At 33.7% G+C, this 72,089-nt stretch overlaps 4 protein-coding genes and 1 pseudogene across 5 annotated transcripts; all 5 read right to left on the reverse strand.

Moving 5' to 3' along the window:
• Window positions 1-438: 438 nt before the first annotated feature.
• LOC114720867 (probable aldo-keto reductase 2) lies at window positions 439-4,793 on the reverse strand. Its single transcript, XM_028906589.1, has 5 exons — window positions 4,473-4,793; window positions 4,175-4,375; window positions 2,283-2,455; window positions 2,058-2,160; window positions 439-1,151 (listed from the first exon to the last, which is right to left on the reverse strand). The coding sequence occupies exons 1-5, from the start codon at window positions 4,683-4,685 to the stop codon at window positions 813-815; spliced, it is 1,029 nt and encodes a 342-aa protein (XP_028762422.1). The 5' UTR covers window positions 4,686-4,793; the 3' UTR covers window positions 439-812.
• A 6,738-nt stretch (window positions 4,794-11,531) lies between these two features.
• Window positions 11,532-15,691, reverse strand: LOC114720865 (probable aldo-keto reductase 2). The gene is made up of 5 exons (XM_028906588.1): window positions 15,349-15,691; window positions 15,051-15,251; window positions 13,158-13,330; window positions 12,933-13,035; window positions 11,532-12,086 (listed from the first exon to the last, which is right to left on the reverse strand). The coding sequence occupies exons 1-5, from the start codon at window positions 15,559-15,561 to the stop codon at window positions 11,745-11,747; spliced, it is 1,032 nt and encodes a 343-aa protein (XP_028762421.1). The 5' UTR covers window positions 15,562-15,691; the 3' UTR covers window positions 11,532-11,744.
• Window positions 15,692-23,580: 7,889 nt separating this feature from the next.
• LOC114720866 (probable aldo-keto reductase 2) lies at window positions 23,581-31,872 on the reverse strand (annotated as a pseudogene).
• Window positions 31,873-49,375: 17,503 nt separating this feature from the next.
• Window positions 49,376-54,495, reverse strand: LOC114720863 (probable aldo-keto reductase 2). The gene is made up of 5 exons (XM_028906587.1): window positions 54,038-54,495; window positions 53,742-53,942; window positions 51,945-52,117; window positions 51,710-51,812; window positions 49,376-49,975 (listed from the first exon to the last, which is right to left on the reverse strand). The coding sequence occupies exons 1-5, from the start codon at window positions 54,380-54,382 to the stop codon at window positions 49,637-49,639; spliced, it is 1,161 nt and encodes a 386-aa protein (XP_028762420.1). The 5' UTR covers window positions 54,383-54,495; the 3' UTR covers window positions 49,376-49,636.
• A 1,875-nt stretch (window positions 54,496-56,370) lies between these two features.
• LOC114720862 (probable 1-deoxy-D-xylulose-5-phosphate synthase 2, chloroplastic) lies at window positions 56,371-59,220 on the reverse strand. 2 transcript variants are annotated; one of them, XM_028906586.1, is made up of 8 exons: window positions 59,071-59,220; window positions 58,803-58,953; window positions 58,427-58,698; window positions 57,979-58,252; window positions 57,570-57,877; window positions 57,202-57,483; window positions 56,823-57,107; window positions 56,371-56,713 (listed from the first exon to the last, which is right to left on the reverse strand). In XM_028906586.1, exons 2-8 carry the CDS (start codon window positions 58,912-58,914, stop codon window positions 56,567-56,569), a joined length of 1,680 nt encoding a protein of 559 aa, XP_028762419.1. In that variant the 5' UTR covers window positions 58,915-58,953; window positions 59,071-59,220; the 3' UTR covers window positions 56,371-56,566. The 2 variants fall into 2 exon arrangements, with proteins under 2 accessions (XP_028762419.1, XP_028762418.1); XM_028906585.1 differs by having other exon boundaries at window positions 59,033-59,115.
• Window positions 59,221-72,089: the final 12,869 nt, after the last annotated feature.

Raw genomic sequence — 72,089 nt, forward strand, 5'->3', positions numbered from 1 at the left:
CACTAACGACCCAAAATTTCTTTCTAGAAGCGAAAATATTCTGCTTATTTCGAAACCTTGGTTTTGAGTTTTAAAACCTTGGTTTTGACCCAAACCACGGTTTGCTGAAAATACCAAGTGTTTGGCAATTATCCGGCCCAAACCATGGATTGAGTACAAAAAGCACTTTTCCAAAAATTGCCAAACACCCCCAAAGACTAAAAGAGGCCTCCTGACGCAAAACTGCACTAATAAGGTATTTATAAATTATTTATTCATGCAATTCTCATACAAACAACATGATTCAAATCTTGCTTCTGTAAGGTATTATTCACATCCTTTCCACCTCTTCTATAAGTTCTAAGCCTCTTCAGGTTTCTCACTCCAGTCACTTTTCCAGCCAATCCAGTCAATCCTTCTCACAAATACCCTACTTAACAAGAGTATCTTAAATTCGGGTTTGAAGCAACATCCCTCAACAATACGAATATATTACTGATCAACATATTCAAGTCAGTATACTACCTTTGGTTTTTATTATAAGATCTAATTTATATTTCAAATTGAACTAGTTTGAATTATAAACTAAATCTTATATTAATGACCAGAGGTAGAAAGACATACTAAGCAAGCTAATTTGCAGAGAGGCGACTGTTTTCATGCAGCCAATTGTCTTGGCTTATTTAGACAAACATACATATATACATAAACGAAAACCCTAGAAGTAGTAACATAACAGCTCCTTTCAGGCAAGGATACTTTTTGTACTGATAAGTTTGCTAAAGGTAGCAACAGCAAGTACTGAATATACAAAGTATAAGGAATGAACTGTATTATGCAGCTTTCCAGGAAGAAAGAGGGGGAGTGTCAACGACCTCATATGTAGCTATTCCAGGACCAGATCTTTCTCCCTTGATCACGTCAGCAGAAGCGAAAGACTCAAGTTCAGCCATTTCTTCTGGAGTGAGCTTAAGTGACAAAGCCCCAATGTTTTGGTTCAGGTTCTCAATTTTGGTGGTTCCTGGTATAGGGCACACATCATTGCCCTGATGATGAACCCAGGTCAGTGCAAGCTGGGATGGAGTGCATCCCTTCCTTGTAGCCATTTCATTAACCCTCTCAAATATAATCTTATTGTGCTCCATGTTTTCGGGATAGAATCTAGGCAATCGCTGAAATAGGGCACAATAGGTACAAACAAGATTATATCTCAATGTCAATCTATCAACAATGGATGTTTCAAGCATAAATGTAGAATTTTGTCCATCATTTACATTGAAACAAAGTGTAAGGAAGGACAACTTTTAGATCTCAACCTTAAGAAGAGGATATATCAGTAAGAGGAGCAATGATGGAATAGAAGAAAGGCGCTGAACATATTATTCTATTCTCCCTTAAAGTTATATGTCAAGGCAACATCTAGTTCCCTGTTTGAAATTTTATAACATCTATCAGCCTCCTAGGCATAAACTGGATGATGGAGACAAGTTTTTGTTTTAATGATCGACCTATGAAAGAAAAAAATCCGAATAAAGATGCATCATGATAACCTTCTCTCAAGCCATGTCAATTTCTCTTCTGTCAGGGTTTCATCATGCAATCTCTCCTCAGCGTTCAGACCTCAATTTTCAATGCATAAACTAATTAAGAGGGAAAAATAGGACAAAGACGGGAAGTGTAGAAGGAAAAATCAGGCTTGAATTTAACATGAGAGCTAAGCAATTTAACAATCTTTTTCTTTTCCAAAAATCATGCCACTACTCAAGATTTGTCAAAAGAGATAAGCACTTGGAACTACTCAAGATTGTGTTATGATCTTCATAATTTATCCAGGTTATAAACAAACTGATGCTAAAGTGAACGCAATCGTTGTATTATGCAAATATAATTATTAAATCCACAAGGCAGATAATCAACTAGTTTAACAAAAACATTTTACTGCTATCTAGTCTTGAATGGTAAAACCATAACTGAAGCTTTGAAGGACACAAAAGCTTAGAAGAAGCTGAGAATTATTAACTTTCACACTAGAAGCTAAGCTGGTTTATTATTATAAATGGGACCATATAAACACAAACCTTCCGAAAGTCATTCTCTGAAAAGCTTTCAACCACCTTTGCTCCTGAGGACAAGAATCCTCGTCCAAGAGGACTATATGCTACAATTCCAATGCCAAGTTCTCTAAGAATTTCACAAATGCAAAATCAGAGGTTGCAAAGCTAGACACTAATTTTTTATCAAAACACACAGTAGAGAAAAAGGAAAGATATTATGATTAACAACTTTAGTAGTTCCAACCTCACCTGCAAGTGGGAATTATCTCTTCCTCCACATCTCTTGCCCACAAGGACCACTCCAACTGCACAGCTGTTATAGGATGAACAGCGTGTGCTCTTCTGATTGTTGAAGCTGAAGCCTCAGACAAGCCAATGTATTTAACTTTCCCTTCCTCAACCAGTTTTTTGAGTTCCCCAATCTTAAAATAAATAACATGAAAATAAGTTTATGGCATAGTATCGTACATTTAGATTTTTATATATGTTAACACATCAAAAAAATTATAGGACATGTTTATCAGCTAGATCATGCACATGTTGAAAAGGATGCATGTCAAATATGGACCAATTGTCAGTTCCATTTATCAAAGTTGCATCTCCTTGAAAAGTGATGGAAGATAAATTGCAGATTCACAAAAGTACTCTTAGCTGCAAAGAATCACAGATATATCTTTACAGTGAAAACCTGAATTCTCATATAGTAAGTCTAGAAAGATAGCATATGACTTAAGACTTATGAGCATATCTTTAGCCAAACCCAAAAAAAGGTATAAGATAATGTGGAGTGAACTGGCCAACCCTTGTACACAGAAAATGTACAAATGGAGGGTACGTAGAAGAAAGGGCTTCTTGATTCCATAAGTCATTGTGAAAACCGTTACTTGACCTTTTAGTCCATGTAGCACAGCCAAGATGGCAATTTAAAGAAAATTGAAGACAGTGTCTTGGTTTTAAAAAGCTAAAGATCGCACCATATAATTATGCAGCATACATTTTACAACTTGCAGGGAAAAGAATTTGATTCTGAGATTCATCTTAAATTCCTCCAATCAAAAAACTTTTAGAGCCGAATAAACCACTTGACCTTTAGAAATCAGGTCAGGTGAAGAAAAAGTTTAGGAGAATCACAATGAGCGGCCAAGGAAAGAAAATAATTACCAATAAATGACAAGTGAGACAAGTGAACAGTTGTCATTTACTACCTTGTAACTCATCATTGCATGTTGATATCTTGTTACTAGAACTTTATGGTAATAATGATCTTAGGACTTCATAGCAATTCTCCCAAAAAGTTTAGTTATAAGCACAAGGAATACCAAGAATATTGGTCCAAGGCTATAAGATTAAACAGATCTGAAACATGAGCGAAAAACCAAGGCCACAAAATGTAAAATGTATTCCAAAATCCTGATTTTCTTTTCTTTTTTTGCAGGAAAATCGTCTCATAGGATTAAAATAACGCTCTATAGTTTTTTGGCTCAAGAGGGTGGAAATCTTTTAAGAAAACATATCAGAATCACCAGGCTCGAGCATTATATATGATTCTGTATCTATAATAAACAACTGAGGAGCCAGAACTAAGAATGATAGTTCTCAATCTGCTGCAATCTCACACTGCTAACTAATCAAGGATTTAGGTTTTTCATTATATGTATAATATCATATATGTCATATTACAAATGGACCCCAGCGTTTTGGTCCAAACCTGTTTGCCTCCCCCGGTTTAAGATATCTCATTTCAACAATCTTGTTTTTATTTTGTTACACCTGATCCAATATGAATATGTGAAAGTTACAATGATAATTTATTGTCAGAGTGCGTGTAAAAACATTTTCATGGTCTTTAAGCCAGGATTGAGTTCTCAATAATGTGTACTACTTACAATCAGAGTAACTCCATTGGAATACGATAAAACTCAACTTATAAGTGAAACAAACATGGAGCAATGAATCGCATGACTATTTTCGTTAAAATTTGGATACGGGATACGGGATACGTGAAACGTGTATTATTCAACAGCCTGTCTATCTTGTATCCAAATTTTAACGACAATACATAGTGAAACTGATTTTATATCAAACATAAAAACTGCAATTTACTCAGAGAAAAGAATATCCAAAGCAGATAAAAGACGGACCGTGACTTCAATAGGCACACGAGTATCAACACGATGCTGGTAATAGAGATCAATACAATCGACCTCCAGTCTCTTCAAGCTCGCCTCACATGCAGCTCTCACGTATGCAGGGTCGCCGCGTACATGAGCCTTGCCGCCGGCAAAGCTGATTCCGAATTTGGAGGCCAATTCGACCTTGTTCCTGAAACCTTCCTTCAGAGCCTGGCCGAAGAAATTCACACCCAATTCGTCAAAAACCCACAGAGTGAACAAACGCGAAGAAGCTACAAAATCAAAAAGGACCGGGAATCAAGCATACCTTTCCGAGAAGAATTTCATTTGTGTGAGGGCCGTAGGTGTCGGCGGTGTCGAGATGTGTGATACCGCTCTGGATGGCGTGGTGGATGAGAGCGATCATGTCCGGTTCGGGTTTAGGAGTGCCATAGCCAGCAGACATGCTCATGCAACCCAGTCCCTGGGCCGATACCTCCAAGCCTTGTGAACCCAGCTTGATCCTTCCCACTTTCGCCATTTCAGAGAATCTGATTTAAGCTTCCACTCTGAGTATGATAAGGTAGAAGTGCTCGACTTTGTTGTGCCTCTCGCGTCAATGTGTCCTCCTTCTACTACATCGATAAGGAAACAATGGTCTCTTGTCCTTATTACACCCTTTAAAGTCCTATCAGTCTATCAGAGGACTTTTTGGTTTGGCTATGGGTGGCAAAAGTCTCTGCTCTGAACTTTGTGTCTTTTCGCCAGAAAAGTGTTTTTTTTTTTGGGACCTTTTTTTCGCCAGAACTTTGAAAGATTGAACTTTCAAGAATTGATTATTTATTACAGGAGAATTACAATTAGGTTTTTTAAAAAAATTACAAAATAAATTTTAAAGGTTATGATTTTTTATTCTGAAACTTATCATTATAGACTACTTAGTTTTTATTGAGATTTTTTATTAATTATTTTCTTTCTTACAACCTCATTCTACTTCTTCCTTTATTATATTTCATTTATTTCTATGAAAAATTAGTTTATATTAATTGCTTTTATTTTAATTTTTTTTATAAAAATCAATTTATTTAATAAAACGATAAAATAACACATAAAATCACCAACTTATATTCGGTCAAGATCAAGATGGGAGCCCAAAGTTTAAAAACGGAAACATATCATAACAGACTAACTTAAACGGTAACCCGACAATATTTGAAACAAATAAAATGTGAAGCTTCAACCAATAAACCCACAACAAGGAGGTAAAAAAAAACCAAAAAAACCAATAAACCCACAAGATTATTAACATTTTGAAGACTAGTTAAAGGTTGAGTCATGTCTCAGACCAGGTATAGCACCGTCAAATTAGACATTGCACGAATGAGAATATACACTATTCGACGACATTCATAAAATAAGGAACATGAGAAGATGCTATTATCATGAACCACCAACTCACACAAGTAACTCAAGCTGGAGATGGCTTTTAAGTTGGAAAAAGGTCTGCGCACAACCTTGCTAAGAAGATCAAGTGGCTTTATAAGTCACACATAGTATTTGTCAATGCAGTTGGTGGCGTAATGCTAGGAAGGAAAGATGACCAGGGATAGCAAGAATTCATGTATAACAAAATTTAGTTATTTTTATAGATTCAGGTATAAATTTATCCTTTAAATTTTTACTTAGGAGAGTTAGACACCTAGAAGTTTGTTTGGGTACAAATTTGCTATAAAGGTTTAAAATCGTAATAATATGCCCCATACTGTTATAAAACTAATGTTAATAGTTAAAATAATGATATCAACCCCTAACATTTTTGACATTATGAGCAACATTGCTATCATTTTAAATTTTTAAGGTAAATTTGTATCAAAAAAACTTTCAGATGCCCAATGTTTCTAAGTAAAATTTTCAAAACAAATTTATATCTTAACCCTATTTTTATTAAATACTTCCTTGGCTCCTACTATAACATTCTAATTTTTGAATTAATTGGGTCCATTTCATAACATTAAATTTCAGATTATTTAAACATTAAATGCATTTTTACTAATTTTATTTCTACCTAATTCTATTTTCTCTCTTTGTTATTTTTAATACATTCTTTTTTATCTTTTTTCTCACACTTACCTTCTTATAAATAAGAATATAGTTGGGGTAAAAAAAAAGTACATTTCTTAATATTTCTTAAACCATGCAATTCAACTCTTACGAATATAAATAATAAAGTACTCACCTTGTCCTACTTATAAGTTTTATATTTGGAGATATGTGCAATTCATTTTATAAACTTTAATTTGAATCTATCTCAACATTTAATACATTTTTTAAATATTGTCTTTAATTATTTATTCCTTCTCTTTTGCCACACTCTCACATTACATTTCTTTTTCATTATTTTTCTCATCTATTATAAGGATATATTTAGAAACAAAAGGGTATATTTTACTTACTTGCTTTAACTAATTTTAATTGATTTCTTACATTTTATACAGGTGGGAGTAATAAAATACTCGTCGATCCTTGTTATGAACAACCTCTTAAAAGGTATAAATGATTTTTATTATAAGATGTGAATTAAGTTTTTTAATATAACCTATATTCAAAGTCACTAATTATGAGAGAGAATGTAATATAAATATAACAATTTTATTTAGATGTAGATAAAATTAAAAATTTATTTCATTTTCAAACAAAATTATGACTTAACTCTGATGTTTAGTTTTGATGAGAGGTATAGAGTGTCTTAGAGTTTATTTGGATTAGTGATGGGAGAAGTAATTTTTTTACAAAATAACTTTTACAAAAGTCAGTTAAGGTAAAATTAATTAATGTAATGTGATTTATGTTTGAATTTTATAAAAAAAAATTAGTTTGACAAATTGAAATCTATTTGGATAATTACAAATTTATTTCATTTTCAAACAAAATTATGACTTAACTCCAATGTTTAGTTCTAATGAGAGGTGTAGAGTGTCTTAGGATTTGTTTGGATTAGTGATGGGGGAAATAACTTTTTGGCAATCTAACTTTTGCAAAAATCAGTTAATATAATATGATTTATGTTTGGATTAGTTTTTATAAAAAAAAAATTAGTTTGACAAATTGAAATCTATCTGGATAAATAATAAAAAAGTAAGTTGAGATATAAAATGTCCAAAAAGGACATGAGTTTTATAATATATATCATATTTACATAATTTGATAAATTTAAAAAAAATAAAAAAGGAAATTAATATATAATTAGAAAAATTTGTAAGTATTAAAAACCATTTAATATGTATTGAATAGATAAAAATAAATGTAAATATAAAATATTAAAATTGTTATTGAAAACTACTTTGTGCGACTTATAAACTAATATATAATATGAAATACATATAAGTATTTTAGTGAGATCATATAACATATACTATAATGAATTTATAATTTTTTTAATCTTTCAAATTAATCAACTAGATCTTATATTAAAAAAATAAAAAAAATATTATTATTTAATTGATATATTTAATGTCATTATTTTTTTATAAAAAAATCTCTTCCTTGATCTTTTTCCTTTTTTCCTTCTCCTCCCTTTCTGCCTCATTGCCTTTTTCTTTCTTTCTCTTGGATAGAGATGTAACTTTTATGTTGGGGGAGTTTTTGACTTAAAAGTCCTTTTAACTGATCACTCATCTAAACAACACTCACTCTCCATGTTTCTCCCAAACTAACATTTTACACTTCCCACCTCATGTTTTCTCTTCCAAATGCTGAAACAACCACACCCTTTATTAGAGGGAATAATATTATAAAATTTAATGAATAGTTAATATATTTACAAAAAAATCCTCATAATTATTCATTGGGATAATTAATCTCAGGATCATTATAATTTCATCTGATTTTTAATCAGGTCTCTATAAAATTTTTTCTTTTTATCATATCATTTTACTTTCATGTATTTTTAATTAGGTCCTTATAATTTTTTATCAAGTCCTTATAGTTTCACTTATTTTTTAATTAGGCCCTTTGTAGTTTTAAAAAATTATTTATTAAATTTATTCTGTAAAATTATTTTCATTTTTAAATTATTAATTATATAATTGGACAAAATAATTCATATAATCATTAAGTAATTAATAATTAATCAGAATAATCAATTATACTTATCTATACATTATTTATAATTATATTCTAATTTTACAAAATTTTATTATTAGAATTTGAATTTTATAATTATAAACATTAAAATTGAAAAATAAATAATATATATGCTTAACTAAAAATTTAAAAGAATATTAACATAAGATTATTATAATAATTTATTAGTTATAGAATAAAGAATAAAAACTACAATGGCCTAATTAAAAATAAAATAAAACAATAAGCACTAATAAAAAAATTATAAAAACCTAATTAAAAACATATGAAATTATAAGGAGCTGATAAAAAGTAAAAAAAATATATAAAGACCTAATTAAAAACCTATTAAAGCTATAAAGATTGTATATTAATTATCCCTTATTCATTCAGCTGTCTATTTTTCACCCACCTACTTTATACTATATTGTTTGTTCGAGGTAAAATAAAATTGACAATTTTTCGCAAACACAAATTATTTCTTAACACGTGTCTTGCTTCATTCATTACTTTATTATTATGCAATGAAAGGAATGCTATCATTCTATTCAAGGATACTGACATGAAAGATAATATTTATCAGTTTCTTTTTATAAGTAACAAATTCTTTATGTTTTTAAATATAAGAAATAATTTTTTATATAAAATTTTAAATTAGTCTTTTCATTTTTATTCTTATTAAATATATATGTTACTTATTATCTCTCCACAATAGATTTTTGGGAGAATTAGACCAAAGGATCTGTAGAGAAAAATATTTAATAAGAAAGATCATAAAAATTAAAATTATTTAAAAGGACCAAGTGTTCAGATATAAATTTTAAAATACCAAATTACCCCTTCTACTTTCTTCGCTGCAATTCTCCCAATTTTGTTTACACTCATGAATAAAAAAGAGAGTAAAATACATCAATCAATATTCTTTCTATTTTGTGTGGAGTGGGGTGCAGCCAGGCGGGCTAATGGAAATTGAGGGAACTCACTAAACTGTCAAATAAGTGAAATATTGTATGAGAGAATATAAGAGGATTAATAATGAATATTTTAGTCTTTCTGAAATTATATTTTAATATATGGTCTTTTAAAATAATTCAAATTTTTATAATCATCTGCATTGAATATTTTTGTCCATAGGTCCTTTGTTCTAATTCTTCCTAAATTTTTATTCATTATTTTTTATGTACTGTCTTTATAAATAATGTTATAATTGGAAATATATATCTCTTACATATTTATTATTTTACTAAATTTAACTAATATTTTGAATGTTGTTTCTTATTTAGTAATTTATTATTTAGTGATTTAATAAAAAATTCGTTGCTCATCTATATTCACAAGAGAGTTATTTATTATTTATTTTTAATTTAATAATATCTCTACATATCACCATATTTTTATGACATTTTCCGTATCTATGGCATCTAATTATTCTTTAAATCAACAAACATAATTATCATTAATAAAAATATTTACATCATAACTATTTTTTATCAGAATTCAGGATTATGATTTGATTTGGTTTTGTTTTGATTATTTAGACATCAATTTGATGCTTTAGTTTTCTAATATTTTATCATTACAGAAGCCTAATAACTAAAATAAATAGATGTCTTAAACTGATGAAAGAACGGTCAACATCAATTGCTAGTTCTTTCAAGCTGGAAATTGACATTCTTAGCTTTATGTGTTGATGTTAATGATGCTTAGTGTTTGCGACTTAAATTTTATAATATTTATATTTTAAAGCAGGATTTTATTTTGTTTTGTTTTTATATACTTGAAAAAAGGTGAGAAAATAATGTCCTTTTGTTAAACAGGCCTGAAGTCCGTGATCCGATCCGGGCCCATGCTTTTAAAGGTCTGGCCTTTGCAAATAAATCTATTGGTGAGTGCCTATCAAAGGTAGGCCGGTTTTCCTAACTACATCCACCACTATTTTAGCCACTCAAAGTATGGAACATAGACCTTTTTTTATAAAAGAAGATGCAGGCATGCAAGGTTCCATTTGAATAAATAAACTGAGTTCGAAGTCCCACTGAGAAAATTACTCATATTTAATGCCCGATAGTAGAATTACATTTAATAGGAAGATACCTATACGTAGCAAAAAATTTTGAGTCACATCATAACCATTTAAAAAACAGAAGAACCTATCTACCTCTACAATTGGAACAACCTCATGCATCTGATTATTTTTAGAAGCTATATAAAGTAGCTTCTCAAAATAATTGGGAAATTATTTTTTAATTTATTTATTTTCAAAAGATTAAAGAGATGTTAAAGTTTAACAAACGTTATTTTTTTTCCAAAAAAATAGTGTTTTTTTAATGGGAAAAAGTTTAAACAAACTAGCCTAAAGTTGAGTACTATTTGATACCAATCTTTAGTTAGTTAAGACTAAGAAAAGCTCCGATCATATCAAATTGTGGAAGATTAATGTCCAATATCGGATTAAATTTTACAAAAAAAATTAAATGAATAAATCCGTTGAGAATATGTTTTGATCTGTGTGGGCCATAATATGTTGGTATTCAATCGCCAGTCTCCCTGTTAACATAAAGGATATGTCCAGCGGGTAGAAGAGTATTAATTGTTCACACACACACGCTTTTCTAGGCATAGATATTCTCCTATTAGAATCAATCTTATTTGAGATACTATAGAGTACTAAACGTAAATATTTCTCCCAATAGGATATTCAAATTTTGGTTCACCAAGTTATGAAGGACTAATCCATTTCATTAAACCAACTCACGTTAACCACCCACATATTTGACAAGCTGCTTCTTGAAACACTTGTATGAAAAGATTCCAATTCTCATTCATGATACTCTTTCGATCCTTAATAAAAGAACTAACAAACTAATTTGAGTAAATTAATAATGTTAGTTAAATTAGTTTACTAGTATATAATATGTTCTTTCTAAAACATCCTAAGTATCTTTTTAATTCCCTCTTTTTCTTTCCTAATTGATTGTTGGAGAAATATCAATAGCGCTAATTTAGAAAAAAATTGATAAACATGTGAAATAGATTTTTACATATAAAATAACATCAACTTTTTAATTAAGTCTTATATTAAGGACACAGGAGGAGTATTATACAATTTGTGGCCCCAGTCTCTCTCGTGGGTTTTTGGACATGTTCTTCGTGGGCATTCCATGATGTCTCAGGTTCGAAACTATCACACACACACACACACACATACACATATATATATATATATAATATATAATATTATACGATTCAAACTGATCCTAATGGCTGCTGAAATGCCAGTTTTAGTTTTGAGGGCAGTATTGAAAATCCATATAGTGTCCCTATTAAATGCCGAAATACCATCCATCTCCCTTTGCCCTCCTTCTAGAAGGACTAATATAACAACTCCTTTAAGGCAAGGATACCTCTTGTGCTGATCAGTCTGCTTAAGGTAGCAACAGCAAGTACTGAATATACAAAGTGTAAGGAATGAACTATTTTATGCAGCAGCTTTCCAGGAAGAAAGAGGGGGAGTGTCAGCGTCCTTATAGGTAGCTATTCCAGGACCAGATCTTTCGCCCTTGATCGCGTCAGCAGAAACGAAAGACTCAAGTTCTGCCATTTCTTCTGGGGTGAGCTTAACTGACAAAGCCCCAATGTTTTGGTTCAGGTTCTCAATTTTGGTGGTTCCTGGTATAGGGCACACATCATTGCCCTGATGATGAACCCAGGCCAGTGCTAGCTGGGATGGAGTGCATCCCTTCCTTGTAGCCATTTCATTAACCCTCTCAAATATAATCTTATTGTGCTCCATGTTTTCAGGATAGAATCTCGGCAGTCGCTGAAATGGGGTACAATTGACACACGAATAAGATTAATCTCAATGTCAATCTATCAACAAGGATGTTTCAACCATAGATATAGAATTGTGTCCATCATTTACATTGAAACAAAGTGTCAGGGAGAACAAATTTTTTATCTCAACCTTAAGAAGAGGATTGTCATATGGCAAGGCAACATCCAGTTCCCTATTGATTGAAATTATATCTATAAGCCTCCTAGGCATAAACTGGATGGATAGAAACAAGTTCTGTTTTCATGATCAACCCAGGAAAGCAAAAAAATCCAAATAAAGATGCATCATGATAACCTTCTCTCAATCCATCTAATATTTCCAGTCAATTTCTCTTCTGTCAGGGTTTAATCATGCAATCTCTCAGGGTTCAGACCTCAATTTTCAATGCAAAAACTAATTAAGAGGGAAAAATAGGACAAAGATCGGAAGTGTAGAAGGAAAAATCGGGCTTGAATTTAACATGGGAGCTAAGCAATTTAACAATCTTTTTATTTTCCAAAAATCATGCCACTACTCAAGATTTGTCAAAAGAGATAAGCACTTGGAACTACTCAAGATTGTGTTATGATCTTCATAATTTATCCAGGTTATAAACAAACTGATGCTAAAGTGAACGCAATCGTTGTATTATGCAAATATAATTATTAAATCCACAAGGCAGATAATCAACTAGTTTAACAAAAACATTTTACTGCTATCTAATCTTGAATGGTAAAACCATAACTGAAGCTTTGAAGGACACAAAAGGTTAGAAGAAGCTGAGAATTATTAACTTTCACACTAGAAGCTAAGCTGGTTTATTATTATAAATGGGACCATATAAACACAAACCTTCCGAAAGTCATTCTCTGAAAAGCTTTCTACCACCTTTGCTCCTGAGGAAAAGAATCCTCGTCCAAGAGGACTATATGCTACAATTCCAATGCCAAGTTCTCTAAGAATTTCACAAATGCAAAATCAGAGGTTGCAAAGCTAGACACTAATTTTTTATCAAAACACACAGTAGAGAAAAAGGATAAATATTATGATCAGCAACTTTAGTAGCTCCAACCTCACCTGCAAGTTGGAATTATGTCTTCCTCCACATCTCTTGCCCATAAGGACCACTCCAACTGCACAGCTGTTATAGGATGTACAGCGTGTGCTCTTCTGATTGTTGAAGCTGAGGCCTCAGACAAGCCAATGTATTTAACTTTACCCTCCTCAACAAGTTTTTTTAGTTCCCCGATCTTAGAATAAATAACATGAAAATAAGGCTACAGTACGGCATCGTACAAGTAGATTTTTATATATGTTAACGCATAAAAAAAATTATAGGACATGTTTATCAGCCAGATCATGAACATGTTGAAGTGGATGCATGTCAAATATGGACCAATTGTCAGTTCCATTTATCAAAGTTGCATCTCCTTGAAAAGTGATGGAAGATAAATTGCAGATTCACAAAAGTACTCTTAGCTCCAAAGAATCACAGATATATCTTTATAGTAAAAACCTGAATTCTCATATAGTAAGTCTAGAAAGATAGCATATGACTTAAGACTTATGAGCATATCTTTCGCCAAACCCAAGAAAAGGTATAAGATAATGTGGAGTGAACTGGTCAACTCTTGTGCACAGAAAATGCACAAATGGAGGGTACGTAGAAGAAAGGGATTCTTGATTCCATAAGTCATTGTGAAAACCGTTACTTGGCCTTTTAGTCCATCTAGCACAGCCAAGATGGCAATTTAAAGAAAATTGAAGACAATGTTTTGTTTTTAAAAGGCTTAAGATCAAACCATACAATTATGCAGCATACATTTTACAACTAGCAGGGAAAAGAAATTGATTCTGAAATTCATCTTAAATTCCTCCAAACAAGAAACTTTTAGAGCCGAATAAACCACTTGACCTTTAGAAATCAGGTCAGGTGAAGAAAAAGTTTGGGAGAATCACAATGAGCGGCCAAGGAAAGAAAATAATTACCAATAAATTCTAATGACAAGTGAGACAAGTGAACAGTTGTCATTTTACTATCCCGTAACTCATCATTGCATGTTGATATCTTGTTACTAGAACTCTATGGTAATCATGATCTTGGGACTTCATAGCAATTCTCCCAAAAAGTTTAGTTATAAGCACAAGGAATACCAAGAATATTGGTCCAAGGCTATAAGATTTAACAGATCTGAAACATGAGCGAAAAACCAAGGCCACAAAATGTAAAATGTATTCCAAAATCCTGATTTTCTTTTCTTTTTTTGCAGGAAAATCATCTCATAGGATTAAAATAACGCTCTATAGTTTTTTGGCTCAAGAGGGTGGAAATCTTTTAAGAAAACATATCAGAATCACCAGGCTCGAGCATTATATATGATTCTGTATCTATAATAAACAACTGAGGAGCCAGAACCAAGAATGATAGTCTCAATCTGCTGCAATCTCACACAGTGCTAACTAATCAAGGATTTAGGTTTTTCATTATATGTATAATATCATATATGTCATATTACAAATGTTCCCCAGCGTTTTGGTCCAAGCCTGTTTGCCTCCCCCGGTTTAAGATATCTCATTTCAACAATCTTGTTTTTATTTTGTTACACCTGATGCAATATAAATATGTGAAAGTTACAGTGATAATTTATTGTCAGAGTGCGTGTAAAAACATTTTCATGGTCTTTAAGCCAGGATTGAGTTCTCAATAATGTGTACTACTTACAATCAGAGTAACTCCATTGGAATACGATAAAACTCAACTTATAAGAGAAACAAACATAGAGCAATGAATCGCATGACTATTTTCGTTAAAATTTGGATACGGGATACGTGAAAGGTGTATTACTCAACAGCCTGTCTATCTTGTATCCAAATTTTAACGACAATACATAGTGAAACTGATTTTATATCAAACATAAAAACTGCAATTTACTCAGAGAAAAGAATATCCAAAGCAGATAAAAGACGGACCGTGACTTCAATAGGCACACGAGTATCAACACGATGCTGGTAATAGAGATCAATACAATCGACCTCCAGTCTCTTCAGGCTCGCCTCACATGCGGCTCTCACGTATGCAGGATCGCCCCGTATATCAGCCTTGTCATCGGCAAAGCTGACTCCGAATTTGGAGGCCAATTCGACCTTGTTCCTGAAACCTCCCTTCAGAGCCTGGCCGAAGAAATTCACACCCAATTCGTCAAAAACCCACAGAGTGAACAAACGCGAAGAAGCTACAAACTCAAAAAGGACCTGGAATCGAGCATACCTTTCCGAGAAGAATTTCATTTGTGTGAGGGCCGTAGACGTCGGCGGTGTCGAGATGTGTGATACCGCTCTGGATGGCGTGGTGGACGAGAGCGATCATGTCCGGTTCGGGTTTAGGAGTGCCATAGCCAGCAGACATGCTCATGCAACCCAGTCCCTGGGCCGATACCTCCAAACCTTGTGAACCCAGCTTGATCCTTCCCACTTTCGCCATTTCAGAGAATTGATTTGAGCTTCCACTGTGAGTATGATAAGGTAGAAGCACAATATATAGAGTATGGAAAGTGCTCGACTTTGTTGTGCCACTTTTGTCAACGTGCCCCTCTTCTACAGTATCGATAAGGAAATAACGGTCTCTTGTTTATTATACTCTTTAAAGTCTTATCAGAGGACTTTTTGGTTTGGTTATGGGTGGCAAAAGTCTGTGCTTTGAAAGATTTAACTTTGAGTTTTTTGGCCAGAAAAGTTTGAACTTTGAAGGATTTAACTTTCAAGGATTGATCATTTATTGTATTTCATTTATTAGTACGGAAAAGCAACAAATATGTTTTTTTAATAAAAATCAATTTATTTAACAAAACGATAAATTAAAACATATAAAATCACCAACGAATTTTCTGTCAGGATCAAGTTGGGAGCCCAAAGTTTAAAAACGGAAACATATTATAACGGACTAACTTACACTGTAACCCAACAATATTTGAAACAAATATAGTGTGAAGCTTCAACCAATAAACCCACAACAAGGTCCAAAAAAAAAAAAACCAATAAACCCACAAGATTATTAACATTTTGAAGACTAGTTAAAGGTTAAATCATGTCTCGAAAAGAATTGCTTCTGATAGGAGGATACCTATGCTTTAGTGAGGAAAAAAAAAGTTGAGTCATGTCTCGAAATTGCCATAATACCATCAAATTAGACATTGCGCAAAGTCTTAAAAGAGTGAGAATATACACTATTTGACGATATTTATAAAATAAGGAACATGAGAAGATGCTACTATCACGAATCACCAACTCACGCAAGTAACTCAAGCTGGAGATAGCTTTTAAGCTATTGAAAAAAAATACGTGCACAACCTTACTAAGAAGATGAAGTGGCTTTACAAGTCACACATATTATGTGTCAATACACTTGGTGGAGTAATGCTAGGAAGGAAAGATGACCAGAGATAGCAAGAATTCATGTATAACAAAATTTAGTTATTTTTATAGATTAAGGTACAAATTTGTCCTTAAATTTTTACTTAATAGAGTTGGGCACTTAGAAGTTTGTTTGGGTACAAATTTACTATAAAAATTTAAAATTGTCATAATATTGCCCCTACCGTTATAAAATTAATGTTGACTATTAAAATAATGATATCGACTGTTAACATTTTTAATATTAGGGGCAATATTGCTACCATTTTAAATTTTTAGGGTAAATTTGTACCCAAAAAACTTTCGAATGCCCAACATTTCTGAGCAAAAATTTTTAAAACAAATTTATGTCTTGACCCTATTTTTATTAAATACTTCCTTGGGTCCTACTATAACATTCTAATTTTTGAATTAATTGGGTCCGTTTGTTAACATTAAATTTGAGATTATTTGAACATTAAATGCATTTTTACTAATTTTATTTCTAACTAATTCTATTTTCTCTCTTTGTTAATTTTTATACATTTTTTTTATCTTTTTTCTCACACTTACCTTCTTATAAATATGAATATATTTAGGGTAAAAAAAGTATATTTCTTAATATTTCTATCTTTTTTTTATCTTGTTAATTCAGCTCTTAGGAATATAAATATTAAAATACTCACCTTGTCCTACTTATAAGCTTTATATTTGGAGAGATGTGTGATTCATTTTATAAACTTTAATTTGAATCTATCTCAATATTTAATATATTTTTTTAATATTGTCTTTAATTATTTATTCCCTCTCTTTTGCCACAATCTCACATTACATCTTTATACATTCTTTTTTATCATTTTTCTCATCTATTATAAGGACATATTTAGAAACAAAAGTATATATCTTATTTATTTGCTTTTAACTAATTTTAACTGATTTCTTATTATATGTAAATTGATTATTTGAAACTCATAACAAGAACAGGTGGGAGTAATAAAATACTCATTGATGCTTGTTATGAACAAGCTTTTAAAAGGTATGAATGATTTTTATTATAAGATGTGAATTAAGTTTTTTAATATAACCTTTATTCAAAGTTACTAATTATGAGAGAATGTAATATAAATATAACAATTTTATTTAAATGTAGATAAAATTAAAAATTTATTTCATTTTCAAACAAAATTATGACTTAACTCCGATGTTTATCTCTGATGAGAGGTGTAGAGTGTCTTAGGGTTTATTTGGATTAGTGATGGGAGAAGTAATTTTTTTGCAATCTAACTTTTGCAAAAGTCAGTTAAAATAAAAATAGTTAATGTGATGTGATTTATATTTGAATTAGCTTTTATAAAAAAAATTAATTTGACAAATTGAAATCTATTTGGATAATTAAAAATTTATTTCATTTTCAAACAAAATTATGACTTAACTCCAATGTTTAGTTCTGATGAGAGGTGTAGAGTGTCTAAGGGTTTGTTTGGATTAGTGATGGGAGAAGTAATTTTTTTACAATATAACTTTTGCAAAAGTCAGTTAAGGTAAAAATCAGCTAATATAATATGATTTATATTTGGGTTGGCTTTTATTTAAAAAAAATTAGTTTGACAAATTGAAATATATTTGGATAAATAATAAAAAAGTAAGTTTAGATATAAAATGCTCAAAAAAAGACATGAGTTTTATGATACATATCATATGTACATAATTTGATAAATTTAAAAAAATAAAAAATTAATATATAATTATAAAAATTTGTAAGTATTGAAAACCATTTAATCAGATGTATTGAATAAATGAAAATAAAATAAATGTAAATATAAAATATAAAATTGTTATTGAAAAGTAATTGGTGCGACTTATAAACTAATATATAATATAATAACACATAAAAGTATTTTAGTGAGATCATATAACATATGTTATAATTAATTTATAATTTTTTAATCTCTTTAAATTAATCAACTAAATTTTATATTAAGAGATCTCTTCCTTAATCTTTTTCCTTCTCTCTTTATTTCTTTTGTCTTTTCTCTTCTCTTGTACTTTTTTCCTTCTCCTCCCTTCCGGCCTCATTGTCTTTTTCTTTCTCTCTCCATAGTAGAGAAGTAACTTTTATTTAGGTTCGTTCAGATTAGCGATTGAAAAAGTAGTTTATTGTTAATTTGATATTTGGAAAAATGAAGTTGGAAAAAATTAAATTGGATAAGTTAGATTGTAGTTCAGAAAAGGTAGTTTGTAAAAATGAGATTGATAAAAAGTTGTTTGGATTATGATTAAGTAAAAGTAAGCTTATTTATAAAATTACCAAAATGGTTACGAGTTTTAATAAATAATGAAACATTATTAAAAAATAATTTTACATAATACAATAAATTTAAATTAATTTAATATAAAGAAGTGAAATTTAATGAGTGAATTAAATTTTAAAACTTTAGAGAAATCACAAAAAATATTTTAAATATAAAGTGAAACATGATTAAAAAATGAATTTACATAATACAATAAATTTAAATTAATTTAATATAAAGAAGTGAAATTTAATGAGTGAATTAAATTTTAAAACTTTAGAGAAATCATAAAAAATATTTTAATAATGATTGAGTAAGTAATTTTAACAAAAGTATATTTCTAACTTATTTATTACTTTCAACTAATCTTAAAACATTTTTTGTTATGTACAAATTAGTTATTTGAGGCTTATAATAAGAACCCAAGAAGATAATAAATTTCTTAACTTTTTCTCTTTTCGTGTTTCAAAAGCTATAAGTTATAAGCTGTTAACTTTATTTTATAGCTTATTGTAGCTTTTTATACAAAAACCAGATTGCTCAATCGCCAAGCCAAATAGCACAAATTCTTCAAGAGCAGCTTATTTGCCTCCAAACGCTTAGTTAAACAGGCTAATAGCTTTCATGGTGGGGGAGTTTTTGACTTAAAAGTCCTTTTAACTTATCACTCATCCAAACAAATCCCACTCTCCATATTTCTCCTAAACTAGCATTTTAAGATGTATTTGGATTGGCGGTAGCAAAACTGATTTTTATTCTAACTGACTTTTGTAAATTCAAATTAGAATAAAAGTCAGTTAGTGTAATGTGATTTATGTTTGGGTTGGTGCTTATAAAAAGTCAATTGGAAAAGCTAAAGCTTGTTTAGATGATTAATAGAAAAATGAGTTTAGTTGCAAAATGACTGAAAATGGTATGAATTTTATTAAATAGTAGTGTCTAATATTATATATTTTTAATGTGATAATAGTTTAAAAAATACCTAAAATTATTATAATAAAATAAACATAGTTTTTTTTGTGAAATTATAAAATAAAAATATTTGTTGCCAAGAAAAATTTAAAAACACATTATAGATAATTAAATATATATAATGGACAAACATGAGTATAAATTAAAATTCATTTGATCTCTAATTAAAGTACATGAAATCGCATAACTAATTGTAATAAGTGAAGGGAGAAGAGTGAGGAAAAAAGTGAAGGACAGATTTAGGTAAGTGTGTTTTGATTTTGAATGAGTATTAATACAAGTCTAACAGTAAATTACCTTACTAATCGCTCTAAAAGCAGCTTTCCTCAGTGTTGAAACGCATCCTTGTTTTAGTCAAAAGTTAGTTGGGCTTTTAGCTCCACCCAAACACCAAAAAAAGCCACAAAAACCCCAAACTGAAATTTCACATATTCTCATACACTTTTTGAGGTTTCACATATTTTCATACACTTTTTGAGGTCCAAACGGAGATTCAAACGAGTCCTTACACTTCCCACCTCACGTTTTCTGTTCCAAATGCTGAAACAAACACACCTTTTATCAGAGGGAATGATATTATAAAATTTAATGAATATTTAATATACTACCTTCGGTTCTTAATATAGGACTCTGTTTGACTTTTATCTTAGTCTTAAATATAAGATCCCAATCTAATTTGTATCTTATATTTATATTTTTTTTCCAAGGTAGTCCTTCTAATAATTGTAGTTCTAGCCAATATAATTGATTAGTAAGGATATTTTAGGAAAGACAACACCTATTTATTACAAATAACTAACTTAACGTCTTTCCTTAATCTCCTCAAATTAGTCAACTGAGTCTTATAATTAGGACTGGAGGTAGTATTTACAAAAAATTCTCATAATTATTCGTTCAGCTGTCTATTTTTCACCCACCTACTTTATACCATACTTATTTGTTGGAGGTAAAATAAAATTAACAATTTTTCTCAAACACAAAATTATTTCATAACACGTGTCTTGCTTCATTCATCATTCATTGTTACGCAATGAAAGGAATGCTATCATGCTATTCAAGGATACTGACATGAAAGATAATATCCCTCAGTTCTTTTTATAAGTAACAAATTCTTTATGTTTTTAAATATAAGAAATAATTTTTTTATATAAAATTTTAAATTATTCTTTTTATTTTTATTCTTATTAAATATATACTACTTATTATCTTTCCACAATAAATCTTTGGGAGAATTAGACCAACGGATCTGTAGAGAAAATTATTTAATAAGAAGGATCATAAAATTAGAATTATTTAAAAGGATCAAGTGTTCAAATATAAATTTTAAAATACCAAATTACTCCTTCTACTTTCCTCGTTCTCTCTGCAATTCTCCCAATTTTGTTCACACTCAAGAATAAAAAAAAGAAAAAGAAGAGTAAAATACATCAATCAATATTCTTTCTATTTTGTGTGGAGTGGGGTGCAGGCTAATGGAAATTGAGGGAACTCATTAACTGTTGAATAATTGAAATATTGTATGAGAGAATATAAGAGGATTAATAATAAGTAATTTAGTCTTTCTAAAATTATATTTTAATATATGATCTTTTAAAATAATTTTAATTTTTATAATCTGTGCACTAAATATTTTTCTCCATAGGCTCTTCGTTCTAATTCTTCCTAAATTTTTACTCATTATTTTTTTAATGTACTCTCTTTATAAATAATGTTATAATTGGAAATATATATATCACTTACATATTTATTACTTTACTAAATTTAACTAATATTTTGAATAGTCATTTCTTATTATTTAGTAATTTATTATTTAGTGATTTAATAAAAAATTCTTTGCGCATCTATATTCAACAAAAAGGTTATTTACTATTTATTTTTAATTTAATAATATCTCTACATATCACCATATTTTTATGACATTTTCCTTGTCTATGGCATCTAATTATTCTTTTTTTTTTTTGACCAGCAAGCATCTAATTATTCTTTCAAATCAACAAACAAAATTATCATTAATAAAAATATTTAAATCATAACTATTTTTTATCCGTATTCACGATTATGGTTTGATTTGGTTTTGTTTTGATTATTTAGACATTAATTTGATTCTTTAGTTTTCTAATATTTTATCATTAGAGAAGCCTAATAATTAAAATAATTAGATGTCTTAAACTGATGAAAAAACGATCAACATCAATTTCTAGTTCTTTCAAGATGGAAATTGACATTCTTAGCTTTATGTGTTGATGTTAATGATGCTTAGCATTTGCGACTTAAATTTTATAATATTTATATTTTAAAGCAGGATTTTATTTTGTTTTGTTTTCATGTACTTGAAAAAAGTGAGAAAATAATATACTTTTGTTAAACAGGCCTGTAGTCCGTGATTCGGTCCGAGCCCATGCTTTTAAAGGTTTGGACTTTGCAAAAAAAGCTAATTTAGAGAACCAACCGGGATTAGGTCTAGCAGAAAGGACTAGTCTTTCATAACATGACGAACTAAGGTTTCAATCCTTACTGAGAGAGGTGCTACATTTAGTGCTTGACAGTGTCTCAAATAGGATTCCCTCCAATAGGAGGATACCTATACTTTAGCAAAAAAAAAAAAAAAAGCTAATTTAGAGAAAGCCAACTTTTCGGTCTATGCCTATCAAAGGTAGGCCGATTTTCCTAATTCTATCCACCACTATTTTAGCCACCCAAAGTATGGAATGCAAGCATGCAAGGTGCCATTTGAATAAATAAACTAAGTTTGAATTCCTACTAAAAAAAATTACTCATATTTAATGCCCGACAATAGAATTGCATTTAATAGAAGGATAACTATACGTAGCAAAAACATTGAGTTACATCATAACCATTTAAAAAACAGAAGAACCTATCTACCTCTACAATTGGAACAACCTCATGCATCTGATTATTTTTAGAAGCTATATAAAGTAACTTCTCAAAATAATTAGGAAATTATTTTTTAATTGATTTATTTTCAAAAGATTAAAGAGATGTTAAAGTTTAACAAACGTTATTTTTTCCCAAAAAAAGTGTTTTTTTAATGGGAACAAAGTTTAAACAAACTAGCCTACAGTTGAGTACTATTTGATACGAGTACCAATCTTTAGTAGTTAAGACTTAGAAAAGCTCTGATCATATCAAATTGTGGAAGATTAATGTCAAATATCAGATTAAATTTTAAAAAAAAACTAAATGAATAAATCCGTTAAGAATATGTTTTGATCTGTGTGGGCCATAATACCTTTTTTGACCAGCAAGTGGGCCATAATACGCTGGTACTCAATCGCGAGTCTCCCTGTTAACATAAAAGATACGTCCAGCTGGTAGAAGAGTATTAACCGTTCACACACACACACACACACTACGCTAGGCATAGGTATTAGGCACTCCAGAGCACTAAAGGCGTATGTTTCTTTTAACAGAGATTTAAACTTTGGTTTATTTAGTTGTGAGAGACTAACCCATTTCATTACAGCCAGCCCTCCTTAACCACTCACATATTTGACAAGTCTCTTCTTGACACTTGTATAAAAGATTCCAATTCCCATCCATGATATTCCTCTGATCCTTAACGTAGGAACTAATTGACTAATTTGAATAGATTAAGAGTGTTAGTTAAATTAGTTAACATAAAAAATTCTCTTCAAAACACCCTAAACATCTTCCTTAATTCTCTCTCTCCTACTTGATTGTTGGGAGAATATCAATAAGGTTAGTTTAGGAAAAAATCAATAAACATGTGAAATAAATCTTACATATAAGACCAATATCAACTCCCTAATTAAGTCTTATATTTAGGACCGGAGGAGTATTATACAATTCAAACTGATCATAATGGCTGCTGAAATGCCAGTTTTAGTTTTGAGGGCAGTATTGAAAATCCATATAGTGTCCCTATTAAATGCCGAAATACCATCCATCTCCCTTTGCCCTCAATCTAGAAGGACTAATATAACAACTCCTTTGAGGCAAGGATACCTCTTGTGCTGATCAGTCTGCTTAAGGTAGCAACAGCAAGTACTGAATACACAAAGTGTAAGGAATGAACTATTTTATGCAGCAGCTTTCCAGGAAGAAAGAGGGGGAGTGTCAGCGTCCTTATATGTAGCTAGTCCAGGAACAGATCTTTCGCCCTTGATCGCATCAGCAGAAACGAAAGACTCAAGCTCTGCCATTTCTTCTGGGGTGAGCTTAACTGACAAAGTCCCAATGTTTTGGTTCAGGTTCTCAATTTTGGTGGTTCCTGGTATAGGGCACACATCATTGCCTTGATGATGAACCCAGGCCAGTGCTAGCTGGGATGGAGTGCATCCCTTCCTTGTAGCCATTTCATTAACCCTCTCAAATATAATCTTATTGTGCTCCATGTTTTCGGGATAGAATCTCGGCAGTCGCTGAAATGGGGTACAATTGATACACGAATAAGATTAATCTCAATGTCAATCTATCAACAAGGATGTTTCAACCATAGATATAAAATTGTGTCCATCATTTACATTGAAACTGTAGAGATATTATAGGAGATATTATAAGATATGTAAATATCCTGTAATTAGTATATGGGATACGATATGATATGATTTCATAGTAATGAGCCATTAATACCTAGGCTCCTCTATTGTATGTAAATACCCAATCGAAGTATCAATAAGATATACAATTTCCATACAATTACATGGTACCAGAGCAGGTTTATTAGGTTAAAAAAACGTTTTTTCCGGTTCTTCTAGCGTCCCTGCACTGTTCACCGTTGCTACACTGTTCACAGAAATCCAGCCTCCCGTCCCCTACAGTGCACACGCGCCGGTCAACGGTGGTCGCAGGGTCCCGATCGGTCAACCACTGGAGTCTCGTCGCCGTCCGAGCAGCGCGTGGCCTTCACGCGCCGTCACCGTCCGCTGCTGCACTGTTCACGCGCCGTCGTGTCGTAGCATTTTTTTGGCGTCTTCTGTCGTTTTCTGACGTCTTCTCTCGTTTTCCGGCATCGTAACTTCTGTTCTGACCCTTCCCTGCCGCTTCTACTTCCTGGGTCCCATTATTTGTTGTGATTCATAGCACTTTTGGCTTCCTGAGAAAGCGTTAGTGCTCTGGTTTGTGGAGTTCTGATATACTTTTTATTCCGTGGTCCCTAGTGTGATCTATTTGACTGATTAGTGTTGCTGTGATAATTATTATCCTAATGGGTGATAACAAGTTTGTTGTCCCTGAGGTGGTTCCAGGAGTCACTAAGATTACTGAACACAAACTAACTTGGAAAAATTATCTGGATTGGAGTAAGACTATTCGTATTTATTTTCAAAGCATTGAAAAGGAAGATCACTTGACTGACAATCCTCTTGATGAAAAGGATGCCTCTCGTAAGTCATGGTTAAGAGATGATGCATGGCTTCTGTTACAACTTCGTAACTCTATTGATAGTGAGATCATGCCTTCTATTACTCATTGTGAATTTGTTAAAGAACTAATGGATTATTTGACACTCTTATACTCAGGAAAGAACAACATCTCTCGTATTTACGAGGTCTGCAAATTGTTCTATCGGTCCGAGATGCCAGTTGACCGTTCCCTCACAAACTTCTTTATGGATTTTAAAAGCACCTATGAAGAGCTCAATGTTCTTATGCCTATTTCTGATGACAGGAAAGTTAATGTGTCTCACCGCGAGCAGATGGCCACCATGAGTTTTCTGACTGCACTGCCATCTCAATATGCGGCTGCTCGATCGCAAATTTTGTCTGGAGCTGAAATCCCCTCTCTTGAAGAAGCTTTCTCTCGTGTATTGAGAACTGAACAAAACCCTTCCTCAGCTCCCATTACACCTACTAGTGCATTACTCAGTCGAGGCCAGAATGACAATCGAGGGGTCCCTAATCGTAGTGGTTCGAAACTAGAAGGTGGTAATCAGGAGCCCGAGGAAGTGATATGTTACTACTGCAAGGAATCAGGACATACTAAACGCACATGCCGTAAGCTGCAAAACAAACAACAACGACAGAGCTCTGCCATGCGGCCACAACAACCAATGACATGGTTACTATCTCAGCTGCCGAGTATGCTCATTGAAATCTGCAAATCCCCCCGTGAGCACCGCTAGTGCAACAGGTAATGAGGCTACTGCTCTTGTCTCTTCTTCCTCCAAATGGATCATAGACTCTGGTGCTACTGACCACATGACAGGTAACCGTCATCTCTTCTCTAGCTATAATTCTTATGCCAACCCCTCTGCTATCACCATTGCAGATGGTTCCCACTCTCATGTCCTTGGATCTGGCACTATTAAACCTACCCTTTCTATTCATTTAAAATCTGTACTCAATGTCCCAAATCTTGCTTTTAACCTTTTGTCCCCTAGCAAGCTTACTCGCCAATTAAATTGTTGGGTCTCACTTTTTCCTGACCATTGCTTGATACAGGATCTTTTGACGAAGAAGATTATTGGTAGGGGCTATGAATCTGGCGGACATTACTTCCTTGATGATCAGGGGTCTCGTGCGGTGGCTTGTACTGGTGGTGTCACTACATTTGAAGCACATTGTCATTTGGGTCATTTATCTTTATCCTCTTTAAAAAAGGTTTATCCTCAATTTAAGCATTTGTCGTCTTTAGACTGTGAGTCGTGTCAGTTTGCTAAACATCATCGTCTACCGTTAGTGTCTAGAGTCAATAAACGGGCTTCGTCTCCTTTTGAGTTAGTGCACTCCGATATTTGGGGTCCGTGTCCAGTTGAGTCTAAAGGTGGTTTTAAATATTTTGTCACATTTGTTGATGATTATTCTCGTACCACTTGGCTATATTTAATGAAAAATCGTTCTAAGCTTTTCTCTCACTTTTGTACTTTTGTTGCCGAAATTAAAACTCAATTCAATACGCTTGTCCACACCTTGCGCAGTGGTAATGCTAAAGAATATTTTTCTGAATCCTTTCGCTCTTTTATGCTTCAACACGGCATTCTTCATCAATCTTCCTGTGTGGATACACCGGCTCAGAATGGTATTGCCAAAAGAAAAAATCGTCACTTATTAGAAGTGGCCCGTGCACTTTTATTTCAAATGCAGGTTCCAAAACCATTATGGGCAGATGTGGTCTCCACAGCTTGCTTTCTTATTAATCGCATGCCCTCCTCTGTCCTTGATGGTAACATTCCTTATACCACTCTCTTTCCTTCCAAAGCTTTGTTCCCTATTGATCCTAAGATCTTTGATTGTGTTTGTTTTGTTCGGGATGTGCATCCCACGGTCTCCAGATTGGACCCCAAGTCTCTTAAATGTGTCTTTCTTGGCTACTCTCGAGTTCAAAAGGGTTATCGATGTTTTTCTCCTACTCTGAATCGTTATTTGGTTTCAGCCGATGTCACTTTTCAAGAATCTGTTGCCTACTTTGCATCTAATGCTTCCGCTCCACCTTCTCCACCGGCAGAGGAGGATACCTTTCTAGTATATTCTGTTAGTCCAAGCTTACCACCAGCACCAGCTCCCGTATTAGCACCTGGTCAACCACCTTTGTCTCGGGTCTACACCAGACGTTTGAAGGAAACTACTCCTACTGTTGCGCCACATTCTGCTCCACCATTATCTGCTTCGTCATCTGATCCTACAGCAAGCATCATGCACCCTGAGCCTGACCCTGTTCCAGGTCTAGATACCGATCCCTCCATTGACTCTGAGACACCTCCTGTTCCAAATCCAGATCCCTCCCTTGATCTGCCCATTGCCCTTCGTAAAGGTAAACATACTTGTGCCCATCCTATTTCTTCCTTTGTTTCATATAACCATCTCCCCTCTGTTTCTCGTGCCTTTGTTGCCTCTTTAGATACTATTTCAGTACCTAAGTCCCTTCATGAAGCGTTGTCCCACCCGGGTTGGCGTACTGCGATGGAAGAAGAGACGGCGGCCCTTTATTGTGCTGGCACATGGACCTTAGTAGATTTAACAACAGGAAAGAAAGCTATTGGGTGTAAATGGGTGTTGACCCCCAAAGTTAAGGCGGATGGTACACTGAATGCCTCAAGGCTCGTCTTGTCGCAAAAGGCTATGCTCAAAAGTATGGTATTGACTACTCTGAGACTTTTTCCCCCGTGGCCAAGCTCTCTTCTGTTCATCTGTTCATCTCCATGGCCGCTACCTATAGTTGGGATCTCCATCAATTAGATATCAAAAATGCATTCTTGAACGGTGATCTCCTTAAAGAAGTATACATGGAGCAACCACCAGGTTTTGTTGCTCGGGGGAGCGTGGGAAGGTGTGTCGCCTTAAGAAATCACTCTATGGCTTAAAGCAAAGTCCTCGGGCATGGTTTGACAGATTAAGTATGATCATTCTATGTTCTATCAGTGAACAAGTGCTGGCATGATCCTACTGGTTGTGTATGTCGATGACATTGTGATTACAGGAAACAATGCCTCGGGGATCTCATCTCTCAAGTCGTTCCTTAACTCACATTTCCATACAAAGGATCTGGGTTCATTGAAGTACCTTTTGGGAATTGAAGTCATGAGGAGCAAGAAAGGCATCTTATTGACTCAGAGAAAGTATGTTCTTGATCTGCTGAAAGAAACTGGAAAACTAGGGGCTGCCCCGACCAGCTTCCCTATGGTCTATAATCCTCTGCTTGATGCTGATGGTAGCGTACCATGTGAAAATCCTGATGAAGCTACTAAGAGCAAGCCATTTGAAAATCCAGAGAGGTATAGGAGACTGATTGGGAAGTTGAATTACCTTACAGTGACCCATCCTGATATCACCTATCCAGTGAGTGTCCTTAGCCAATTTATGGTTGCGCCAATTGTCCGACAATGGGAAGCCTTAGAGCACGTGTTACACTACTTGAAGAGATCCCCAAGTCGTGGGATATTGTACAAGAATCATGGTCACACAGACATTGAGTGCTTCTGTGATGCTGATCATGGTGGGTCAAAAGCCACGAAACGATACTGTGTTTTTGTAGGAGGCAATTTGGTGTCCTGGAAAAGCAAGAAACAGAATGTGGTGTCACGATCGAATGCAGAAGCGGAATACAGAGCCATGGCGCAATCTGTATGTGAGATAGTTTGGATATACCAGCTACTAAAAGAGGTTGGTCTTAAAACCTCGTTACCAGCAAAGCTGTGGTGTGATAATAAAGCAGCCCTACACATAGCTTTGAATTTGGTCTTCCATGAACAAACGAAACATATTGAGATTGACTGTCATTTCATCCGAGACAAGCTCAAGGAAAACTTCATCTCTACAAGACATGTCAGATCCAGTGACCAGTTGGGTGATCTTCTCACCAAAGCTCTCAATGGGGTTCGAGTTGAATATCTTTGTAACAAGTTGGGCATGATTGACATCTATGCTCCAACTTGAGGGGGAGTGTAGAGATATTATAGGAGATATTATAAGATATGTAAATATCCTGTAATTAGTATATAAGATACGATATGATATGATTTCATAGTAATGAGCCATTAATACCTAGGCTCCTCTATTGTATATAAATACCCAATCGAAGTATCAATAAGATATACAATTTCCATACAATTACAAAAACAAAGTGTCAGGGAGAACAAATTTTGTATCTCAACCTTAAGAAGAGGATTGTCATATGGCAAGGCAACATCCAGTTCCCTATTGATTGAAATTATATCTATAAGCTTCCTAGGCATAAACTGGATGGATAGAAACAAGTTTTTGTTTTCATGATCAACCCAGGAAAGCAAAAAATCCAAATAAAGATGCATCATGATAACCTTCTCTCAATCCATCTAATATTTCCAGTCAATTTCTCTTCTGTCAGGGTTTAATCATGCAATCTCTCAGGGTTCAGACCTCAATTTTCAAAGCTTAAACTAATTAAGAGGGAAAAATGGAACAAAAGACCGGAAGTGTAGAAGGAAAAATCAGGCTTGAAATTAACGTGGGAGCTAAGCAATTTAACAATGTTTTTCTTTTCCAGAAATCATGACATTACTCAAGATTTGTCAAGAGAGATAAGCATTGGCATTACTCAAGATTGTGTTCTTATCTTCATAATTTATCCAGGTTATGCATGTTTATAAACAAACTCATGCTTGTGAATGCAATTGTTGTATTATACTATTATGCGAATATAATTATAAAATCCACAAGAGCGTTAATCAACTAATTTAACAATGACACTTTACTGCTATTTACTCTTGAATGGTAAAACTACAATTGAAATTGAAGGACACAAAAGGTTAGGAGAAGCTGAGAACTATTGACTTTCACACTAGAAGCTAAGCTAGTTTATTATCACAAATGGAACCATGGTGTAATGATGTGCATATTAGAATAAACGCAGACCTTCCGATAGTCATTCTCTGGAAAGCTTTCAACCAACTTTGCTCCTGATGAAAAGAATCCTCGTCCAAGAGGACTGTACGCTACAATTCCAATGCCAAGTTCTCTAAGAATTTCGCAAATGCAAAATGAGATGTTGCAAAACTAAACACAAATTTTAATCAAAAACCACAGTAGAGAGAAATGACAGATATTATAATTAGCGAATTTAATAGTTCCAAACTCACCTGCAAGTTGGAATTATGTCTTCCTCCACATCTCTTGCCCACAAGGACCACTCCAACTGCACAGCTGCTATAGGATGAACAGCATGTGCTCTTCTGATTGTTGAAGCTGAGGCCTCACACAAGCCAATGTATTTAACTTTCCCCTCCTCAACAAGTTTTTTCAGTTCCCCAATCTTAGAATAAATAACATGAAAGTAAGTCTACAGTACGGTATCGTACAAGTAGATTTTTATATATGCTAACACACAAAACTTACAGGGCATGCTTTTTTCAGCTAGACCATGCACATGTTGAAGTGGACGCATGTCAATTATGCATCTTTTTGAAAAGTGATGGAAGATAAGATAAATTGCAGATTCACAAAAGTACTTAGCTGCAAAGAATCACAGATATACCTTTATAGTGAAAACCTGAATCACTGGGCATGAGCATTATACATGATTCTGCATATATATTATATATAGTATAACTAAGAAGCCAGAGCCTAGAATGATAGTTCTCAATCTGCTGCAATCTCACACAGTGCTAACTAAATCAAGGATTAAGGTTTTTTATTATACGTATAATATGCCATATTGCAAATTAATCCCGGCGTTTTGGTCCAAATCTGTTAGCCTCCCCCGGTGTAAGATATCTCATTTCATCAATCTTGCTTCTATTTTGTTACAAGTGAGCCAACATACATATGTGAAAGTTACTACGATAATTTATTGTCAGGGTGGGGGTCAACGCATCTTCCTGGTATCATATGACTATTACCAGGATTAAGTTCTCATTAATGTCTACTAGTTCAATCAAAGTAACTCCATTGGAACAAGATAAAATTCAAATTATAAGTGAAACAAACATGTAGCAATGAATCGCATGATTATTTTCGTTAAAACTTGGATGCGGGACACATGAAAGGTGTATTACTCAACAGCCTATCTATCTTGTATCCAAATTTTAACGACAATGCAAGGTGAAACTGATTTTATATCAAACATAAAAACTGCAATTTACTCAGAGAAAAGAATATCCAAAGACGAACCGTGACTTCAATAGGCACATGAGTATCAACACGATGCTGGTAGTAGAGATCAATACAATCGACCTCCAGTCTCTTCAAGCTCGCCTCAGATGCCGCTCTCACGTATGCAGGATCACCACGTATGTCAGCCTTGCCGTTGGCAAAACTGACTCCGAATTTGGAGGCCAATTCAACCCTATTCCTCAAAGCTCCCTTCAAAGCCTGGACGAAGGAATTCACACTCAACTCGTCATAAGCCCACAGAATGAACAAACGCGAAGAAGCAACAAAGTAAAAAATAACTTGGAATCGAGCGCACCTTTCGGAGAAGAATTTCATTTGTGTGGGCCGTAGATGTTGGTGGTGTCGAGATGTGTTATGCCGCTCTGGATGGCGTGGTGGACGAGAGCGATCATGTCGGGTTCGGGTTTAGGAGTGCCATGGGCACCAGACATGTTCATGCAACCAAGTCCCTGAGCCGATACCTCCAAGCCTTGTGAACCCAACTTGATCCTTCCCACTTTCGCCATTTCTGATCATCTGAGCTTCAACTGAGTGTGACAAGGAAGTAGCACAATAAATAGTGTGGAAAATGCTCGACTTTCTTGTGCTTCTTACGCGTCCTCGTTCTGCGACATTTATTGTGCATTGCATTGCATTAAATCTAATACTCTATTTGCTTTGGTTACTGCAAAAGTCTGAACTTTGACGATTTGTAATTTATTATGGCCCCTCTGGTTGATTCTCGATGTCAAATCCTTAGAAACATTAATGTAATGAAGATCAAAATAACACAAAAAGAAGCTTGACATTAAATGTAAGAGTTGAAAATGCAAAAACAGGAAGAAAAACTTGAATGGCCATTTTGAAACTGAAACAAAATGACATAAATGTCCTTTTGTTAATTTTTATTCTGAAATTGGTAACTTAATATGTTGTTTATTTCCAACTATATGGTTGATATGTTAATTTTATTATAAAGATAGAGGAAAAAATGGAAAATAACAACAACAAAAAAGATTTGAAAATATGAAATCGCAATTTTGAAAGCTAACAGTTGCTAATGCCAAAAAAAGAAAGAAGGAAAACTTAAATGGGTCGTTTGAAATTGAAAAATAATATAAATGACTTTTTGTTAATTTTTATTATGAAATTGGTTAAATGAATTGAAAGTTTGTTATTACCATTTGAAAATTAGGAGCATTTCCTCAAGATATGATTTTTTCCCCATTTGCTCAAGTATTTAGATTAAAATTGTGACTTGTTAATTTTTATTTCAAAATTATCAATATCTATAAAAATATAGTCCATATCTATATAAAAGTTGTGAATGACTTGAAAGAGTGGCTTTGTTGCTTGCTAAACAAAAATTTTTAGTGCCTATTATAATGTAGTTACTAACTATACAAAACTTATAAATAACCTAAAAGAGTAGCCTTGTTGCTTGCCAAATGAAAGTGGTTAATACCTATTAAAATGTAATCAATACTTATATGAAAATTGTGAGTGATGAATAATCAAAACTAAGGAGTTAACTTATATATATATATATATATATATATTATTTTTGCATTATATTAACACTAAAGTGCTAGGAGCCAAATAGTTATCTTTAGTTTTGGCATAAACTACCAAAGTGGTGGTCGGATCAAATTCCACTTGCACCCTTTTGAAAAAAAATTTCTTCCCACCTATTAGTGCAATTTCATCCCACCACCACTTAATAGTTTGGGCCAAAATTAAGAAAAAGAATGACTATTGAGCTACCAATGTTTTAATATTAAGAAAAATTGTATCAGGGTCTCATCTAAGAAAATTAAATACAAAAAAAAATTCTTAAATTGTCAAATTAATCTGAATTTCAAGAGCCCTCATTGTAAGAGGTTTCACCTATTCAAATACTAGATTGTCCTCATTTTTTAAATATACATCGACAACTAAAAGAGCAGTCGTTAACAACTTGAAGTATAATGATTAACAACTATCATGAGAAATATTAACAACATATTTTTTCAACTTATCACAAAGATTTAATTCATGGGTTGTTAGTACCTATTGCAATATTTGTTAATCATTATGCCTTAAGTTGCTAACGACTGTCATTTCAATTGCCAACACATACTTTAAAGAAAAAAGATGGGGGCAATTTAGTAATTAAATAAGTGAAATCTTTTGCAATAAGGTACTTTGGGACTTCATATTAATTCGATGATTTTAAGGGACTTTTTTGTATTTAATTCTCTTGGGTGGGACCTTAATATAATTTTTTCTTATTATTGATATAATGCATATAGATATAAGTTAACGGTCCAACTTTCACTACCGGTTATTCACAACTTTTGTGTTTAACAATTAACAAAGTCACTCTTTCAAGTTATTTATAACTTTTGTATAGGTATTGACTACATTTCAATAGGTATTAATCACTTTCATTTAACAAGTAACAATGCTACCCTTTCATGTTATTCACAATTTTTATATAGTTATTAACTACATTTCAATAGGTATTAACAACTTTTGTTTAGTAAGTAACAAGACCACTCTTTTATGTCACTTATAACTTTTATGTAGGTATTAACCACATTTCAATAGGTATTACTAATTTTTGTTTAACAAGTAACAGGGCCACTCTCTCAAGCCGTTTTCAACTTTTGTATGGGTACTGACTATATTTTAATAGGTATTATAAATTTTGAAATATAAATTAACAAATTAAAGTTTTAACCTAAATACTTGAGAAAATGAGAAAACAAATCATATCTTGAGGAAATGCTAAATTTCGTATTGTAATAAGAAATTTTCAATTCATTTTACCCATTTCACAATTAAAAGGGCATGTTTGTCATGTTGCTTTAATTTCAAAATACCCATTTGAGTTTTTTGGCATTACCATCTCTTAGCTTTTTAAATTGGGATTTGATATTTTTAGGCTTTTTTTTTTGTCATTCTTGCAATCACAATCATTCTTAATCCGTAGACGAAGTTTGATTAAAAAAAACCTAGTTTGATATGATCAGTTTTTTTTTCCCTTTTTATTGTCATTGACATGAACATTATGTTGCCACCAATAACGTCATCATATCAACAACAGAAAACTTAGACTTACGACTTTATGAATTATGAGTGGACATTTTACTTATTGCATCAACTCTTACTTACTAATGAATATTTAATATATCTACAAAAATACCTTCATAATTTCACATTCAATCATCCATTTATTACCCAACAACTCTATAACAAGCCTATCTATTCAAGGAAAAATGGAATCCATAAGTTTTCCTTTTCAAACACAAAATTCCATTCATTACTTCTAGGAGTATTAGGTAATGGATTCGAACTCGGAAGGAGTACAATAAAAGGGAGGATCAGAACATTAATTACGGCGCCAAAAAGAATCAAATTATATTTTTAAGAAATTTGACAATGACAACGAAGGCCAAAGCTTAAATATAAGTGATTATTTTATAGTAATTTATTGTTTAAACTTTAAATATTTAAAAAAGAAAAAATTATTCTGCTCTTGATTACAATACTAAAATTATTAGTATTTAATAATTTTCAAATTTTATGATATCTTCTTGTATCTTTATTCATAAATAATGATTAATTATTCAGGTTTTTTTGCCAAGATTTATTATTTAATTATCACTAATTTAATAATTTCTCTACATATCACCATATTTTTATGATATTTTCCCCATCTATGGCAACTAATTATATTTTTCAAATCAACAAACATAGCTATCATTAATCAAAAGATATTCACCTTGCCTAAAGCCGCAATAGTGGTTTTTTGGTTAGAGAGAGAAGCTCTAGAGAAAGTTGTCATGTCCGACGACATAGTCAGTTCCCCAAAACAACCCTTGACTGCCCTATAGGGGGGTTGGCGAGTTGTCAAGGAACTCCAAGCAGTATACCGACGAGCATGAAGGATATGGAGGGAACTATGGTTCGATCATCTTATCCATCATTGAGGTAGACTCTAAAAGAAGGTGGCATTAGGAAAGATGATCAGGGGAAAATGCAAAGAGTGGAGGGTGAGTTTATTGGAAAGATTTCCCTAGCAGCAAGAGAAGAACCTTGGATGATGGAAGAAGATATGGAACAAAGTTACTAGGGAGTGCAACCATTGTCATATAGACAAGCACTAAAGCCAAAATGGCAGAAGAGAGAAGTCAAGGGGGAGCAAGCACTACTAGAAAAAAGACTTTTAAAGTCGCAAACTAACGGCGGTTCAATAGAAAAACGAAGTGGAAAAAAACGCGGTGGCATTTTTGTAAATAAGTTGAAAGGGTATGACTTTCCACGGCGGTTTTCAATAAAACCGCCGTGGAAAGTATTTTTAATGGCGGTTCTTTAAGAACCGCCGTTAGTTAAAAAACTCTTTCCACGGCGGTTTTATTGAAAACCGCCGTGGAAAGTATGTCTTCTAACCCCCTCAGCCGCTCGACTCTCCTCACTTTCTTTCTCATTTCTTCAGTTCGCCGTGGTCCCCCTCTGCCCCACCACCGTAAAACTGCCATTACTGGCCATTCCCGCCACTATCCCCCGTTTAAACTCCTCTATTGAGCTCTTGGAGCCTTGCTGCCGTGCGCCGCACTCCGCCGTGGTCGACCGTGCCTCCCATTTCCGTCGGTTCTTCCTCAGCCGTGGTCCACCATCGAAAAACCGGTCCTACCCTCCACTATCTAACCGAAAAACCGGTGCGTTGCCGCCGTCCGCCGCCGCCTCACTTCGCATTTGAAGCTTCTCTGCTCTGTGAGTATCCTCTTCTTTCATTCTTTTCAATTTTTCTTGGTTTGTTGAATGTTTTAGCCATGAAAATCTGTTATATATGAAATGGGGTTGTTAGTTTTACATTGTGGTTGGCTTCTATTGTTCATTTTGCATTTTTATGTGGTTGAACCGTTGATTGGTGTTAATTGGTAGGCATTAGATGTGAGAAAACCTTAATTCCTTTTTACATATTGTATTAGAAATATGTTTAAATGTTTGGAGTTGATTAGTTGTGAAGTTTTTAAATTTTTTATAATTTTTTGATATTTATTTCGAATTTTTGATAATTTTTTGTAATAAATATAAGAATTTAGTGATAAATAATCTGTTAGTTATTTTATGTTTTTTTTCCTTCGTTATGAATTTTGATTGATAGTAAAGTATTGTTTAAATAATCTGTAGAACAATGGATCGTAGTTGGATGAAAGCTAGGAGAATTAGCAAGGAATATGAGGATGGGGTTGAAAAATTTCTCGAGTTTGCTCAAAGAAATGCCCCTAGTAAAGGAGATGGATTGTACTATTGTCCTTGTGTCAAATGTTTAAACAATAGTCGACGGAGTATTTCTGAGATAAAAGAGCATCTTATCTGTGATGGGATAAATTTGAGGTATACAAATTGGATATGGCATGGAGAAATTAGAAAGACTACACTGTCTGCAAATGAGAAGGTTGTGAATGAAGACTTTGGTGATAGAATTTCGGATATGTTTCGTGATATAAGGTCTGAATCCTCTACATAGTTTTCTTCCACCTTTGAAACTTTGTGTAGTGATGCAGAGACACCTTTATACCCGGGGTGCAAAGATGATTACACAAGATTGACAACCGTATTGAAACTGATGAATTTGAAGGCAAGAAATGGTTGGACCGATGCTAGTTTTACGGAATTGCTTGAATTGCTGAGTGATATTCTTCCCAAAGGGAATTCACTTCTGAAACGAATGTATGAGGCAAAAAAGATTTTGTGTCTGATGGGTTTGGAATATGAGAAGATACATGCGTATCCTAATGACTGCATATTATTTAGAAATGATTATGAAGAGTTGAATAAGTGCCCTAAATGTGGGACTTCAAGATACAAAATGAAGAAAGATGATGGTGATTATAATGAGATGACCAAAAGTTCTCCTTTAAAGGTTCTGTGGTATCTTCCAATAATACCACGATTTAAGCGTCTATTTGCTAATGCCACAGATGCAAAGAACGTGAGATGGCATTTTGATGAGAAAATATGTGATGGAAAGCTTCGTCACCCAGCAGATTCTCCTCAATGGAAAACAATAGATAAAAAATTTCCTCAATTTGGTGGTGAGCCAAGAAACCTTCGGCTAGGGCTTTGTACGGATGGAATTAACCCATATGGTAATCTTAGTAGCACACACAGTGCTTGGCCAGTGCTCCTCGTAATTACAACTTGCCTCCTTGGTTATGTATGAAAAAAAAGTATATCATGCTATCTTTGATGATCTCAGGGCCAAAACAACCGGGAAACGATATTGATGTGTATTTGGCACCTTTGATTGAGGATCTGAAGAAATTATGGGAGGAAGGTGTTGATGTGTTTGATGCATATAAACAAGAGACCTTCAATTTACGTGCCATGATCTTCACCACGATAAATGACTTTCCAGCATATGGAAATTTGTCTGGATACAGTGTTAAGGGGCATAAAGCATGCCCGATATGTGAAGAAGGCACCCACTATATGCAACTTAAACATGGCAGGAAGGAAGACAGTATATCTTGGTCACAGAAGGTTTCTTAGTCGGTATCACCCTTACCGTAGATTGAAAAAGGCATTTAATGGCTCATAAGAATATGAAATGGCTCCAAGACCATTAACTGGAGAAGAAGTTTATCAGCAGGTGGAGGGAATTAATGTGGTCTTCGGTAAGAGAAGAAGAAGAAGAAAAGACTGCCAGTGAGAGAAATATATGGAAAAAAAGATCTGTCTTTTTTGATCTTCCATATTGGCGAAGTCTTGATGTGAGGCATAGTCTAGACGTGATGCATGTGGAGAAGAATGTATGTGAGAGTCTTGTTGGTACACTTTTGCATATAAGGAAAGACTAAAGATGGAATCAATACAAGACGAGACTTAGTCGAAATTGGAATAAGAAATGTCCTTCACCTACAAGAAAGAGATGGTAAGAGGGCTTATTTATATCCAGCTGCGCACACATTATCAAAAGAAGAGAAAAGAAGTTTATGTGGTTTTGTCAATACTATTAAGGTGCCACAAGGTTATTCTTCTAATTTAAGCAAAACTTGTTTCAATGCAAGATTTGAAGATAACGGGAATGAAGTCTCATGATTGTCATGTGTTGATGCAACAATTACTTCCACTTGCTATTCGAGGCATTATGAAAACCGATGTGAGAAATACTATTACAAGACTTTGTATTTTTTTAGTGCCATTTGCAGTAAAGTCATTGATCCTGCTGAGTTGGATGAATTAGAAAATGAAGTTTATGTGATCCCTCTCAATTGGAAATGCATTTTCCTCCATCATTTTTTGATATTATGGTCCACTTGATAGCTCATCTTGTACGAGAGATAAGACTTTGTGGCCCTGTGTGTTTAAGATGGATGTACCCTTTTGAGAGATACATGAAAATCCTAAAAGGGTACTCTAAGAATCCTTATCGGCCTGAGGCATCAATTATTGAGAGATATGTAGCTGAGGAGGCAGTTGAGTTTTGTAACGCATATCTTGACAGGGTAAAGGCAGTTGGTCTTCCTCAATCGACATGATCAAGGGAGAAGAAGCAAAGGAACACGGGGTGGTGTCATAGTGAGGTCTATGTCAAGAGAAGTTGTAATGCAGGCACATTTATACATTTTAAACAAAACACGGATGAAGTTTTGCTGTACTTAAATGCTCACAAGAATATGCTGAGGAACTTGAATCCAAGAAAGAGTGACATGCAACTAGCTAATGAACATAATAAGTCATTTGCAGAGTGGTTCAAGCGAGAAGTGTTAAAAGATGGCAATCCTTCTGAGACAATACAGAGGCTAGCTGCAGGGCCTTCTTTTGAGGTTTGTGTTGGGGTGGATATGATATAAATGGTTATTCTTTTTACACAAAAACCCAAGACGATAAGAGTACTATGCAGAATAGTGGGGTGATGGTAGTAGCGGAAGCCATGCATTTTGCTAGTTCTAAAGACAGAAACCCAATGTTGGCGGCAATGTCCTATTATGGAATAATAGAAGAGATATGAGAGGTTAGTTATACCAAGTTTAAAGTTCCCGTCTTCAAATGTAAGTGGGTTAATAGTAATGCTGTGCAAGTGGAAGAATTTGGATTTGTTTCGGTCGATCTTGAGAGGTTTGGATACGGAGACGAGCCATTTATTTTGGCAAGTCAAGCAAAACAAGTGTTCTTCATTCGCGATCTAGCAAAAAAGAAATTGTCTATCGTGCTTCAAGGTAAAAGGCAAGGAGTTGGTGGAGATGATGGTGACTTAGAGCTTAATCTTGATGAAACCCCGCCTTTCACAGCTACTCGACCTAAAGCAGTTGAATTAGATTTGGTAGATGATGACTATGCTGTTAGAGATGATCATTGTGAAGGAATTTGGGAGGATATATCGTTGTAAGCCTCAAATGAATTTTTTGATTTTTTTTTTTTGCTAAATATACTTAATAATATAGTGTTTTATATTAACTTGATATTTTTTATTCTTACATTTATTAATTCCTTGTTCTTTAAACAGGAAATGGACGGATCCGGTCAACAGGGTTCTGGTGATGACAACTCTTTTACTAGCCGGAGAAAAGGTAGAGGGCCAACCCATATGAGGCATTTAGCTTTACGTGATGAGAGCACACAGCCTATGAGGATTACAGTGGAGTTTGATGATGATCTGAAGCCTATAGGAAAGGATGGGGCTCAATTTACTAGTTATGTGGGTTCTCACATGCAGTAAAATTAGCATTGACATTCCTAACTGGAAGAAGGTGGACAAAGATTTGAAGAGAAAAAACCTTTGGGAGGATATTGGTATATTGTGCATTGTTTTCTCTACTTGTTTCAATTATAGTTGTTTATTTACTTATAACTCTGCTATTATTGTATTGCATGCAGCTGACATTTGATATTCCTGCCACTAAACAAATGAGAGACCGTCTGTTGAAGCAAATTGCTGAACGGTGGAGGGATTTTAAGTCCATGCTTACAACACATTATATTAATGGAAAAAGAAAGGGTGTGCATCCTAAGGAACGATACCAGTTTATTAGCGCGGGCGGGGGAATTTTGTGAAACAACGTGAAGACCCCGCATTTCAGATTTGGTTTCTTCAAACTTATTTTTTAATCAGGTCATATTTTATTTAACTAAAACTAATTTTGTCGATTTGGTTTCATTGTCATAGGCATTGAGTCAGAAGAACAAACAAATATCTGAGCAAAATGTATACCCACATACCATGTCTCGTGCGGGGTATGGTGGGTTGGAAAGAAGTGATGGATGGAAGGAACGACTGAAGAATGCATAGATGGCTACTGCTTCAGATCCTACTGGCTACATGCTATCTATTGAGCGTCCTTCTCGCCAAGAAAAAAAGGAAGGCAGCGAGGATTAAAAAGGGTCAATACATTACTCCACAGTTTGCTGCTGTTGGAGAGGATTGTAGTATTTAAGAATTATGCTTCATTAATTGTTTTTTTCAATTATCTTAAATTGAATTTGTTGTTTTAATGATATAGGATACACTTGAGGAGCAACTATCTCAAGGTACATTCATCCCTCAAGGACGGATGGATATCTTGGCCACTACTTGGAAAGGCTGACCATCTCGGAAGAGTTCGAGGGGCCCCTAAGGGATTGGTATTAAAGAATTTTTGGCTCTGCTTCACGAAGAAGACACCAGATCATCCTCCTCGCTAACATGGTATCTTAAGAGGAGCTCGACCAACGACTACAAAGAAGAAACAGAGAGAGTTCGAGCTGAACTAAGTCAACAAACACATGGCAGAGATGCAAAAGATACGTGATGAATTCGATGCCAAGTTTCAACAGACTTTGATGATGATGGGTACGAGCGGATTCCAGATGCTCTGAGTATCTGAACCTTCCCAGGTAATAATCACACATCTTTTTAAATCTTCTAAAGATTCATTTGATCCATTTAAACTTATTTAATGTTTCTTAACTAATTTCATATTATGTTTCAGGGTTCACCTGTGATAAAAAGCGGAAAGGGCAGTAATAATCAGACACAGCCACTGACAGTGTCTGACCCTGACCCTAGCCCTGACCCTGTCGAAGACAATGGGATGCCGTGTTCTCTCTATGTGGATTATGAAAATTCACCTGTTCATGTTGCTAATGGTCGAGCATTCATGGGCACAACGATTCACGGCAACAAAATTCCGAGCAATCAAGCAAGGGTGACAGTGGAGAGGATTGTTCGTGGTCAGGGGGTACACCAGTGCCTAATCCTACTGATGAGATTCGACTCTTGGCCCAAGCTAAAGGACATTTCATTTTGTGGCCAAAGAGACTTATTACAAAGCCAATAGTGAAGAAGGCGGCAGCAAAGAAGGCCACAACGAGTGCATCATCTGATCCTGTACTCTTGCCTCTTCCTAGTGATGTTGCGCTTATGTATTCCAGTTTGGAGGTTCTTCATTCCATAGTGCCAAACATGGATAAGCCTGTGACTTTCAAGATGCCGTTGGGGGTTGTGGGTTCAGATATAACATACGACTTCACCATTGACAAGAGGGACCTCGTTCATTTCCTCAACTTTGAGGAGCTTGATATAGCCTTTATGCAGCTTGCTATTTTGTAAGTTACAATATCATTTTCTTATTACATATTATACTTCATGCATGTCTTAATGTTTTTTACTTGAACAACAGGCATTTTAATCAAATCTGTCAAACGGAGGAACTGGAGGACTTGAAAGAACATATGGCTTTATGTGTCCTCAAAGGGTGCAGAAAATTTAATACTGTGGAAGCAAGGTCAATCTACATTATGACCGCAATGAGTCAGACCAAAAAGCTAATATATTTTGCACCTTACGTGGAAGGGTAAGTGTATTATTGTATTTGAGATATACAAGTTGTATGTGTCGGGTTATAATTAACATGGTTTGCCTTTTGCAGTTATCATTGGACTCTAATTGTTTGTGCCCCTTTTGACAACAAAGTTTACTGGTTCGATTCACTCTGTGGAAGTCCATCCGAAGAAACCAAAGATGTCATTGACACGTTAGTTTTTATTTATATATTTATTACTTGTGAAGTTTATACAAGCATGCTCTAATATCATTTTCTCTTATAATGTTGATAGGGCTTTTCATAGTTTTAATGTCGTGGCGATTAAACAAAATAGACAAGCACCAACATGGATTCTTCCACAGGTATATGTTGTTTTGAACTAACTTTTAAACATTTTTTGATGAATTAAAGTTAATGTTTATAATCAATAATGTCTAATATTCAATTTTATATCTTATTTTTTTAGTACCGTTGTCAATAAGGACATGTTGAGTGTGGATATTATGTCATCCGCTACATGAATGACATAATTGAGACAGGAACGACTGAGAAATTAGACGAGGTAAAGATGAGTTACGTTGCATGACGTTCTTCAATTTATTTCACATTTTTGACTAAGTTTACTATGTTATTTTTGATTAACAGATATTTCAAAATACTGCGCCATATCTCATGGATGACATCAACTTGATGAGGGACACTTTGTCAACAACATTGGTAGAAAAAATTGAAATTTAGCTTTCAAATAGATAGGTTATTTCTCAAAAATTCATTGTTAGATGCTTTCTCTCGGTTCCCTCTTATATTGTTCATGATTTCCATTGTACAGAGAAGTAGTTACTTCTATTTCAGAATTGTTGGACCTAGCCAATACGTGTTCTTTGGTAACCACTTAGTTCTATTATATTGGCCGGTTTCCCTATTTTCGAATTGTGTAAAAAAAAATTTCATTGCTGTATATTAACTAGCTAATTGATCTTGTTCTGCGTGATCTGCACTGCCTACATTTGTTTGGAGCTGTAAACTGCAGGGTGGTAAACACGAAAATAAAGCAGAATTAAAAAAAAAACTTTTTAACGGCGGTTATACATATAACCGCCGTTAAAACCCTTTTCCATGGCGGTTTTATATTTAACCGCCGTGGAAAGTCCACTTTTCACGGCGGTTAAATATAAAACTGCCGTGGAAAAGTAGACTTTTCACGGCGGTTATATATTATTTTCCTTACCTTTTAACGTCGCCTTTAACAACTACACCTTCAAAACTACCGTTAAAAGCCACTTTTAACCGCCGTTAAAAGCCTTTTTTCTGGTAGTGAAGGTCTAGAAGAAGAGGTAGGGGACGAAAACCTAATGTTTGCAAACCAAGAAGAGTTACTAGAAGGGGTCACTATTACAAATATTGTAAAGAGGCCAAGCATAGTGTTCTCTGAGAAAGAAAGAAGACGTCTAGAAAGGAAATAGGAGAATACCCTTATCATAAAATTACAAGGAGGTACAATGGGTTTCATGCAGATGAGAAGGAAGATCCAATTAATGTGGGGAAAAATCGAAAGGGTGGAAATCAAGGATATCAGAAATGGATTCATGATGGCTATGTTTCAAGCCCAAGATGACTACTACTTCACACTGGAAGGTGGACCGTGGCTCATTCAAAAGAAACGTTAACACATGAAATGAAAAGATATAGAGGCTTGTGGTATGGGTTAGGCTACCTGGGCTCCACAAAGATTATTATGACAAGAAGTTGTTTTATAGTCTGGGAAACAAGATTGGGAGGACAATTCAAGTGGATGAAATGACACTCACAAGAGCAAGAGCCATGTTTGCTCGAATGTACATTGAAATCGACCTCAATGCCCCATTGTTATCGTCCTAAGTTGTAGATGGAAACTAGTTAAAAATAGAGTATGAGGTTTACGTATGATCTGTTTTATCTATGGGAAGTTTGGTCATAGTACTAAAAGGTGCCGCCTGAGGACGAACCAGAAGGAAGGCAACACAGAAAATAATAAAGCTAGAAAGATAGAACCAAAAAAGAAAGAAGAAGCAAGAAGGTCACCGGCGATGGAGGATCCGGTAGAACCATTCAATGAATAGATGGTGGCACAGGTATCGAGGTGAGGACAGATAAATACACTTAGGGAAGGAAAGACCGAGAAAGGGATACAAAAAGACAGCAGAGGAGAGAAGGAGATGGGACACCACTCAAGATTTACGGTTTTGGCAGTTGAGGAGGACAGAATGGAGGGAGAGGTAGGGAGAAAAGGAGAGCAGACCCCTTCTTGATATAACTAACAAGAATCAAGGGGTGGAGACAGAGCAAAGAGAGCATGGAAAAACAAAAAACTGATCATTGAGCTGAAAAAGGTGTTAGTAGAGAAGGAAAGCAAAAGTAAAGAATTGACTATCAAAGAGAAAAAGAAGGAGTCCATGGATGGGAAGGGTATAGGGAATTCAAGAAAGTTGGCAATAGGACAAGAAAGAGGAAAAGTAAAGAGGAATGGTATGGGAAATGGGAAAGAGAAAGAAACATTGGGCTAGGAAGGAGAGAAAAAGATAGATCAAAAGGTGAAAGATATTGGCCCGACACAATCCAAAGGACCACAAGAGTTAAGAGGGGAAACATAAAAAATGGGCCTTACAGAAACAAGAAGCTTGGATTTGGATAAACCCCAAAAAATGACAAGCAGAATTGAGCAGAATGGACTAGAACAAACTAACCCAAACGTGGTGGGTATGGACCTGGAGGAAGGTAACCCACCAGATCCAGGAGAGCACAATGACTTATTAGGCTTGTCTGAAATAGAACGCCGAATGTAAATGTAAGTGTGGAGGAGCAAAAGAGCTTGTGCATGTAAATGTAAGTGATGTGCCTTGTATTTGAATCACCCTTTTAGTGTTATTTAATTATAGTTGTATGGAATGTGAGAGGTGCTGTCGGAAAGTCATTTAATAATGCCTTAAGAGACTTGGTTAAGAGGATGAAGCCTTTTTTGGTAGTTTTGGTGGAAACAAAGTGTAGTAGAGAAACTACTCAGCAAGTCATAAAGAGATTGGGGTTTAGAAATGGCAAGATAGTTGAGGCACAAGGAATGTATGGGGGTGTTTGGATATTATGGAATGAAAGCAACATTAAGTTTAATTGCTTGGAAAGTGGTAAGTAATTCCTACATGATGTGGTTTCTGGGCTGAGTTAAAAAGAGTCTTTACTGCAATTTACGCAAGCCCAAGGGAGTCTGAAAGAGGGGAACTCTAGGATAAGCTAGAAAAAATATCGAACGGAATGAAAGGCCCTTGGCTTATTGCAGGAGACTTTAATGACATTAAAGAGCCAGGAGAGCAGAGAGGTGGAGGTAAACCTAGTATAAAGAAATGCAGAAGGTTCTCAAATAACATTACTAAACAGATTGATTAACCTAGGCACTAAAGGACCTCAATATACTTGGTCTTGGAGAGGTCCAAGGATTAGTGCAGCTGGAAGACTCTTCAAAAAGCTCGATAGAGCCATGTGTAACGAAGAATGGAGAAACGAATTCAACAAAGCCTTCGCGAGAGTGGGCATGTGAGTGGAATCTGATCACCACCCTTTATTCTACCAACAGTCCAAAAGGAAATGCGTACAAAAGACCATTTTGTTTTGAAGCAATGTGGTTGAAACATGAAAACTTCCAACAAGCTTTGAGGCAAAGCTGGATGGGATCAAGTGAAGCCCATCATGATATGGTGGAACTAACAGAAGTCCTAAAGGAATGGAATTGGAATGTGTTTGGTCATGTTACAAAAAAGAAAAAAGCTTTGATGAGAAGACTGGATGGAGTACAGAAAGCTAACAATGAGAAAGACTTTACAAAACTAGAAGACCTTAAATGAAACTTATAAAAGGAACTAACGAAGATACTCCAATAGGAAGAATTATTTTGGTTCCCAAAGGCTAGAACTACTTGGCTTAATGATGGAGCCAAGAACACCTCCTACTATCATGCAAAAACTAATGTTAGAAGAAGGAAGAATAGAGTTTCAAGTCTAAAAAATAGGAAGAGTGAAAGGATCGAAGGGAAAAAGGAAACGGGACTAATAGTGAACAAGTACTTTCAACACCTATTTTGAGAGGATATCACCAACAAAAAGTGGTCTCAGATTGTGCATAGATGGCTAGAATTAAAAAATGAATAATGGGAGTCTGTTAAGGAGTTACTAATGAAGAAATTAAGGAAGCCATGTTTTCAATAGGAGGTCTTGAGGCACTTGGAGCAGATGGATTCCTAGTAATTTTTTTCCAACACAGTTGGGAAATTGTGGGGGAAGGAGTGTGTAATACAGTGAGGAAGATGTGGGAAGCCCCGAAAGCACTGAAGGAAATAAATGCAACGCTATCACTCTGATTCTTAAAGTGGACAATCTAGAGAGAGTATCACAATTCAAACCCGTCTCTCTTTGCAACATGATTTACAAGTGTGTAACCAAGATCTTGGTGAGAAGACTGAAGAAAATTCTTCCTGAAATTGTGTCCCCTTTCTAAGTCAGTTTTGTACTGAGAAGAAACATCCATGACAACATCATAATTGTTAATGAAATGATTTAGTCTATATGAAGAAAGAAGGGAAGAAGGGGATTCATAGTGAGCAAGGTAGACCTAGAGAAGGCCTATAATCGAATAAGCTGGAATTTTATAGAGAAAATCTTGACTGAAATAAAGTGCCCAGAACAAACAAAAAACAAAATATGGAATGCATACAGATGTCCTCAACAAACATTCTTTGGCAAGGTGAAAGGTTGGAAGGTTTCAATACCTCTAGAGGGATTACACAAGGGGACCCTATTCCCCATATCTCTTTATGCTCGGAATGGAAAAGCTCACCCATATGATACTTGATAGAGTGAGAGTGAAACAATGGAGAGGAATGAGAGCTGGTCGAAAGGGACCAATCATATCCCATATGATGTTTAATGACATCTTGTTCTTTTTGCAGAGGCAAAACCCAAACAAATAGAAGTTATCGCTCAATGCCTGCAGGAGTTCGGTGATATTTCAGGACACAAGGTGAGCCAAGAGAAGACTTACATATATTTTTCTACTAATGTGAAGCAACACACTAGGAGAGAAATATGTTAGAGAAGCAAGTTTAAGTAGGTGGAGGAGGTAGGGAGGTATCTAGGAGCAAACATTTCCTACCCAAGGAGACAGCAGGGAGAAATTTAGAACCTTAACAGATAAAATCCAGAGGAGATTGGGTGGATGAAAAGCCTCTAGTCTTTCCTTTGCAAGACAAATCACGTTGGTCAAATCAGTAACAAGCTCTACGATTAACTATCAAAAGCAACACGATAGGATTCCCAGCTCGATCATTGAAGAGGTGGAAAAGAGCTAGAGAAGCTTTATATGGGGAGAAGAAGAGATGGAACGTAAATGTCACGCAGTGAACTAGACGACACTTTGTGAAGCAAGGGTGAAAGGAGGGATGGGGGATAAAATCCCTGGAAGCTATGAATGATGCTTTTATTTTGAAGCTGCTGTGGAGATTCCATAAGGAACCATAGGCACTCTGGGTACAGGTTCTCTAAGGAAAATATGGAAGAGACAGGAGTATGGGGGAACAATTAATAGTAAAAATTCAAATTCAACACTATGGAAGGAAATGGGCAAGAAGTGGGAACTGTTCATAGAAAATATAGAGTTCGAAGGAACACGAAGTCAACAAGTGGAGGAGGAATGCAAATAGAAACTGACAAGTAATGGGAAATTTTCAACAACTAGTGCTTATGAATGGTTAAAAGGCATAGGGTCGAATCCTGGGAGAAACCAATGGAGCCATACATGGAAACTAAAGGTACCAGAGAGAGTGAGAATTTTTATGTGGCGAGTCTTCCATAAAAGAATACCAATAAAAGAGGTTACAACCAAGTGGGATGGGGGTCAAGAGTGGTGTCCTGTTTGCAATAGGGAGATAGAGACTACTTTGCATGCATTAAGGGACTGCCCTTATGCACCCTTTATTTGGAGACTATTAGTGCCGATCCAAGGAAGAATCAACTTCTTCAGGAGTGATTGGAAAGAATGGATGAAACAAAACATCCACCGAAAGGAGAAGTTCATGGTGAAGATATTATGGGCTGAGTTATTTGTAGTGGGATGCTGGCAAATCTGGAAATGGAGAAACTAATGGGGTTCACAGTCAAAACTTCGAGTTGCCCATCAAGCCGAAAAAGGTGATCAAAGACTACCTAGAGAATTATCATCACAGATAGGGAGATGGGTTAGGGGGAAAAAGGAAAAGATCGACAAGGTAGTAAAATGGAGTAAACCAAAAATAGGATGGTGTAAACTAAACACAGATAGTATTGGCATTGTAAATGGAGTCAATATATGTGGTGGAGTAATCAGGGGAGACTGTGGTGAATGGCTAGGTGGCTTCTCCTTAAGACTACCAGAATGCAGTGTCAGTGAGGCAGAAGCAAGAGGCATATTGGAATGGCTAGAAGTTTGCTGGCAGATGGGGTTCAGAAAAATCGAAGTGGAATGTGATGCAGAAATGGTTGTGGAGGCAATCAAGAAGAATAGAAGAAATATTGAGGGGGAACTACTACACCTTTGCTAAAATCCAGGAAATGCTACGATTAGAGCGGTAAATTCAAATAGCCTATATATACCATGAGGGTAATAGATGTGCTAATAAAATGGCCTTGATGAGTTTGAATCAGGACGAAATAAAGATGAGTTGGCAATCTCCCCCAGATGAAATGCCCCAGACATTGAAAGAAGACCTCGATGGTTTATATGTTGTTCCGGGTAAATTGTAATGGTCGTTAGTCGTGTTTTGTTTTTCATCGTTCACCAAAAAAAAAAGATATTTATCTCAAAACCATTTAAAAAGTCTGTACAGCCTTATCATAAGGTAGATTTGATTATCTCCAGGCAGCTTTTCCAAATCGTCAGAATTTTTAAAAAAAATTCTAGTTATTTTCAAAAACTAAAGAAACGTTAAATCTTAGCAAAAGTATTTTCCCCCCACAAAAACAAGTGCTTTTTTAACGGGAAAAAAGGTTTAAACAAACCAGCCCTAAAGTTGAGTAATGAGTATTGTTGATACCAAATTGTGGAAGATTAATGTCAAATCTCACGTTAAATTCTAAGAAAATCAGTGTTAAATTCTAAGAAAATATGTTGTTGGTCTGTGTGGGCAATAAATATGAAACTCCCACAATACTAAATATAAGACTCATTTTGTACCATTCGTCTCCCAATCAACATGAAGGATATATGTGTGCGAGCGCAACAGGGAGGAGGGTATTAACCACTCATTTGACCAGCCACTTCTTGAAGCATTTGTATGAAAAGATCGCAATTCTCATTCATGATATTATACAATTCAAAGTAATCCTAATGCCTGCTAAAATGCCAGATTTAGTTTTGAGGGCAGTATTGAAAATCCTCAGTGTCCCTATTAAATGCTGAAATACCATCCATCTCCCTTTGCCCTCAATCTAGAAGGACTATTAATATAACAACACCTTTGAGACAAGGATACCCGCTGAATATACAAAGAATAAGGATGAACTTGCTTATGCAGCTTTCCAAGAAGAAAGAGGAGGAGTGTTAGAGTCCTTATATGTAGCTAGTCCAGGTCGAGTTCTTTCGCCCTTGACCGCATCCCCGGCAGCGAAAGATTCAAGTTCTGCCATTTCTTCTGGAGTAAGCTTAACTGACAAAGCCCCGATGTTTTGGTTCAAGTGCTCAATTTTGGTGGTTCCTGGTATGGGGCACACATCATTGCCCTGATGATGAACCCAGGCCAATGCTAGCTGCGACGGAGTGCATCCCTTCCTTTTAGCCATTTCATTAACCCTCTCAAATATAATACTGTTGTGCTTCAAGTTTTCTGGATGGAATCTAGGCACAAGCTGAAATGAGGTACAACACATACAAGGATAAGATTATTCCTCAGTATCAATCTATCAATAACAGACATTTCAAGCATCGATGTAGACATTTTCCATCATTTACATCGAAACAAAGTGTCAGGCAGGACAAATTTTAAATCTCAGCCTTAAGAAGGATACTACATGAGTCAAGGCATAAGTCTGTCACAGCATGTTCTGAAATTACATATAGTATATCATAACAGTTCACATCTTTCAGTCCTTTTTTTTTTTTCCCCGTGTTTTTAGATATTTTATCCCTTGCCACAGTTGGGCAAGATTACATAATGGATATGGAAGTGAGTAGATCAGTGTAATATATGCCCCGTTAATAAATATATATTGTCTGTCTACGGAGAACATACGGTAATAATTAGAGTAATCATCCGTGAGGTGTAGAACTAAAATATTGTATTATATGTTATTCACAGTGCACATTAATAACCTCACATGCTGACAATGGGGAAGAAATAAAAGACAGTGAATTTTTTTGAAGCAACTCAATTTACAACTTCCTTTCACCCTTCCTCATAAATATAAATATTTTGTGTGCGCGCGCAGGCCTTTTTTTGTTTTTTTTTTTTTTTTGGGGGGGGGGTTTCTCACTTATTAGTGAAATTTCAAGCAAACGTAAGAACAGTTGTCCATTACTATCACCATTTCAGGTTACAAACTATAATTGTTCCAACTATAGTTCACTATCATCTTGCATCACAAAAAAGGAGAACAAATCAACGATATTCTACTACCTTTAAAGTTATTTACGCACAAAGTTTCATTACTTACAAACTTGAATGTCCTCAGAAGGTCATGACCCGCCACTTCAATGCAAGAATACCAATGATGCTTTAATGTAAATTCAACTGATTCAGTATAGTTATCCCAAATTTCATTGGTAACCTATCAACATAAATGCCTTGATGAAAGCATTTCATCACATACTGACTCAGTATAGCTATCTCAATTTTGTGCGTGCTGGCAACTTTAGATTTGATTTTTATCTACGTGACACCTATTTTCAAGCGGTAAATTTGACTTTAGATTCTTTTTGGCCAAAATTTGACTTTAGATTTGTAAGTCGATAAAAATTTGATGCATCATAAGAGCTTTTATCTATGTGACGCCTATGTTCATCCAACTCTCAACTCCAATCCTACTAAAAATAACCTAGTCAACAACAAAAATGGTACATTGGAATAAGACTGTATGCAGAGACTGAATTTGAAAACATGTTGCCCAAAAAGAAAACATACACAAGGATTCTTTAAGTTAACAAGAGAGCTAAGCATTTTACAATGTTTCTCTTTTCCAAAAATCATGACATTACTCAAAATTCATCAAGAAAGCTAAGCATGGGAACACCAGTTGTGTCATTCTCTTCACAATTTATCCAGTTTTCTTTTTCCGGCTTCACACAATTTATCCAGTTTATGCATGGTTTTAAACAAAATGATGCTAGGGAATGCAATCGTTGTATTGTATTACTGAAATATGATCATAAAATCCGCAAGAAAGATCACCAAATTCAACCACATTTTACTACTACATCTTGAATGCTTGAACTATAACTGAAATTTTGAGGGACACGAAAGGTTAAGAAAATCCAACAATTTACTGACTTTCACATTGAAGGGCCTTGAAACCATTAGGAGCTAAGCTAGTTTATTATGACAAATGCAACCATAGTGCATAATGCATATTAGAATAAACGCAGACCTTCCGAAAGTCATTCTCCGTAAAGCTCTTAACCACATTTGCTCCTGATCCGAAGAATCCTCGTCCAAGAGGACAATATGCTACAATTCCAATGCCAAGTTCTCTGAAAGTTTCACAAATGCAAGATCAGAGGTTGCAAAGTTAAAACCTATTTTTTTTATCAAAAGCACCAATAAAGAGAAAATTAGATACTATTAGATACTATAAGTAGCAACTTTAGTAGTTCAAAACTCACCTGCAAGTTGGAATTATTTCTTCCTCCGCGTCTCTTGTCCATAAGGACCACTCCAACTGCACAGCTGTTATAGGATGAACAGCATGTGCTCTTCTGATTGTTGAATCTGAAGCCTCAGACAAGCCAATGTATTTTATTTTTCCTTCCTCAACAAGTTTTTTGAGTTCTCCAATCTTACAATAAACAATGTAAAAATAAGTTTACAGTTCAATATCATATGCACATAGCTTTTTATATGTTAACAAATCAAAATTTTATAGAACGTCTTACCTTTCATTCTCTAACAGCTATACCATGTACATGTTGAAATGGATGCATATCAGTTACGGACCAATTGTCAGTTCCATTTATCAAAGTTCCATCTCTTTGAAATAAGTCATGGAAGATAAATTGCAGATTCACAAAAGCATTCTTAGTAACAAAGAATCACAGAAATACCTTTACAGAGAAAACTGAAATTCTCGTATAATGAAGTCTATGAAGATAGCAAGTTAACAAAGAGCATATCTTGCACCAAACTCAATGTTTAAGATTAGGTGAGCTTGGTATGTCTGGATTTGATAAGTATCCCTTCCTAGTTCCCATAACCCGTTCCCTGTTAATTCTCTCCCTTGGCCTTTGACCTTCTATGTAACCGAAAAAACAAACATAAAAGAAGATAGTGTGAGGCGAACTGGTCAACTCTTGCCAACAGAAAACGGTACAAATGGAGGGTAGAAAGGAAAAAAAAATCTTGATTATATGAGTCGTTGCAAAAGGAAAAGTGTTCCTTAGCCTTTTTGTCCATCTAGCATAGACAGAATACCTATAACTTAAAGAAAACTGAATATGATGTTTCATTTTTATGAAGCCTAAGACACCACCATATGATCATGCAGCATAAATTTTACAACTTTCGGGGAAAAGATCCAAGATATGAGTGATAAACCGAGGCTATAATACGTAACAAGGGTTCCCAAATCCTGATTAATTTTGTGCCGGAAACATCTCATATTGTTTCTTAGTTCAAAAGGGGGGAAATCTTATAAGAAAAACATCAGAATCACCCCGCTCCAGCATTCTATATGATACTGTATAAATAATAGATCATTGAAGAGTCAAAACAAAGAACGATAGTTCTCAGTCTTCTGCAATGGCACACAGTTCTTACTATATCAAGGATTTTAGGTTTTGCTACACAATATATTTTATACTACTACCACCAGTCTTTAATATAAAAGCCTGTTAGGAATTGAATTTAGTCTTAAATATAAGGCCTCAATTCATTTTGTCTCCCAAATTTGTAATTCATTCTCTAAAGTATCTTTATTAATTACACATATTAAGCAATTTCCATTCAAGGGTAGTAATTAAAAATGGTACTTTAGGAAAATCAACTCATATTTGTTACAAATAACTAATTTAACTAATTTTTTATCTACTCAAATTTGTTACAAAGCTCTTACATTAAAAACTAGATGAGGTATTCTATACGGCACATTACAAATTAACTCCCTTCGTTTTGGTCTAAGCCTGTTTGCCTCCTCAGGTTTAAAATATCTGATTTCAGCACCCAATATAAATATGTGAAGGTTAAAATGATAATTTATTTTTAGTGTGCAAAAACATTTTCATTATGACTATTACTAAGATTAATTTCTCATTAGTGTCTACTTCAACAGCCTATCTATCTTATAGCCCCATTTTAGTGAAAACACAAGGTGTAGGGGATTCCACATCACCCCCGCCCGGCCCCACTGATAAACAGTAATTAACCCAGATAATAAAAAGAGCATCCAAAGCAGATAAAAGACGAACCGTGACTTCAATAGGCACACGAGTATCAGTACGAATAACATAATAGAGATCAATGCAATCGATCTCCAGTCTCTTCAAGCTGGCCTCACAAGCCGCTCTAACGTATGCAGGATCTCCACGGATGCCAGCCTTGCCGTCCGCAACGTAGAGTCCAAATTTGGAGCCCAATTCAACCTTGTCCCTCAGACCTCCCGTCAAAGCCTGGCCGAAGAAATTGACACCCAATTCGTCAGAATCCCACACAGAATACTTGATTAAACGCGAAGAAGCAACAAAAGGACTGGAATCGAGCATACCTTTCCGAGGAGAATTTCATTCGTGTATAGACCGAAGACATCGGCGGTATCGAGAAATGTGACACCGTTTTGGATGGCGTGGCGGATGACGGCAATCATGTCGGGTTCGGGTTTAGGAGTGTCATGGGCAGGTGACATACCCAGGCAACCAAGTCCCTGGACCGAAACCTCCAAGCCTTGTGAACCCAGCTTGATCCTACCCACTTTTGGAATTCCCATTTCTGTGAACTGAGTCGAGCTTTTGAGCGCACAGCGGCAAGATGGAACGGCTTGAGAGCGAGATGGATCAAACCCACAATCTCCCGCGAGCGGGAGCAACTTGAAACCGCTAGGCCAAAGTGCCATTAGCAGGTCGAGCTTCCACTCTGAATGTGATAAGGCTAACACTTAGCTGAACTTAGAAAGAGAGAATTTTTTTGGATAATCAGTTGAAACAGTAGCGTGAATCTAACAGGCGAGCAACAGACACCATTGCTTCACTGAATCAGAATTCCTCAATATGGCTTGTGTTTTTGGACTGATATAAGTATAGCCTTTTTTTTGCCGACGCGTTTATGTCATGCCGAATTGATTTTCGGGGAAAATCATTTTGGGGAATTTCAATAACTCTACTAAACAATTAATATCAATCAACCCCAAAAAAATTTTAAATTTTACTGCATTCCTAGTAATCAAAATTTTATTATTAATAAGACAAAAATACTCTTATTTTAATTTTTGGGATTATAAATTTTCTTATATTTTTGACAAACTGCTGAATTTGACTTGTCTATTCATATTAAAACAATTGTATTTGTGAATTGTGAATTCTCTTATATTTTTTACAAATTGTTCAATTTATGTTGCAAATTATTGAATTTCTATTGTGAATTGCTAAATTTGAGTTATTTATTTATGTCAAAATAATTACGTTTGGAGTTGTGGTGTAAATTTTTTAATATTTTGTAAATCATTAGATTTAGATTACAAATTATCAAATGTTTGTTGCGAATGGTCAAATTTAAACTGTACATTTACCCATAAAATTTAGAAGGATCAGCAACTTGAATTTGACAGTTTGTAAGAATGGTTTTTAAGAAATAAAATACGAGTATTTTTATCTTTTCACTGATGAAATTTCGGTCCTTAGAGTTGCAATAACATTTGAGAATTTTTTTTAGGGGTTGACTATATTAATTCTCTGCAGCAGGGTCAAGTGAAATTTTTCCAAATCATTTTGGCCCACAAGTTTGGGATAACTTTGAGAAAATTAGCCGCAGAATCAAAAGTGCAGTGGAACTGGAAACAACCTTTTGACTTATAGTTATTTTATATTTGAATCTTTGGAAATTGGCTTCATCAAAACAACTCTTGTCAAGTTTTTTTTTTTTATATAAAATTTATCTAAATATAATCACATTAAATTAATTAATTTTTATTCCAACTTCAGTTTCAACATACAAAAGTTGCTAACATTAATCATACAAGCCTTGTATGCCCCCTTTGTAAAATCGTTGAATTGCTGTGTTATCTGGTTTATTTATAACTTACAATTTGGACCACATGCGCATCTTAGAAAAGTCATGAATTTATTTTTTAAAAAGTTAAATATTTCTTAAAATAAATGAGAAAAGAAATGTAAATTATGCATTTCTTTTATGTTGGGCATGTGAATAATTGTAATTCTGGATTTTAATAAACAAATTATAGTTAGGAAATATGAAATTAATTCTTTTCAGGCAACTTATTGGGTTAGATTGAGTAAACTAATTATATGTGACATGTCAAAAATAAATTCAATTCAATTCATAATCTTTTTATCATTTTTTGAAAAATTAATCTGCAAGTTCCTATAATTTTATTTAATCAGGTCTCTTCAATTTTTTTTCTTTTCACAAATCTCTATAATTTCACCTTATTTTTAGTAAGATATCTATAGTATTTTTTACTAGATCCTTAAAATTTATCTTATTTTTAATTAGGCCCCCTGTTTTTTTTATCCGTCACCTAAAACTATAGGGACATAATTAAAATTGAGCAAAATTATAAAAATTTGATTAAAAAACTACATGAATCTTATTAGTTAAAACTGTAAGAAATTGATTAAAAGATCAAGTGAAACTACATGGACATTTTCCTCTTAGTTTTATAGTTAAGCTTGTAGTTTTTTTTTTTTTTTGGGTACATACGGTAAGATCTTTCATGACTTTTATACGCTAACAATTGAGCTGATATTGATGAAAATAAGATTCCTTAATTGTGCGAATGGCAAGAATTTTGTAGAACTAAGAGAAGGACAAGATTATTGTGTTTACCAAACAAAGCATATTGAAGTATCATTATTTTTCATAACATCGCTAATTACAATAGTTCCAATGATATACAAAAAATTTATAACACTATATTGCACTTTCAGTCCATCATCATCAAGTATTGTTGTCAGAGCCAATTTCTGCCTTTCATTGGCTTATGATCATTGCTCTTTAACTTCAATACATGCATCAATGGCGTGGCGGATCCACTTAACTTTCCTTGATTAGCCATTTCCTTTTAAATGAAGAGCAGAGCTTCCTTTGGCCTCTCCAGAAGAGACAACACTGTTGTGGCAATATGTTTCGATGAAAGGCCTGCTTCATCAAGCTGATCCTGGGGTGATCCATGATCGAGGTATCGATCAGGAAGCATCATCGCTCTCCACTGCAACCAAAAGTTCAGAACAGAAAATTAGACTGGAAAAAAAATTCTTGGTGATATGGTAAGGAAGAGTGATATGAGGAAGAACTATTATTATTATTATTATTATTACCTTCAGGGGTCCATCTAGTAAACCAGCCAAGCTAAGGTATTGTGAAACATGAGATCCAAAACCTCCTATAGAACCCTCTTCCACTGTGATCAGAATTTCATGCTCCTTTGCTAGTCGCTTAACCAGATCAGTATCAAGAGGTTTGCAAAACCTAGCATCAGCAACTGTCACAGATACACCTTGTGCTTTTAGCAATTTTTCAGCTTGCAGGCATTGTTGAACCATTGACCCATATCCCAGAATTGCAACTCTGGTTCCTTCTGTCAGTATTCTTCCTTTTCCAATCTGCATAATGGAGGGGAAAAAAGGATGGTTATAGTTGGATTCCTTAAATGTTCAGTTGAATTAAGAGTGACCTGTGAGTTACTATTCTGCTAACCTCCAGTGGGGTTCCTTTGTTATCGGGTGGTAAAAGGGCTCCAATTCCATTCCCTCTTGGAAATCTAAAGCAGCTTGGTCTGTCATCTATTGCTGCTGCAGTTGCAACCATGTGCATCAGTTCAGCTTCATCAGAAGGAGCCATGACCACCATGTTAGGCAGGCAAGCCATGTAAGTGATATCAAATGCTCCACAATGAGTTGGTCCATCCGCACCAACCAATCCAGCTCTATCCATAGCAAAACGGACAGGTAGTTTCTGAAGATCTACGTCATGGATCACCTACACAAAAGTTATGAACCATGGTTCTGTGAGATTGCTATGAGAGTTTCTGTTACTAAAGTGAAGTGCTTCAGTTTTTGGCTCACCTGATCATATCCTCGTTGTAGGAAAGTTGAGTAGATGGCACAGAATGGTTTGAGACCCTCAGCAGCTAACCCAGCTGCAAATGTCACGGCGTGTTGCTCAGCAATACCCACATCAAAGCAGCGATCTGGGAATTTCTTCTGAAAATAATTCAAACCCGTCCCACCACCCATGGCTGCGTGAATAGCAACTATGTTCTTGTCTTGTTCGGCTTCCTTGATCAAAGATTCAGCAAAGTATTGGGTATAGGAAAGAGTGGAGGATTTTGACTTCAACTGTTTTCCTGTTTTTGGGTCAAACTTGACAACACCTGAGAGAGAGGGAGAGAGAAAGAACATTAGCATCCTTCATTACCATGATCTATCGTTGCTATGTAAGATCATAAAACTAGATCAGAATTTTCAATCTCACCGTGCATTTTATCAGCTGCTGCTTCGGCCGGTGCATATCCCTTTCCTTTCTCTGTCACGATGTGTATCAGAACTGGACCTGGTGCAGGCATGGTTTTCACTTTCTGAAAAATGTTGACCAGATCTTCCACGTCATGACCGTCCACAGGGCCGATGTAGTACAAGCCTAGCTCCTCAAAAAGAGTCGACCCAGTAGCGCTGATCATCCCTCTTGCATACTCATCCATTTTTGCTGCAACTTCATATGTTTGCCCTCCTATCTGCTTCGTGATGCTCTGCACCAGACCAAATCACAGTCAAATCCCAGACCATTTGAAATTCAACATAAGCGCAAAAGTTGAAGAATTCATAGGTTGATTCTGTCAAAGCACACATGCATGCCTACCTATATGTACACAAACATGTTTATTCTTCATGTTCTAGGCATAGATCCAAGGATGAAAACTTACTTTTGCAGCTTCTCTGAGTTTGCGGAATTTGGTGCTGGCTTGAATCTTGCTTAAAGCACCACTGAGTGCTCCAACTGGGGTTGCGGGGCCATCAAGGGTGGCTGTTGGTAAGGAGACTTGCTTGTTGTCATTAAGAATAATGATGAGGTTAGAGTCAAGGAATCCTGCATTGTTCATGGCTTCATAAGCTTGACCAGCAGTCATAGCCCCATCTCCAATCACCGAAATGATGTTATTATTCTTTCCCAAAATATCTCTTGCAATAGCCATCCCTGCCATATGAACATATAGTGGGGGGAAAAAACAGAGCATTAAGAACGTCTCTTATTTTTAATCTATTGGGCAAAAACTGTCTCTTAAGGTTTAAGAATCTCACCAAGACCAGCAGATATGCTTGTTGAACTATGTCCTACCCCAAAAGCGTCATGAACACTTTCGTCCCTCTTAGGAAATCCAGCTAGCCCAGAAGTTTTCCTCAAGGTATGCATCTTTTGCCTTCGACCCGTGAGGATTTTGTGTGGGTACGCCTGCAAATTCATTGCCTTTTAGACCCTCTCATGGAAAACTAACACCATAAAATCATAGGAAACGTAGAAAGTATGAGACCAAATCATAATTTCAAGAAGAAGGAAGACGATGGAGACCTGGTGCCCAACATCCCATATAATTTTGTCATCAGGGGTGTTAAAAACATGATGCAGAGCCACAGCAAGGTCCACCACTCCTAAACTTGAGCTAAGATGGCCTCCAGTATTTGAAACAGAGTGCACAATATCTGCCCTCAGCTCAGCTGCGAGTTGTTCGAGCTCCTGACATATATGATTGAAAATTCTAAGTATTGTGAAGGGTAAAGACAAGAAATTATTATCAGTACAGCGATTTAAACAAATGGTTCACCTGTGTGGACAGATTCTTCATATGAGCAGGGTAATTGATAGTGTCCAGCAATGGTGTTGCTGGTTTCTGCCCTGAATATTTAATCTTCCACCCATCAATATCTTTCCTTATCATCGTCCTCTCCTCCTCACCGAAGCTGTTTGCCAAAGACCTTACACAGAGCTGGAACATAGAGAATCACACACCATCATCAATCAACAAGAAGAAGAAGAAGAATGGCAGCCATTGTTAAATGAAAAGGCTTTAGAAGAGAATTGTTATAACCCATGAAGAGATTATAAACAAAAGTAGTGCCTAGTCGGCTAACCTGCTTTCTGCCACCATGAATTGGTATAGGAGCCTTACGGCTTCGAGGGATTGTCTGGTTTGGCGCGATGAAGGACCCGCAAGATGCCATGATGGTAATGGTATTGGGGTGGAAGAGAGAAAAGGCAGAGCTTTGGCCTAGGCAGAGAGCATTTGCAATGTTTCATTGGAATCAGAGGCTGCTCCTCTGTATTTAAAGGGAAGAAATGGCAAAAAAGTCCAAGACTCTTCCCTCCCTGCGTGCGGAACAATAATGCTCCCTCATATTATTCTTTACAGGTATAATTCATTTAAGGTTTGAAAGACCAAAATAGCCCTGAAATGAATTTAAAAAGTATAAAAAAATGTTTTTTTATTACTATTTTAAAAAAAACTGCCTGTCCTCTTACATTTTTAGTGCTCATTACACTAATGAATACTATAATATTTATTAAATTTTAACCATTCAAATTTAATATAAAAGGCAGAGATTTAATATTTAATATTTTTATTTTTTTAAAAAAAATTAATAGACATATAATTCAAAATAAATATAATATCCTAATTATAAGTTTTTCTTAAGAAATAATTTTTATTTAAAAATTATTCCTCCGGTTTTAAATATAAGACTTATTTTGTAGTATAAATTATACTTAAAAAAAAAAGTCTTATGTCTAGGAGTATTGTCTGAAAATTTTAAATCTAGATTTAGATTTCACCGCAGTATACAATATTATGGTGCTCGTGAATGAATCTGAAACAGGTTACCTCGCATCAGTCCTCTCCTCTCCTCTCCACAACCATATCCAACGTGAAGAACCATGAAACACCAGCGTCCAGAAACATTAAACAAGATCGCACTAAGCATCGAATTGTCAAACCAGATCACATCAAACTATAAAACCAGATCGAACTAAACATCGAAGACTTTCTGCCATTTAAAAAAAATGGAAAGAACAAGACCACCGCATCAAACAAGAGCTGGATCTAGAAAAATTGACCAAGAATGAGTTTTAAAAAAAAAACCAAGAAGAAAAAGAAGAAGTTCTGCAGCTGAAGTCGAACAACAATCAAAGATCTCAGTCTGAGTCACCGTCGGACGATTTCATTGCATGTACTGGTATTGGCAAAGGTTTGGGCAAAAGAAAGAAGGACTGCACGACGACAGTTTTAGAAGTGGTGGATTTCGATTTCTGCTCTGGTGCTTCACAATTCTGAATTTGTATTTTTAGGGCTCGTCGATTTCTTGACCAGTTCTTGCTTTGCGTTGCTGGTGCTTTGCGTAGAGAGTGTGACGGCTATGGAGGCTGGGGACAGTGATCTTCACGGAGGCTGAAGCCGGTGACGACAATGGAAACGGTGCCGCTGCAGAAGGTGCCTGAGGAATGCAGGAAAAGTTCGAAAATGACAAAAATGTTACAAAAAATGGGGCCAAAATGATCTTTTCAAATCATTTTCATCTTGCAAATCTTTTCCTTTAATTTTTAATACAAGAAAATGGGAAAAAATTTTCAAATCTTTTAACTTATGGAGTAAAATTAAACACAAGTATAGAGGGACGAGATCTTTTACATAACATAACAAATAATAAACTAGGAAAAATAAGCTAGTTGAAGAGTTACTTTGGTCTTCAGATGTGAATTCATTTTACTTTTTAAATTTATAATTTTTTAAAAATATCTACATTATTGCATTTGCACATATTTAGAGGAATTTCCATTCATTTGTTAGTTTTCATTTTAATGTAAATTATTAAAAGTGATTTTTAAAAAAAATAACAAATTTCTTAACAAATAACTCATTTTATTAATATACCTAAATTAATTATTTACCTCTTATATTTAAGATGCGAAACAATATCAGAGATTAAATTCTAACTGTATATTATGATTGATATTCATATAACAATCAAGTTTATTATTGCCCCTTTCTTTTCTTACTTAATTTGTTGACTATTTGAATCTTACGGTAAGAAAAGGTTCACTGTATCTCTGAGAATTGAGGTTTATTCAATTAATCCCTCTATATATTTAATGCTTTTTATATCACAACTAAAAAATACATTGTTTCATATTTATAATTTAATTACTCGTTTGTTCCTTAATTAATACTAGATCTCAAGCATTGCACATAATATAGAGAAACAACTCGCATTCTCCTATTTTGTTATAAACATAACAGTTTATATATTAATGCTGATATTACTTGTTTACATTGCTCCTTGTTGCATAATGAATGGTGTTGTATTATTATTTTTTAATTTTTAATATGTATTAGCTGGAAATTAGTGGAGATTCGTGATTATCTTTTTTGGTTATTGAGGCATCTATTGTCTTGACTCTTGACTGTCCTTTTTGTGAATTATTAAAAAATTATGTAACATTCAAAAGATCCATAATATAATAATTGTATTTAATTCCAAAAAAAATAATTGTATTAGACCATACACAAAACATAATTATAATTATAATTATATTACGATAGATATTGCAAATAAAAGAAAATATTTAGATAGAGTTTCTTATATATATTGTGTTGAGTTTTCCAATTATATATAGCCATGCGTCTTATTTTTTTACGTAAATTTATAATTAAATAATAACATTTTAAAAGTAGGACATGTATGCACGTGTAATTAGGGAATTCAATATAATAAAGAATTTCATTTAAGTATAGATGTTATATTTTGACAAGATGTGACAAATAAATGTTATTTTTTTAATGTTTGTGTCCATATATAGAAAGGAATCACAGAGGCGCGTGCGTTTATAAGGTCAGTGGTGTATAATCTTTGACCACGTGAATCTAGATCAGAATTTAAGTAAAATAACAAATGGAATCTACTTGAACAAACAAGGGGAAAAATAAAAAATTATTTATTATCAACTTTGTCAAAATTAATGGCCATTTTGTCAAAAATTTCTGATTAAAATATATGGGATCATCATCCACCAATTAATGCACAAACTATAAATAAAAGGATAATTCAAACTGAATATATCGTACTATATTGTCTTGTCTTTATCATTTTTTTTTCACCTTCGTGATTTCTTTGCTTATGCGTGTAATCTGCAAAATGCATGCAACCAATCAATCAATGAGTATTATAATCACCGGGGAAATTAGCATTAAAAAATTGTAATTAAGTTGAAACTTAAACAGTCAAATTATTCAAATATTTAACTCTTTTATATATATATATATATTGCATCCTAAATTAAAGGGAATGAACATACACAATATTGCTCGCATTGGAAAAAATCGATTGAGATTAACAATTCTGAAATCAATCAATAAGGGCATAATGGCTATCTAATAGTCATAATTTCTAGGGAGTGTCGTTATGAAGTGCCAAGTAGAAAACATATTTATTAAAAAGTTTTGATGATAACATAACAACTTGCAATGACAAATCTCATGATAAAAAATCACAACTATTTGTTTATCATTGAAATTTACTAGTATTTTTTTTTTGGGATTTTGTTGTAATTCTTCCTATTTTCTAGGTAAAATCAAACTGTAAAGGCCCTCTTAATTATACTATATTGACAATTATATTTAAGCATTATTGGATGTGTAGATCTCTCAAAGATATCTTTTGCGTACATCAAGAACGACAAGATTTAATCTTACTAAGTGTGCTCCATTATCTGGAGTGCATGATACAATTATACTCTATTAACAAATAAATCTTTTAATATATTGTTAACCAGAATGTCTTGTTCAATAAATTTTATTTAGCATTCTCTTCAGTCTTCTTCTATCCTTTTTCAAATGACTTCATATTGTCTAATCCAACCTTTGTTATTAGCGCTTCCAATGGCCTTCTTTTATATATGTGTGTATATATGTATATATCAAAATCGCGTCATACAGTTTTCCACCATTTTCTTATTAATAGACACCATGCCAACAATTTTCATCATATATATTTATTATAAATCTTTTTTTTCCTGTATCGCCACACATTCATATTATCCTTTGCACACACATGGGTTCAAATCTGACATTGTTATTAAATGGTCATAATTCTTTTACTAGTATACTTGGGGAAAAAACTAATTATATGTGAATGAGACTGTTTAGCTACATGTGACTATAATACTTATTACAAGAAAATTTGTCTTCTTCAAAGAGCATAAAACAAGACGGTCTTATCTTCAGATTCTTAACAACTTTTGAAATTCGAATAATAAAGGGTTACACACACACACACACACAACAAAACCTATTATCTTCATAGCTCTTTTTGGCTATCTTTTTGTGTCTTTACAGTGGGATTTACTTGTTCCATCTCTTTCTTCCAGCTTAATTAGCTTCTACATATCCTTGTGCGCGCTTATGTGTTTGTATAAAATTGCAAATATAATATATTGAGGTTCTTAAGTAATCAAATAATCAAGATGGACCCGCGTTCCCCTCCACCTTCTTCCAAAGGGGGGACCGAGAGAGGGGGGGGGGGAGGAAATTTTGTATATTGTATATTGCATCGGCCCCCTAATAGAATTCACACACACACACACTCTTATATAAAGCTTTGGCCTTGTTTGGTTTTTCATTTTGACAACAGCTTTTTGTTCTTAAAAACAAAAAAATTAAAAAAAAACTTGTTTGGTAATTTGTTTTTGGTTAAGGATTTTTGAAAACAAAAAAAAATCTATTTTTAAAAACTAAAAGACCAAAACAATTTTTAGTTGTTTTCTTGTTTTTGTTTTCATATTTCTTATTTTATATTTGAGAAAATTGAAACACTTTCTTCTCTGCTTATGACTTTTTCTCCATTTGAGAGCTTAAGTTTTAATCAAAACTTCACCTTCAAGTCTCGGTATGTATTTTCAAATACAATTTCTTAGAACAATTATCTGAACCGATATTTTTTTAAAGCTTGTTTTTAAAAATAATTTTATAAAATTGTTTTCAGAAAAAAAACACAATACAAAAACAAACAAGCCCAAATTGTTTTAGGAAAAATAAATAATTTTTTGCCTATAAAAATATGTAAGTTATTCTAAGAAAATACTAATCTACACAATAATAAATGAGGGGTAAGATTGTATATTTGTGTAATAAATTTAATGAGTTAACTAATGTTAAGCAATTAAAAAAATATTTCTCAACCTTATAAATAGAACTAAAAAAGTAAATAATGCAACTTCTTATAAATTTTATATACATATGTAAATTATAATTTTAAATTTTAAATTTTGTTGGCAAAAATTATATACTCCTCTGGTCTTTAATATAAGACACATTTAACTAATTTGATTAGATTAAGAAAGTTAGATAAGTTAGTTAATTATAAGAAAAGTGATACATTTTTTCTAAAACACCATAATCATCTTTCTTAATACCCCCTCTCCCTCTTCTACTTGATTATGGTTGAGGGAGTATCCATATGGGTAATTTAGAGAAAACTAATAAATATGATAAATGAGTTTTATATTTAGGACCAAAACCAACTCAAGAATTGGGTCTTATATTAAAAACCGGATGAGTATTTCAATATTTATACTATATATGTTTATATTCCACTACGACTATAGTTTTTCCTAGCCTTATATATCTGACCCTTTTTATGTGATAAGGTCAATCTGACTAATTTAAAGTATCTAAATATTTATCCGTGCATTCAAACTACACGTACAAGACCCATTATTTTTCACTATAGAAAGAAGAAGAAAAACAATCTACTTGAGTTCAATTTGCAAATATCACCTCCGCCAAATCCCACTTAGACTAACTTTTTCTTTTTCTTTTTTTCTTTTTTTGGGATCTCTGCCAGATTGCTACAAATATTGACTTGATTTTTCTTTCCAAGCAATTTCGTCAAACCTTTAAACTGACTAGCAATACTAATTCTTCATGCAATATATATTGGAACAAGTAATATGTAATTATTATTATTATTAGTATCAAAATATCATCAGACTTTGATGTTTAAGTTTTTTATTGATTAATCTTTTTATATATCATTTTGTGTGAGGATGCATTATGTTCTTTCAAAATGGATCTTAGCATGTATTGAAGAATTTACTTGCATATATTCTTAAATAAATTAATATTTAAATTCAATATGTAGTTTTAACTAATTGAAGCAGCTCTTCTCATGCATATGTTGGATTTGACGTATAGATTAAGAAAAGGGAAAATCATGTTTATCCTTTGATTAAAAGTCTCTTGACCAAATTAATTAATTGGTGTTTCTTCATTCAATTTTTAAATGTAGTCTTTGCAAATTACTGCGTTCAAGATCCAAAAATCATAACCTTTAGCCACCTTGTGTTTTGATTTTTGAAGCCTTATAATAATCTAATAACACCAGACGCCTGCCTTTTTAATCATGAGGTTATGAGTTTGAACCGTTTGTATAGGATATAATGGGTGTGTGAATTAGAACAAAAAAAATATTTTGGCTTGTTTTACCCAAAAGATGTTTCAAATTTGAGAAAAAGAAAACAGAGAGAATTGGTATGAAATCCTAAAGAACGAACACAGTTCCGGTGCAAACAATAACAACAGATGTATGCTACTCATTTGTTATTAGGATTTTTTGTAATTATTTTCTTACTTTGAGACCTTATAGTAATTCTCTCAAATAATGTGTGACATATATACTCAGAATAATTAACGACCACATTTGAAAACAAATAAGTTAATGGACTAATTAACCATAACACGTATAAAAAGGAGAATTGCAATAAAGTCTATGAAAAGGAAATAACTATCAAAAAGTCTCAATACCAAGTGAGGTGTTGTTATTTTCTATTTTGAAACTTGTTATTATATAATGCTCAATTATTATTAAGATTTTATAGCAATTATATTCTTTTCTTGAGACTTTTGCAATTTTAATTTTGGTTCAAACATACTTAAAAATGTGCTTTCCACGTTGTTTGCCATGTTTTTAGTTTTTTTTTTTTTTTGACGTTTAGGCCAACAAGCATAATCATCTTTTTCTGATACTTTGACTTGATTTTTTTTTTCATTCCAAGCATTTTCGTCTGATCTTTAAAGTGACTAGTAATAGTACCAATTCTTTATGCAATATATTGGATCAAGTAACAAACGGAATTATTATATTATCAAAATAAGGTTAATACAATCTTTCATCATTTGAGTTTGTAAGAATTTTGATTTTAGTCTGTCTAGTTTTAAATCATATGTTTTGATCCTTCAAGAAGAAAAATGATCTAAGTTTTTATTAAATTATAAGAACCACCGTTTTAAATGAAAAGAAACTTGATAGATCAAAATCTATTGTTTAAAATTTGCGAAATTAGAACTAAAACAAGAGCAAACTTGAGAGACCAAAAATTATATTAACCCATCATCAAACTTTGTCAAAATTATTAGAGAGAATTACTATAAAATCTCAAGAAAGAGATTTAATTACTAAAGAATCTCAATGACAAGAAAAACATATTGCCATTGGAATTTATCATTATATGTTCCTTAGTTGTTATCAAACTTTTGGGTAATTAAATCCCTTTCTTAAAACTTATAGTAATTCTCTCAATCTATTATTAATCTTTTCATATGTAGTGTGTGTTTTGATTAACAATGGACAATTGATTTTGTATTTTATGAGATAGACATGTTAGGATAATTTTATACTGAATTGAATACTTAGTTTCTGAACTTTCTTCTCTTTCTTTCTTCTTTCTCCTCTCTCTTCCCCTGCCAATTTTACATCAATTATATTCTTTAGTTAATTTTTTGGCGTTTAGCCCAGCAAAGATAATAATCGTCGTTTAACAGTATTAAATTCTAATAAAGCCACTAATCGTGATTCTAATTCACATTATATCTCTGGCAATTGAAATTCGAAAAATATAATCAAAGCACTTGTTACATTAATGTTTTTTTTTTTGGAGTTCATGTCATTAATTAGTACCGATAATCCCTTCTGTCTTAATTCTAATTAGCTCATGCCCGCGGCATATCAAGAAGATGGTTTTACTATATCTGTATTACTATATTGATTTGAATTTGGGAGAATTGTTATGAAGTCTTAAAACAAAATTTATTAAAAAGGCATTTATTGTTAGATCCTACTAGTAATTATTTTCTTATTTTGATACCTCATTGTAATTAAAATCTCGCTTATCATTAGACCTTATTAGTAATTATTTTTATATTTTGAGACCTCATTGTAATTCTCCTTTTAAATTTTGTATGAACTTCCGCATTGCGTTTCTCATGTGCGTTGATTTTATTTCTTTAATAATAACTTCGTCTTCTTTTTAATAATTTAATGTATACTCCCTCTTGTTGATTTTATAAAAAATGAATGACTAATTCTCAGAAATAAATGATTAGGTTAAAATCAATCGGATTTATAAATCTGTTAAAAAGTTAATCAAATTTTTATAAAAATATGTGGCCTCTTTTTTCCTCGTTTTTCATTTGAGGAGTTATTCGTTGCGCTATGTTTCGAAAACATCCCTCTCTATATGATTTGTCATCTACATAAGATTTAATTAAGCACCATCTGTTGAGTCTATATCATCACCTCAACGTTATTTATAACACTTTAACATATTATAATACAGTTACACTTTTAGGAACCAACGTTTTAAAACAAATTATATTTCATAGACTAAAACTATAGGTTTAAAATTTGAAGAACCAAAATAAAAATGAGTTCAAATTTTAGGGACTAAAATTTGTACTAACCTTTTTTTAATTATATATTTTGGCTGCGCAGCTATTAGAAATATTATTGTGGAAATTGAAATTAAGGGCCGGCGGCTATTTTAGAAATAACATATTCAAAAACATATGGAAGAAAAAAAAGACAAGGAACATGTTGGGTTTTACTTTTAATAACAAATCGTTCTGAAGAAATCAATTTCAAGCGATATCAAAATTCAAAATAAACTGCACACGTACTATTTACATTTTATATTTAGGGTTTTTTTTTTTACACATGCTAACAGTCGAAGCCAAAAAGAAAATCACTCAAAGAACCCAGAAATACAACCTATAAAAACACAACTCACAAAAACAAAATATGGCCACCTATCAGAAATAAAATAACATAATTTTCTTTTAAGAAAATCCCAATTCGAAGATAGTAAGTTAATTTTTGAAAAAAGTACATATTTTAAATACATGTTAATTATGGATTTATGTATGGTATTCAATAAATAAACTGATTATTAAGAATAAACCAAATTTACATTTTTTTCAACATGAAATAAGTTATATTATATATTCTTAGGAGATAATATATTGTAAGGAGTAAAGTATTTTTTTTTTCCCAAGGAAACGCAAAACTTTGTGATTGGTTTAGTTCTTAAAAATAATCTTCGGATGGTTTGAATGTATGTGCTGTCAAAGTGGATCATGATGTCATGATGTCATGTAAAGAATGACAAAAAGAGAGATTAGTTGGTCAAACATATTGCTAATTGTATTCACACGTAAAAATAAAATAAATTGAAAAGTGAGATAATTTGAATTAATCCTTCTAGATTTAAAAGTAATCAACGTGTTTATCTCAAAAATGCCGAAAATAAATAACTTAACCTACATTAATTTCGCTCCTCAATTATATTGAATTAAAAACTATATTTGGAATAATCAGAATATTTTAGGGACATTAAATAATTGCATTAATATGTATGAGTTAGTCAAAAACACCTTATAATAATAGTAGAAGTAGTAGTAATAACAATAATAATAATAATAATATGAGAAGTAATATTTTTGGGAATACATAGCTCCCCATTGTTGATAGTTTTTGCTTACTTGAGCCGAATTTCTTACAATTTTTTTTATTTACTAAGACCTTATTTATTAATATTATGGTTAACTTTGATCAAAAACTTTAGAGATGAAGTGCCGAGATATGGCAGTGACACGTCCCCTTGATATAGCAATAGTATTTGGTGATGATTAAAACCTTGATAAAAATTAAAGCACCATTTTAATAATTTATTTCATAATAAAATAATATTAAAAAAACTACATAACCTTCCTCCAAGTTAAATAAAACTTTATGAATTAGAAATTATGTTGAGATGCTTTAATAAACATACAATTCCAGTTCCTATTATATGACACGTTTGGATACGAAATCTGTGTTACTACCTCCGGTACTAATTATAAAACCTTATTTGTAGTCTATAAACGAGGTCTTATAATAATTAGCACTGAAGGTAGTACTACTGTAAGTTGCCAAGAAGAGCATTCACTACATTTTTTTCTCAATATTATACCTATTAAAATTTTATCTAATTTTTTTCTTCTCAATATGTAATTTATGGTTTTGTGTATGAGTAAATTTAAAATTTTTTTCATTTTCAAACAAATTAAATGGCTTAACAATACCGATCCTTTTTATAAGCTCTATATTGTAGATGTTTAAATATTTAATGCATTTTTTTTTATTTTTACCCTCAATTGATTACATGAGTTTCTCGTCTCTTATTTCTTTTTTGGAATAAAACCCGCATACAACGAAACAAAAGCTAAAAGCTAAAGTCAAGGCACTTATCCCTCGTCAACCTCCACTTCTTGTATAATAAGTGGAGGTTGATCAAAGATCCAAAAATTGGCTTCTAAAATGTGAGCGAGTTTGGCTAAATGGTCAGGTCAAAACAAAAGTTTCTTAAAAAAATAATTAATCAGGACCTGTCAATTCTGATTCACAAATAATGTAGCATCACCAATGATACCTTTAAATGTGTGGTTATTGTCACAACCATGACTGATTAAATTAATGGCTTCCACAGAGTCTGTGTAGAGGATAACATATTTGTATCCCCCGTTCCAACATATATTCAAAGAAAAATTATAAGGAGGTGTCAAGAAAAAAAAATAATTACAAAACAAGTCCTAAAAATTGTTATTTTCTATTCTGTAACTTGTCATTATAGACTACTCAGGTGTTATTAAAATTTTTTATTCATGATTTTTCTTTCTTGAGATTTCATTATAATTTTTTTTCCTACATTCAGTCCCTGTGGCATTCCAATCACTTTTGCAACGGTCGGGGGCACGTGGGGTAATTTACAACTGAACCCCTTTGCCCAACATCTCTCCCTATCCCATAAGACTCGTCCACATCCGCTTTCCCCACTTGGCCGAACCGATCCATCAACTTCCAAAACAGCAAACTTGTTCCGTTTGATTTCTTGAGGTAAGGTATTAGAGTTGATATTTGAGTAGACGAAACTGCAATTTGTTATGAGCTCCTTGTCCCAACAAGCTCGAAAGAAACTGTCTCGAACATCACTAGGGGAAGTATCATTTGAATCAAACAGCTTTTTGCATCGTTCTCGCCAAATATCCTAACAGCTTTTTGCATCAATCTCATCTCCTATTTCCACTCATTCTCTTTCATATCTTTTCTCACACATTCTCTCTTTTACTCAACTTCATCAATAAGGTGTTTTTAAAAGAAGAAAGTTGCATTTTTTTACATATTTACTATAACTGTATAATTTGACACCCTGACCTTATTTTTCTTATGCATCCTACACTTTAGTCTTATTTTTTATGCAACTAGTATCTTGATCTTTTTTTTTTGTATGCATCAAACACTTTAGTCTTATTTATCGTGCATTTAGCACCCTAAAAATCAAGATGCTGAGGGTAACTAAAAAAACAACATTGGGGTGTTGGATGGCCACAAAAATAAGATCAGGGTGCTAGATGTATTCTTAAAACTCAAGACACTGGATGAACCTAAAAAATAAGATGTTAGTGTCAGATGCATTTACCCCTAATTCTAACCAACTTTTTAATCTATGTGATTCAATCATTATTGTTTTGCTAGAAACATGCTACCTCTCTAATCCTTAATATAAGACTCAATTTGACTAATTTGAGTAAAAAAGTTTATTAAGTTAGTTACTTATAATAGATATGTATTGTATTTCCCAGAATACCCTTACTATATGTATATTAACTACAGCTACCATTTGATGGAATCTTTAACATGTGCAAGTACAAAAACTATTTTGGAAAAAAAAAGATATATATGAGAGACAAAGTGAATTGGAGTCTTATATGACCTCCGGTCCTTAATATAAGACTCTGTTTGACTTTTATTTTGGTCCTAAATATAAGATCCCAATCCACTTTGTCTCTCCTATTTATATATTTTTTTTCCAAAGTAACCCTTCTAACAATGATAGTTCTAGTCAATACACTTGATTAGCAAGGATATTTTAGGAAAGACAACACCTATTTATTACAAATAACTAGCTCAACCTACTTCTTTAATCTCCTCAAATTAGTCAACTGGCTCTTATAATTAGGACCAGAGGTAGTATTTATGACCAAATCAAAAGTCAAATTAGCTCTTATATTAAGGACCGGAAGTAGTAATTCATTTATTTATATCTTATAAGAAAAAAGGTTAAGGTGCAATTTTGACCCTGATCTTATTTTTCAGGTGCAATTTTGCCTCTCATCTTTTAGTGGTGTAATTTTGACCTTGATCTTGTGTTTTGGGCAATTTTGACCCTAA

This window comes from Neltuma alba, unplaced genomic scaffold (genome assembly GCF_004799145.2).
Source record: "Neltuma alba isolate B1F8T4 unplaced genomic scaffold, ASM479914v2 tig00012002_pilon, whole genome shotgun sequence".
Classification (NCBI taxonomy): Eukaryota; Viridiplantae; Streptophyta; class Magnoliopsida; order Fabales; family Fabaceae; genus Neltuma; species Neltuma alba.

Excerpts from the sequence above, each read along its gene's own strand:
- LOC114720863 (XM_028906587.1), bottom strand. The coding sequence starts at position 54,382 with ATGGCACTTTGGCCTAGCGGTTTCAAGTTGCTCCCGCTCGCGGGAGAT. Across the intron at positions 53,943-54,037 it reads ATGAAATTCTCCTCGGAAAG|GCTTTGACGGGAGGTCTGAG; the intron begins GTATGCTCGATT and ends TTCTTCGGCCAG. Across the intron at positions 51,813-51,944 it reads GAAATAATTCCAACTTGCAG|AGAACTTGGCATTGGAATTG; the intron begins GTGAGTTTTGAA and ends TGAAACTTTCAG.
- LOC114720867 (XM_028906589.1), bottom strand. The coding sequence starts at position 4,685 with ATGGCGAAAGTGGGAAGGATCAAGCTGGGTTCACAAGGCTTGGAGGTA. Across the intron at positions 4,376-4,472 it reads ATGAAATTCTTCTCGGAAAG|GCTCTGAAGGAAGGTTTCAG; the intron begins GTATGCTTGATT and ends TTCTTCGGCCAG. Across the intron at positions 1,152-2,057 it reads CAGAGAATGACTTTCGGAAG|CGATTGCCTAGATTCTATCC; the intron begins GTTTGTGTTTAT and ends GCCCTATTTCAG.
- LOC114720862 (XM_028906586.1), bottom strand. The coding sequence starts at position 58,914 with ATGCATACCTTGAGGAAAACTTCTGGGCTAGCTGGATTTCCTAAGAGG. Across the intron at positions 57,878-57,978 it reads AGCAGCTGATAAAATGCACG|GTGTTGTCAAGTTTGACCCA; the intron begins GTGAGATTGAAA and ends CCTCTCTCTCAG. Across the intron at positions 56,714-56,822 it reads TACTAGATGGACCCCTGAAG|TGGAGAGCGATGATGCTTCC; the intron begins GTAATAATAATA and ends TTTTGGTTGCAG.
- LOC114720865 (XM_028906588.1), bottom strand. The coding sequence starts at position 15,561 with ATGGCGAAAGTGGGAAGGATCAAGCTGGGTTCACAAGGTTTGGAGGTA. Across the intron at positions 15,252-15,348 it reads ATGAAATTCTTCTCGGAAAG|GCTCTGAAGGGAGGTTTCAG; the intron begins GTATGCTCGATT and ends TTCTTCGGCCAG. Across the intron at positions 13,036-13,157 it reads GACATAATTCCAACTTGCAG|AGAACTTGGCATTGGAATTG; the intron begins GTGAGGTTGGAG and ends TGAAATTCTTAG.